Below are 72089 nucleotides of genomic sequence, written 5' to 3' on the forward strand. Positions count from 1 at the left end.
TATTCCAGACATTGAAAGTCAAGGAATTCTATTTTTTTTTTTTTTTTGGTCCAAGTCATGGAATATCAGAGATTTTTGTTTGTCACTTTAAATTTTAGTTTCCATTTATCAAAATGTAATTTTTCTATAATGCATTTTTTATTGCATTGTTTTACATGTTTTGTGTATTGTTATGGTTAGGCTATTTTTCAGCGGCAATTTATTCCCTTCCCGCTCGTCAAATTAAGTCAAATGCAGTCACCTGTACCTGTTAACTAAGGCAAACATGCCAGGAAAATGTAAATTTCAAGAGCTTTGACTACAAAATGACCACTTCAAAGACTGTCCAAACCAGCCGCAACACGACAAAGGATTCTTTGAAATGGTTTCTATATTTCTGGGATTTTGCAGCTAATAGTTCAGGTCAGGTTCTTGTTTCTGATTCCTTTTATTTCTTTTCAAAATCTGAGGTAAATTATCTATTGTTGCTCTCATAGTGGCTATTAAAGTCATGCAAAATGATATTCAAGCTCAGACAAGGAAATAGGCTACCCCCAGTTTCACAGACAAGGCTTAAGCTAGTCCTAGACTAAAATGCATGTTTCAGCTGTTTTAACGGGTTTGTATTAAAATACAAACCCGATTCCAAAAAAGTTGGGACACTGTACAAATTGTGAATAAAAAAGGAATGCAATAATTTACAAATCTCATAAACTTATATTTTATTCACAATAGAATATAGATAACATATCAAATGTTGAAAGTGAGACATTTTGAAATGTCATGCCAAATATTGGCTCATTTTGGATTTCATGAGAGCTACACATTCCAAAAAAGTTGGGACAGGTAGCAATAAGACGCTGGAAAAGTTAAATATACATATAAGGAACAGCTGGAGGACCAATTTGCAACTTATTAGGTCAATTGACAACATGATTGGGTATAAAAAGAGCCTCTCAGAGTGGCAGTGTCTCTCAGAAGTCAAGATGGGCAGAGGATCACCAATTCCCCCAATGCTGCGGTGAAAAATAGTGGAGCAATGCAAGAAAGGAGTTTCTCAGAGAAAAATTGCAAAGAGTTTGAAGTTATCATCATTTACCGTGCATAATATCATCCAAAGATTCAGAGAATCTGGAACAATCTCTGTGCGTAAGGGTCAAGGCCGGAAAACCATACTAGATGCCCGTGATCTTCGGGCCCTTAGACGGCACTGCATCACATACAGGAATGCTACTGTAATGGAAATCACAACATGGGCTCAGGAATACTTCCAGAAAACATTGTCGGTGAACACAATCCACCGTGCCATTCTCCGTTGCCGGCTTAAACTCTATAGGTCAAAAAAGAAGCCATATCTAAACATGATCCAGAAGCGCAGGCGTTTTCTCTGGGCCAAGGCTCATTTAAAATGGACTGTGGCAAAGTGGAAAACTGTTCTGTGGTCAGACGAATCAAAATTTGAAGTTCTTTTTGGAAAACTGGGACGCCATGTCATCCGGACTAAAGAGGACAAGGACAACCCAAGTTGTTATCAGCGCTCAGTTCAGAAGCCTGCATCTCTGATGGTATGGGGTTGCATGAGTGCATGTGGCATGGGCAGCTTACACATCTGGAAAGGCACCATCAATGCTGAAAGGTATATCCAAGTTCTAGAACAACATATGCTCCCATCCAGACGTCGTCTCTTTCAGGGAAGACCTTGCATTTTCCAACATGACAATGCCAGACCACATACTGCATCAATTACAACATCATGGCTGCGTAGAAGAAGGATCCGGGTACTGAAATGGCCAGCCTGCAGTCCAGATCTTTCACCCATAGAAAACATTTGGCGCATCATAAAGAGGAAGATGCGACAAAGAAGATCTAAGACAGTTGAGCAACTAGAAGCCTGTATTAGACAAGAATGGGACAACATTCCTATTCCTAAACTTGAGCAACTTGTCTCCTCAGTCCCCAGACGTTTGCAGACTGTTATAAAAAGAAGAAGGGATGCCACTGTAACCCAGACTAATTAAGGGTTAAATATATATATTAATATAAATGTATGAGGTTCAGAAAAGTAAATAATTGGAGATTGGTGATATTAATAAATACTTAAAATAAAATAAATTGTGACAAAAATAATTTGTAATATTTAAACAAGTTATAGTTCCATCCAATCAGAGTTCGGTTGATATGGACCGCCCACTTGCTGATGCGGCAGATTGCGCAAGACCTAAGAAGAAAGAAGACGGGAAAGAAATTCGCTAGATTTAGCTATCAAGAAAGTAGAAATAACGGAGTAAAACTTTGAAAATAGTGTTTAAAACTCAAGTCAGTTGAAAGAGGAGGATATTGAGTGGATTCAGTTGTTATTTTACTCCTGTGACGATCGATGGGTGAATTACATCATTGTATTACTGGGAAGTGAATATCTGGATGTGGTGAGTTCAATTTATGCAAGTATGCTGAGTTTAATGTTTAAATAAGAAAACAACACTTATTTTGTAAGGAAAGAAGTTGTTTATTTTGTTTATTATGGTCATATGTGTGATTTATGTTGTATCTTTGGATATTATGGTACAAATTCGTAGCGCTGTTCAGTTGTTCTCATGTGGTGTCGTTCTTTTTCACGTGCACGCTTCACGTGCATGTCGGGGTAATATACACGTGCCTGAAAAGAGATGTATGTTTATTTCAATGTAATATTGTAAAACATTAAAATTATTACTTTATATGTTAATTTATTGGTATGTGGAGATACTTACCTGATGTGATGCTATTGTTGACTAAATGCAGTCATGCATTTCTGACCTTTTAAACAGGTCAGGTTTTTTTCCTGAGGGGAGATTGATTTTCTTTGATGGCGAGCCAACCTATTCGGACACTGGAAAAGAAAGAAGAAAATTCATCCTATAGGACCAGGAGAGTATCGTGATTTCATTTTTTTTTTTTCCCTGCTCAAGGTAAAACTATTCCTGCATAGAGACTGTGTTTTCTCCATACAGGACTGAAACTGTCTGAGATAACTAGAAGAAGAAGGAACTGATATCAGTTATTGAACATTTGGAAATTGAACTGGTCGTCGACGTGTGCGTGATATCACAAAATTGTTGTTGAATCTGGACAAATTGTTGTCATTCTATTGTTTTCTATTGTATTCATACTATTCTAGTGTGAAACTGACAGTGATTTGCTCTTAAGTGATTTGTTCTTTTATTTCTTTTCATCGAATTGACGTAACTCACTTTGAATTGCTTTTTATTTATTTTATTGTTTACTTTCAAAAAGGGAAAAGGCCGGCATTTAAGGGAACATTTATAAAAAATCTACGTACTTACCTTAATTGTGGTCTCCTGTCGTTCCTTCAGCAATTACCCTCTACCTCCGTAGTCGATCATACGAATCTTCTGATTTTCCTAATTGGTCCATAAAAGTGAAGAACTAAATTATAAGTAATATAACCCGTTACATAACATTGGCGAGCCAGCCAGGAGGTGGTGCTGTATTGCTGAAGACAGGCAGTTGATCTTTAAACCCATTTTAGTGCTCAGACAAATTAACCAATTTGTTGTCAAAATGGATGTAATTTTCCAAGAAGGTATCAAAATCCCAAATGCTGTAATAGTTAGTGGGGTAACTGGAACAGCGAATGATGAAGAACTGATAAAAATTCTGCAAGAACATGGTTCTATTGCTAGGTCAGTCAAAATTCAGGACCCTGATTCTGACTTCCATCGTGACTTAATTATTGAGTTTGACAGTGGCTGTGCTTTACAGTCATTAGAGCTCATGTTGCCCTATACTCACCAACTAACCAGTGATCCAAATGTCACTTATATAGTGAGATCTTTATCCAGTGTTTACACCCGAAAGTTGGGGGGTAGTGCTACCAGATCATACCTAGAAGGATTGAAAGAAATTGCGAAACTCAGTGGGGCAAATTTTGAAGCAATGTTGAGTGAAATGCTGACAGAAATGAGTGCTGTAGTTCTTCCTGCAGGCTCTACATCTGAAGCTGTTGATGAAAACCCTATTAGACCATCCCGTCAAGAGCCGCTTGAAGGCAAAGCAACTCCAGTTATCGCTCAGCCTTGCCAAGAAGGAACCCAGCAGACCCATCCTCCTGCTTCTTATGTGGCTGACACCGCAGTTCTTACCTCTCCCACGATACTTAACCCGCCTGAAGTTCAGAGGTTAGTTGTTGAACATGTGGTGAGGAGTGGAGAAGCTGTTGCTCAGGTGCATGCTCCCATGCGACTCAGGTTATTTTCTGGGAGGAAACCTAGACCTGCCAACGAGACAGATTATGATGCATGGCGTTCTAGTGTGGATCTTATTATGAAAGATCCTGCAATATCTGATCTGCATGGGTCACGAAAGATCCTGGAAAGTCTTTTGCCCCCAGCTGCTGATGTTATTAAACACTTGAGTCCTGAAGCTTCCCCATCAGCTTACCTGCAGTTGCTAGATTCTGCTTTCGGCACGGTAGAAGATGGTGACGAACTCTTTGCTAAATTTATGAATACCTTGCAGGATGCAGGGGAGAGACCTTCATCTTACTTGTCTAGGCTTCAGGCAGCCTTGAGTGTAACGATTAAGCGTGGTGGGGTTTCGCCCAGTGAAGCAGACCGACATCTCTTGAAGCAATTCTGCCGGGGCTGCTGGGATGATGGGTTGATCGCTGACCTGCGATTGACACAAAAACGTGATGATCCTCCACATTTCGCACAGCTGTTATTGATGCTACGTACTGAGGAGGATAAACATGCTGCAAAAACCATGCGCATGAAACAACATCTAGGTGGTACCAAGCAGCGCGCACTGATGCATACCCACAGAACCTGGGTGTCTGATGAAACTGAACAAGCTGCAGCCTCCAATGTGCTGTCATTGGCAACAGAAGCTAAAGAACTAAGAAAACAGATAGCAACTCTTCAGAGTCAACTAGCAAAACTCACCTCTAAAGCTGATCTTTAGAAATCTGCATTGCAGGCAGTGGGTCAGAAATCCTCAATCACAGAGAAAAGATCAAGCAAACAGAGCACTGTAACCACAATACCTGCAAACGGTAAACAATCTGACAAACCCAGGCCATGGTATTGTTTTAAATGTGGAGAAGATGGCCATATTGCCTCCTCCTGTGAGTCAGAGCCCAATCCAACACTGGTGGCTGAAAAGCGTAAAGTCTTGAGGGAGAAACAATCCCAGTGGGAGTCTCAATACAACATCACAAAACCTGCTTTAAACTAGAGCCAGTTCCTGTTGCGGGACGACCAGGGACTGAAATATTGAAGTGTCCCCCTAAAACCAAAACCTCCACACAAAGCCATTGTTCCAAGATGGAAATTGCAAAACTGCCTAAGGGTTTGATTGGTGAAAAATGTATTGCACAAGTTACTATTTCAGGGCAGGAATGCAACTGTTTGATAGACACCGGCTCACAAGTTACCACTATTCCTTTGACTTTTTATGAGCAGTGTCTTTCAGAATGTCCTATCAATTCCCTTTCTGATTTGTTGGAAGTTGAAGGCGCGAATGGTCTTTCTGTGCCCTACATTGGTTATATAGAGTTGAACGTGACCTTTCCTGCAGAGTTCATTGGTACAAGTGTTGAAGTACCCACTGTTGCTTTGGTGGTTCCAGATCCAAAGTCCTACACCATGCCTTTAGTCCTGATAGGGACAAACACTTTGGACACTCTTTATGAGGAACACTTGAAAATGAGTTCTACAACTTTCCAGCCTTCTTTGTTTGGCTACAGGGCTGTTTTGAATACCCTCAGATTGCGGCACAAATATGGAACAACTGGTGTTCTCGGTCATGTTAGGTTGAGGGGCAGGGTGCCTGAAGTCATAGCTGCTGGCCAAACCGTCGTTTTAGAAGGCATTGTCCATGTGCTTGGGGTTCCAACTGATAAGTGGATTGTAGTGGAGTACCCCTCCATATCTTCTTTACCTGGAGGAGTTGTCGTAAAAAACTGCTTGCTTACCCTTCCTTCCAAGCAATCTAGCCATCTTCCGGTACTTCTCTCAAATGAAACTGATCATGACGTCATTTTTCCACAGAGGTGTGTAATTGCAGAAATCCATGCCTTGGAGTCAGTGCTTTCTTCTGGCAATGCTGTGTCTGAATCAGCTTCCCAAAGTAGTGAGCCCACAATGAGCAAAGAGGAAAAGTTCAGCTTGAATTTCGGTGATTCTCCACTATCACAGGAGTGGAAGGATCGAATAGCCAAGAAACTTTGTGAGATGCCAGAAGTCTTTGCTCAGCACGATCTGGATTTTGGACATACACAGAAAGTGAAACATTGCATCAAATTACATGATGAGACCCCGTTTAAGCATCGCGCCAGACCAATCCATCCACGTGACATCGGAGCAGTAAGAAAACACCTTCAGGAGCTTCTCTCAAGCGGAGTCATACGTGAGTCGGAATCCCCTTTCTCATCGCCAATAGTGGTAGTCAGGAAGAAAAATGGCGACGTACGACTCTGTATAGATTACCGGAAGCTAAATCTTCAAACAGTCAAGGACGCTTATGCCTTGCGAACCTTGAAGAAACATTTTCAGCTTTAAATGGTTCGAAGTGGTTTACTGTTCTGGATTTAAAATCTGGGTATTACCAGATTGAAGTTGCGGAAGTAGACAAGCCCAAAACAGCTTTTGTGTGTCCATTGGGATTTTGGGAATTTAACCGTATGCCACAGGGGGTGACCAATGCACCAAGCACTTTCCAAAGGCTGATGGAGAGGTGTATGGGAGACATCAATCTAAAAGAAGTGCTTGTGTTTTTGGATGATTTGATTGTGTTTTCCAAAACCCTAGAGGAACATGAGAGGCGGCTGCTGCAAGTCCTAACTCGCCTGAAGGAATATGGGCTAAAACTTTCGCCGGAGAAGTGCTGTTTTTTCCAGACTTCCGTCAGATACTTGGGGCATATAGTATCTGAGCGTGGGGTGGAAACGGATCCGGAAAAGATTGAGGCTATAAAAACCTGGCCATGTCCAAGAAACCTTAAGGAGTTAAGGTCGTTCTTAGGTTTTTCAGGTTATTATCGTAGGTTCATTAAGGACTATTCACAGATAGTGAAACCCCTGAATGACCTGACTTCTGGTTATCCACCGTTGAGGAAAGGTTGTAAGAAGGCTGAGAAAGAATGTCAGTATTACGATCCCAAAGAGCCTTTTGGTGGTCGTTGGACGACTGCTTGCCAAGAAGCATTCAAGACCCTTGTTGATAAGCTTTCTACCGCTCCTGTCTTGGGTTTTGCGGACCCTAAACTCCCTTATGTTGTTCATACAGATGCCAGCACCACAGGGCTGGGAGCTGCGCTGTACCAAGAACAGGATGGTCAACAACGTGTGATTGCATTTGCTAGCAGAGGCTTATCGCGTAGTGAGTCCCGTTATCCGGCTCATAAACTTGAGTTTCTTGCCCTTAAATGGGCTGTAACAGAGAAATTTCAGGATTATCTTTATGGCAGCACATTTACTGTTATAACAGACAGTAATCCCTTGACTTACCTTTTGACAACCGCTAAGCTGGATGCAACTAGCTACCGGTGGCTTGCTGCACTTTCTACATTCTCATTTAAACTGCAGTATCGGGCTGGTAAACAAAACATTGATGCAGACAGCTTGTCAAGGCGACCACACGAAGAGCTGGCAGAGGATCAATTGTCATCAAAAGAGTATGAGAGGATCCAGAAGTTTGTGCAGTACCATACAATGGGTGCTGACAAATCGCACACCACTGACAAAGATGTATTCAGAGCCATCTGTGAGAAACATTCTGTCCAACAAGCTGATAATTCTGGCATTACCTTGGTTGAATCCCTTGCGCTTCATCCTGATGCAGTGCCGGAATATTATGAGCAAGAAGAGAACTTGAGTGGGTTACCTGCTATACCTCACTTGATGAAGGAAGATTTAGTTGAAAAGCAGAGATCTGATCCGGTCATTCGTGAGGTGATAATGTGTCTGGAATCAGGTGAGAAACCTCCACCTGCATTAAGGAAGGAATATTTAGATCTTCCCTTTTACTTACGAGAATGGGACCGTCTTGAGTTGGTGGATGGAGTTCTGTATAGGCGACGACGAGATGGAGATGATGTGAATCACCAATTGGTTTTGCCCGAAGATCTCAGGAGTTTTGCTGTGAGCAGCTTACATGATCAAATGGGTCATATGGGAATGGAAAGGACGCTGGATCTGGTCCGTTCCAGATTCTATTGGCCAAGGATGGGAGCTGAAGTAGAGCAAAAAGTTAAGACCTGTAGTCGTTGTGTCCGCAGAAAATCTTTGCCACAGAAAAGTGCACCTTTAGTGAACATCCAAGCCACCAGACCCTTACAGCTTGTTTGTATGGATTTTCTTTCTCTTGAACCTGACAAGAGCAACACTCGTGATATCTTGGTGATTACTGATTTCTTTACCAAGTATGCTGTGGCCATACCAACGCCAAATCAAAAAGCAAGAACTGTTGCAAAGTGTCTATGGGATCAATTCATTGTGCATTATGGTTTCCCTGAGCGGTTACACAGTGACCAAGGACCGGACTTTGAGTCACATACCATCAAGGAGCTTTGTGCAATTGCAGGAATCCAAAAAATCAGAACTACACCATATCATCCTCGGGGGAATCCTGTGGAGCGGTTTAACCGGACCTTGTTAAACATGCTTGGAACGTTGGAAGAAAAGGACAAAAGCCATTGGAAGGATTTTGTTAAACCTTTGGTCCATGCATATAATTGCACCAAGCATGAAGCCACAGGATTTTCCCCGTATGAACTGATGTTTGGCCGTCAACCTCGGTTGCCGCTTGATCTTGCTTTTGGATTACCTGGTAAAGACAGTTCACCAGTATCTCATTCGCAGTATGTTCAACATCTTAAGTCTCACTTAAAGGAGAGTTATGAGGTTGCTTCACAAAATGCCCGGAAAATTGCTGAAAAGAACAAAATCCGGTATGACAAACATGTGACCAATTCTTCTTTGGAAGTTGGTGATCGTGTATTAGTAAGGAATGTCCGTATCCGTGGGAAGCATAAGTTAGCAGACATATGGGAATCTGAAATCTATGTCGTTGTGAAACAAGCTGCTGACCTACCAGTTTACACTGTCCGTCCGGAGACAAAGGATGGTCCGCTTCGCACTCTTCATAGAGATCTTCTGCTTCCTTGTGGGTTCCTACCTGTTTCTGAGACCTCCGACCCAGCTGTGAGTAAACCTACCACAAGGCGCAGGACTCGGCTGAATCCTGATTCACAAAGTCTTGATGGTCTGGATTCTGCTCTTGAGACAGACGATGAAATTCCTGATCCAATATGTAGTACATATCCAGTCAATGAAACCAGGTTTACTACGGTTCACAAAGTTCTTAGGCCAAATGATCCGAAAGAAGACTCCCTTAATTTTGAGATTGTTCATTCACCTTCAGCAGATGATGCAGCTCTGAGGGATCAGAGTAATGACTTACCTGCAGATGTTCCAGAGCAAGCTTTACCGACCGGAGCTGTAGGAGAACACTTACCTGTTGAAGTTCCAACGGAATACTTACCTGATGTTCCGGAAAATGTTGAGGCTAGTCATCTTCCTGATGCAACATCAATTAATGACCAAGAAAATGCTGAGGATGAATGTAGTGAACACAACCAGATTTCCGACGTGGAGGAAAATGAGCTTTCAGGAGTCTTACCCAGACGATCTGTTCGACGAAGAGAGAGACCTAAAATACTTACCTATCCACAGCTTGGAAACCCTTTGATACATGTAGTGCAGTCTTTGTTTCAAGGTTTAAACACTGCTTTTGTTAATGCATTGGGTGGCAGTGAAAGCCTGAATGGTTTACCTGAGATATCCTCCATACATGATGTGTAAAATGTTGAGTCACTCTAAATTGTGTCACGAGACGTGCACAGTTAGGAGGGGAGGATGTAACCCAGACTAATTAAGGGTTAAATATATATATTAATATAAATGTATGAGGTTCAGAAAAGTAAATAATTGGAGATTGGTGATATTAATAAATACTTAAAATAAAATAAATTGTGACAAAAATAATTTGTAATATTTAAACAAGTTATAGTTCCATCCAATCAGAGTTCGGTTGATATGGACCGCCCACTTGCTGATGCGGCAGATTGCGCAAGACCTAAGAAGGAAGAAGACAGGAAAGAAATTCGCTAGATTTAGCTATCAAGAAAGTAGAAATAACGGAGTAAAACTTTGAAAATAGTGTTTAAAACTCAAGTCAGTTGAAAGAGGAGGATATTGAGTGGATTCAGTTGTTATTTTACTCCTGTGACGATCGATGGGTGAATTACATCATTGTATTACTGGGAAGTGAATATCTGGATGTGGTGAGTTCAATTTATGCAAGTATGCTGAGTTTAATGTTTAAATAAGAAAACAACACTTATTTTGTAAGGAAAGAAGTTGTTTATTTTGTTTATTATGGTCATATGTGTGATTTATGTTGTATCTTTGGATATTATGGTACAAATTCGTAGCGCTGTTCAGTTGTTCTCATGTGGTGTCGTTCTTTTTCACGTGCACGCTTCACGTGCATGTCGGGGTAATATACACGTGCCTGAAAAGAGATGTATGTTTATTTCAATGTAATATTGTAAAACATTAAAATTATTACTTTATATGTTAATTTATTGGTATGTGGAGATACTTACCTGATGTGATGCTATTGTTGACTAAATGCAGTCATGCATTTCTGACCTTTTAAACAGGTCAGGTTTTTTTCCTGAGGGGAGATTGATTTTCTTTGATGGCGAGCCAACCTATTCGGACACTGGAAAAGAAAGAAGAAAATTCATCCTATAGGACCAGGAGAGTATCGTGATTTCATTTTTTTTTTTTCCCTGCTCAAGGTAAAACTATTCCTGCATAGAGACTGTGTTTTCTCCATACGGGACTGAAACTGTCTGAGATAACTAGAAGAAGAAGGAACTGATATCAGTTATTGAACATTTGGAAATTGAACTGGTCGTCGACGTGTGCGTGATATCACAAAATTGTTGTTGAATCTGGACAAATTGTTGTCATTCTATTGTTTTCTATTGTATTCATACTATTCTAGTGTGAAACTGACAGTGATTTGCTCTTAAGTGATTTGTTCTTTTATTTCTTTTCATCGAATTGACGTAACTCACTTTGAATTGCTTTTTATTTATTTTATTGTTTACTTTCAAAAAGGGAAAAGGCCGGCATTTAAGGGAACATTTATAAAAAATCTACGTACTTACCTTAATTGTGGTCTCCTGTCGTTCCTTCAGCAATTACCCTCTACCTCCGTAGTCGATCATACGAATCTTCTGATTTTCCTAATTGGTCCATAAAAGTGAAGAACTAAATTATAAGTAATATAACCCGTTACACCACACAGTGGTAAACATGGCCTTGTCCCAACTTTTTTGAGATGTGTTGATGCCATGAAATTTAAAATCAACTTATTTTTCCCTTAAAATGATACATTTTCTCAGTTTAAACATTTGATATGTCATCTATGTTGTATTCTGAATATAATATTGAAATTTGAAACTTCCACATCATTGCATTCCTTTTTTATTCACAATTTGTACAGTGTCCCAACTTTTCTGGAATCGGGTTTGTATGTCAGTGACATTGTTTTGTCTCAAGATGTAAACAAGTAAGGTTGTTTTTCTAGTGTACATTTATAAAAGATGCTTAAATATCCTAATTGAACTAAGGCCTAATCCTGGCTTTGGCTAAGCCCTGTCTGTGAAACCGGGCCTTAGTACAGAAAAATATCAAAGTGCATTTAACGGGTAACAGCGAAAAAGTTTAAGTTAGTTTTGTACTAAAAACTTCTGTGAACAAGTAAATAAAGCTTGCAAATGGATGGATTTAAAATACTGTCTTTTGGCTAATTTTTGTCTGCTCAGTGCTCAGCTTAACTGCTGCCTGTTTTCCGTTCATTATAGGTCATGGAAATTCAGCTTTTTAGTCAGTGAAAGTCAGGGAAAAGTCAGGGAATTTCACATTTGGCTTAGAGTGGGAACCCTGATTGCTGGTCCTTCTCATGGGGGACCTAGTGTTTCAGTCAGGGCTCCAGCAGAGGATCAGATGTCGATTGTTACATTGGAATGAGGGTTGTTGGGCTCTGGAAATGAAGATGAGGCTGAGCATCCCCCGGTTGTGGTGTGTGCTCATGCTGAATCAGATTCAGAGTTGACAACCATGCTTTTCCGGGCCCCTGGGGGCGTAGTGCAACGTGCAACTCGCCTTGCCCCTCCTTCTGTCTTTTAGCCCGGATGTGCATGAAAAACTTGGCAGTATGGAAGCCTTTTGGTGCTAAATATGGAATGCCAAAAGGGCCATAATCTGCATTAACCCTTTAAGACAGGATGGAGCGCCCGCGCTCCCATTTGCGTGTCTCTCTTTAAGAGCCAATAAAAACTGAACCCATAAAAATACCCACAAAAATTCTTTTTGCATACAAAACCAGAGACTTTACTCATTCAGATGAAGCCTCCCACATGCTCCTGTTGCATTGTTTTCACCCTCTAATGAGTCTGAGTAATATGCGTTTACAACAAAAACAGCACAGTACCTTTTGACTCTCCTTGCTACAGTTTTGGAGTTATGAGTCTTTACTTTTGTGTATGTCGCTCAGAAAAAAAAAAAAAAACTCTAAAAAAGCCTTCAGGTCTTAAAGGGTTAAAAGTTTTCCTCTCTCACTACCCTCGATGGTGGAGTGGCAGTGCTACGGGCACACCACCTCTGCCCTGCATGTGTTTTGGCCCCCGGCGAGTCTGTGGAAGGCCAAAGCACTCATTGCATGTGGGTAGTTCTGAGTCAAGGGTTGAGCTACGCGTAATGCAACGGGCGACCTGGAGCAGAGGTAGACAGTTCTTTGGGAGACGATGCCCGCATCACTCCCTCCCCTGGAGGAGGGCCGGGTGGAGTATTTTTGGTTCCATTCTGTTCCGCCGCTGGCTCTCCGGAGTCCAGCTGTACCTACAAATTAGAACTGTTTCCCAATCCTCCAGGTCCCAAGAGGGCGCGGCTGGCTGTGTGCGACGCTACACCTCGCCATCCTCAGCCCCCTCTCACCTTGCCAGCAGGTGGCAGTGTGAATGTCGTGGCCGCCTCTTCTGTGCCGTCTCCCATACACCCTGTCATCTGGCAGAGTCCGACCCCACTTCGGGCCGCTATGCCGTCCGAGTCGGGTCCCAGCACTCTGCCTGGCTGGCCCACGCCGGGTACGTCTGTGGTGGCGTTGGTCCCGCTGGCTCGGAGTCTGGAGGCCCGGTTAGCACTTCCCAGCCCCTCCCGCTGGCTCATCCGTTCTATTAGACTCGGCTATGTGATTCAGTTCGCCAGGCACTCCCCAGTGTTCAGGGGTGTCCACTACACTTGTGTGTCTGTGGACAATGCACCTGTTCCCCGGGCGGAGATTGTTTTCCTACTGGCGAAGGACGCAATCGAGCTGGTCCCTCCAGCCGATATGAAGTCAAGGTATACAGCCCCCACTTCATTGTACCCAAGAAAGGTGGTGGATTACTGCCAATCCTGGATCTGCGAGTCCTGAATTGGTCCCTTCACAGGCCGTTCAAGATACTTACGCAGAAATGCATTTTCGAATGCATCCGTCCCCAGGATTGGTTTGCAGCGATCGACCTGAAGGACGTGTAATTTCATGTCTCGATTCTGCCTCGACACAGACCCTTCCTACGGTTTGCGTTCAAGGGTCGGGCATATCCTATATAAGTACGTTGAACGTGACCAACTGAAAGGGAACGTGCGTCCGTACTTATACCCGCGCTGCGGGACGGATCAGGTGCTATTAATCACGCACGCCAACATCCATTGGCTCGTTTAGTTTACACTCAAAGGTGAATTCGTCGGTTCACATTTGTCTCTGTTCCCTCCTTCAGGGAACAAGGGTTACATACGTAACCGAGACGTTTTTCATGACCATTTTTTTCCACTCTGCAGCCTTTAAACAGTCTGTTCCCTTTCATGAGAACTTCAAGCTGCGTCAAGACGCATTGGGAACGCTCCTGCGTGATTGTGTCATGAAGCACTTGTGAAATCGAACCGATGGCGTGATGTAACGTCAGAAGCGGGTGACGTCACAGACCAGGAAACTATAAAGCATACCCAGAACAAAGAACGCTAGCTTCTGTGTCTTCAGCAAGTGCTCTGTGTTATCGTGTGTCTTATTTGGTGTTGTCTGTCAGTTACACATACAGAAACGATCTCTTTTTTTTTGAGGACAAGAGTATCATTGTTGCACCATATATATATTTACATATAAAAATATGGCGAGCAAACAGCAGTTCACTAAGTGTCTTCATCCCTGCCCTCATTTTATTACGGGTGGGGATACACACGAGATGTGTGTTGTTTGTTTAGGAGTGGAGCATGCCCAGGCAGCTCTTGAGGGAGCTGTCTGTGTGCATTGCGAAAGGCTGTCTTTAAGAACACTCCGTTCTCGCCAGGCACTCTTTGATAATAAGGAGGGCGCCTCGGCCGGTGTTCCCCGTGGATTGGGTCCCGCTTCTGCTGAGGCAGAGCGGCGGCTTCATTTGTAGGGTTCACAAATGGATCTGACAGAGGAGTTAGAGACGGGCCCAGCCCTTTCTCTGCCCTCACCTGCCAGACCCAGTGTCTCTCCTCTGGTGGTGGAAACACGCGCTGCGGTTTCTTCCCCCCGGAGAGAGGCACCGGCGCTTCAAATATCCAGCTCTGAGGAGTTGGATGTTGTGGGTGTTGATGCTGGAGATGAGGACTCGCCATCTCAATCTCCAGCATATGAGGAGCTGCTTAAGGTGGTGACCAGGGCAGTAGAGAAACTGAACATTGAGTGGCCAGCTGAAAAAAGTGAAACTCGTCAGAAAAGCAAATTAGACGAGCGCTTTCTGCCCTCCAGGTCACAGCCTCAGCATCGGGGATTACCGTTCTTTCCCGACCTCCACACCGAGGTGTTGAGGTCGTGGATGAGCCCGGTTCAGTGCAGAGTATTCAGCCCCCAAACGTCAACTTATTCAAACATCATGGGGCTGAAACAATACGGTTATGGGGCGATGCCTCGGGTTGAAGAGATGCTTGCGGGCTATCTCTCACCCGAGTCTGCATCGTCCCTCAAATCCCAGATGCTACCCACCAAGCCGCTAAGAAAAACATCTGTGCTGGTGGACAAAGCTTATACGGCAGCAGGTCAGGCCGCGGCATGTCTACACACCATGTCAGTTTTACAAGCCTATCAGGCTGACCTGCTGGGGGAGATTGATGAGAGCAGGGAAGCGAATTTTGAAGCCATCCAGGAGCTAAAAGCTACTGATTTGTCTCTCCAGGCCACCAAGGAGACGGCCAAAACAATCGGCCGCTCTATGGCAGCCCTGGTGGCTACGGAGAGGCATCTATGGTTGAACTTATCTGACATCAAAGACAAAGACAAGAACATTCTCCTGGATGCGCTGCTGTCTCCCCTGGGCCTCTTCGGCGACTCTGTTACGTCCGTCGTCGAGAGGTCCAGGAGACAAAGGCTGCGTCCGAAACCGCATACTCACTTGAGTAGGTACTTAATTTGAATAGTACTTACTTAACGAGCGCTAAAAGCGTAGGTACTATATAGCCTGATCTCGTTAAGTATGAATGTGATCCGGAAATCATCTGCCATGTTGACGTTATCAAGTGACCGATGACGTTATCACAGATGCAACAACTTAAAAGATTTGAGTGACAGGTTTAATTCATTATCTATAAATATGTTGATATTTTATTAAACTTGCTAATTTGTGGTCTTGTTTAAGAAACCACTGCCCATTTATTTTGTTATTGTAGTATAACCAATCAATTTTGGCTTCATTTAAGTTCTTATATTTTTAACACTACTAATCTGACCCACAGTTTTATCTTTAAGGATATTTTTATTTATTACGAAAACCCAAAATCGCTATCTCTTGAATATGTTCTTAATGTCTTTATTTTATATGCAAAAACTTTCATCCACAAGCAAAATTGGCTTAAATCTCCTTATGTTTTTTCTTGTTGAATTTAACTCTCGTTTCATCCCTCAGGCTTATAAAAAAAAAAAAAAAATAATTAAAATTTTTTGATGCATTATGATATTAAACCTCGTCATTGTGCTTTTTTTGTGTATATAATCTCATACTCTGATGTACACAAAACCATGATATATATATATATATATATATATATATAGTCATTATGATTGTTCATTGTTAAAGATACAAACATGGTATTTTCCCTTATCTTGTAATTATAAGTTCTGCAATTAAAAAAATAAATAAATAAATAAAATATATGAGTGACAGGTGCACTAACACCTCATAGCATCAGTAACTTGACAACCCTACCCAGTGCGGTTTTCCTCAGCATTTGCAATGTCTGCACAGAGGAGATGTCAGGCAGCTCCTCGAAGATCTCGCCTTTGGAGAAGACTGATGATTTTGTACTCAGAAAATGTAAGCATTACTACTAAAGATAAGATTACCCCAGAAAGAATTGCATTGAGCCCACCCCAACACTTAAGCACAATAATAATGATAAATGCTGACCAATATTTCATTATATTACTTTTTTTACTGAAAATGATGTTTTAGTAAAACAAGCAAAATGTAATGTTTTGTCATATAATAGCTATGCATGAATACACAGTAGACAAATGCAGCCAAGGTGACTACATCTCAATTTACAGTCGAGCAATGAATTAATGCATGAATTAATAAAATATTTTATTTACTGACAAAAAAAAAAAAAAAAATGAATAAATGAGTAAAGAATGAATAAAAGTAACCATCACAATAAATAAATACATATACAAGTCAACAACACATGAAACAAAGCTTTATTCAAATTTATTGTTCTAACAATCATGTATTTACAGGCAGTGAACCCCACATCCTACTGCCATCTCAACACAGCTGTGCCAATTCTGCGGCTTTATTTTGATGAAGCAGCTGACCACCATGAACACCTTCACCGGTCTTTGCCATCTATCATGTACCTCAAACATTCGTGTGCTCTCCATGAGCATAACTACCTGTAAAACATTTAAACAGGTTAAAACGTTTTACAATTCATTTTAGCATTGTCTCTTGCCATTTTTCATTTCATATTTTTCATCAGTTACATGCTAATTTCTGTTGTAGCTGCATTACTTTTGTGGTGTAGTGGATTAAACTACTAAACTGATAAGCATAAGGTTGCTGGTTCATCACCCCTGAAAATAAGTGCACTGTAAGTCACTTTGGATAAAAGCATCTGTCCAATGCATAATGTAAATGTGATTTTTGTAAATCCTTTTTTGTAAGTGTCTCGGGCACAAACGCTCAATAAAGCTGCTTATTTTTTTTTATTTTTTTTTTTATTTTTTTTGGTACTGCTATAATATTGTCACAGTATGTCTCAAACACCAGGCGAAACAAAGAAGAGTAGATGAATACAGGCTTTAATGATAACACGTAGGAATAACACAACCATACAAGGACGAGAACGGACAAGGAATGAGGATGAACACAGGGCTTAAATACATGAAGCAAACATAGGGAACTTAGAGAGATAATAAGACACAGGTGAATCAAATGAACTAATGAAACAGAATGGGGAAAACTAGGTCACAGGGGAAGCACAGAAACATGAGGATTTGTAACAGTTCCCCCCTCCCGGATAGGCGCGTCCTCGCGCCGTAAGAGTCCAACTGAGGAGGGAGGGTGGGGGTTCTGGAGGAGGGCGGAGTAAAACAAAAAACAAGAAAAGAGTCCAAGGAACAGAAAACACAGTCCAAGGGGGCGTGTAGGGTGGGAGAAGCCAGGGGAAGACCAGGAGCAGGATGAGCAGATGGAAATTCCAGAGTTCAGCCAGGATGGTGATCCACGGCGGAGTCGAGGGAGGGAGGAGCCATGGTGTTAACCTCCTCAACGAAACCGTGGGGATGACTGATGGAGACGGAGCCGATGGAGAAGGAGCCCAGAGCGCAGATGGATGGCCGACGACCAGACACGACACCGCAGGCTTCGGAGGCCGCAAGGGAGACGTGGCGACGATTCCTTGAGGAGGAGCCGGGGTGCCAGAGGTCTGAGGTGGAACCGGAGCGACAGAGGACCGAGGCGGAACCGGAGGGAGGGCGGAGCCAGACGGAGCCGTAGGGGTGGAGAGGCGTCGCGCAGCAGACGACTCGTAAGTCCGTGGCGAAGGCGTGGCAACATCCGACCAAGGTGTAGCCGGAGGTTCGAGGGAGCCCGGTGTAGCCGAATGGCCGATGGTCCCAGGCGGAGCCGAGGGGGGGAAGGAGCCATGGCGGAGGAGTCTGGACGACAAGCCAAGGTGGAGAGACTGGATCGGAGGCAAGAGGCGGAGCTAAGGGGTCCAGGCATCCAGACGGCGCTGTTGAACGGCTGGCCCAAGGTGGATCCACACCACAGAGGGCTGGTAGAGGAGAAACTGAGGTGCCAGCGTGAGACAGCGGTGACTGGGCAGAGGAACTGAATGGCAGCAGGAGAGGAGGCGGGAGAGGGAGGTTGGGAGGGAACACCGGAGACACAGGGCTGGACGGAACCAGTGGGGAGACGGACAGTTCTAGGCTGGACGGAACCAGCGGGGAGACGGACAGTTCTGGGCTGGACGGAACCAGCGGGGAGATGGACAGTTCTAGGCTGGACGGAACCAGCGGGGAGACAGACAGTTCTGGGCTGGACGGAACCAGCAGGGAGACGGATAGTTCTGGGCTGGATGGAACCAGCGGGGAAAGGAGACTCAGGGAATCCTCCTCTACAATACAGTCCTCGTAAAAAGAAAACAAATTGTCCAGCGCTTGCTCACCCTCTGTCGTGGGAATGTGGGCGGGGCTCCACTCCATCCCCTCGAACTCCACGAGGACTCCCACGTTGGCGCACGTTGTTGCCGGCTCACACACCTGGTCAGACGTCTGTCCTCAGGACTCCAGTTCTGAGGCGATGTGAAGCTCGGTCCCACTTGTCAGCTCCGGCTCGTTTCTCGCGGCAGGCTGATTACCTCCATCTGCGGTGGGCTCTGGCTTGTTGTCCGTGTCGCTGGGTGAAGGCAGGCTGAACTCTGGATGGGGAGCGGGGCTGGTGACTTTATCAGCGATGTCGATGGTAAATGGAGAATCACAGTTCACCAGCACCCACTCCACGTACTCGCCGAAATTCCCCCGAGGACCCACACCAGGCAGACGAGCTCTTGCTTTCGCGCTGAGGCTTATCTAGAAAAAAACACTCAGCGTTGAGTCCGGGATGTTGGTAAGGCACACCAGATCTAAAAACCTTTGGGTGTGGGTCTCGAGGGACTGCTGCTCCTGGTCGATGTATAGCAGATGGACAGCCGGTAAATCCATTTCGGTATCGGTCCGTTCTTCTGTCACAGTAGGTCTCAAACACCAGGCGAAACAAAGAAGAGTAGATGAATACAGGCTTTAATGATAACACGTAGGAATAACACAACCATACAAGGACGAGAACGGACAAGGAATGAGGATGAACACAGGGCTTAAAGAGATAATAAGACACAGGTGAATCAAATGAACTAATGAAACAGAATGGGGAAAACTAGGTCACAGGGGAAGCACAGAAACATGAGAATTTGTAACAAATATAAATGCATACATACATTTCATACAATATCTATTTGGGGGCATAAAGTGTTAGTTCACCCAAACATATAAATTCAGTCATTATTTACTCACCTTCATGCTGTTCAATCCCTGTGTTTGTTTGTTTTTTAACACAAAAGGTGATTTTGGTAAAGTTTGTCCTGCTGGTTTCTGTTCATACAATATCAGTCAATGGAGCCTGACTTCCAGAAGCTTCATGACATTATTTGATGATGCTTTTGAAGCTCCATTGTATGAACAGAAACCAGCAGAACAAACTTGACCACAATCACATCCTCAATGTCTTTTGGTCTTTGTCTAGATACTCTTGCTGGCTCTGGGCTCACTGAGGATGATGAGACCATAGCAACATCTGGGTCAGATGAGGCAGTAAGGGCAGGAGGAGTGATGGAGGGTCTCATCCATGGCACTGTACCATTTCCAGGATCTGCTGTGGCTTTCCATCCTCAGTGCTCACACCAGTCTTTAACATCCTTCAAAAATGCACACTTAACATAAAACATAATACAAAAGCAGTCATTTTAACATCACATTGTTGTTTGATTTCTGTATTAGAAGTAACAAAATGATGTGACCTTTTGTTTCAGGTTTTCCCCCTTTTCCCCCACAAATGTCGCCGTCATCTTGCCTTGCAGGTCTTGCTCCACCACAAAAGCTCTGCAGCAAATGCACAGAAATCAAGAATCAGAAAAGTGCTGTAATAACTCTGTTTGAAATTACAATAATTAAAATAAACTACAACTTCAGATTTAAGTAGATTTTGCATTCATTTCTGTAGTATACTCACTCAAAGCCTTTGATGGTATCATTCCTTCATTAGCCTCTCTCCACCGGATAAACACACATGATCATCTGTCCCTGTAACATCCAGACAAGATTCAAGTTTCCTCTGAGATTTATGTGCTCAATACTACATTTACATGTTGAGGTAGTTGATGAAGTGTTAACTCACTTTTTATCCAACACAAATGTTCCTCAATTTATCAATAGTATTAACGGACAAATAAAATAGATAACTTATGTTTAGTTACTTTATACATTTGTTTATTTATATTACTTACATGTAAACAGTGTTGACAACAGTGAATTCTACATAATAGCACACATCATTTTGATCAGATCTTCATGTTGTGATGTGCTCATCTGCAATACTTATCAAAGTTTTTCCCTTTAGATGTTAAATGGACATTTAGCAAGTGTCTTTAAGATGTACATGGTTTTTGTAAATCCCCTTTGGAGACAAACTTGTGCTTACTGAAGCGCCCCGTTAGCTATACATAATAAAACGTGTTTTTGCAGTAAAATCACAACTATACTATACTGTCTAGCATCTTCACACCTTCAACACTTCAACAGTTTACAGTAGTTCAACAAATGCGATTTTAACAGTGTCTACTCACATTTGAAAACACCCTCAACGCTTTTCTCCTCCATGTTCGAGTATGACGTATCCTCTCCCGTGGCCTCCTGGGATAGAAGAGTGTCCATCGGATGCACACTTCAGAATCTGGGCGGGAGCAGTAGGCCATCCGGGAACTTCTCGCCTACTCTTTTGTGAATACTGAAGTTTCGGACATACTACTCCTTTCACATACTGTTCCCTTTCAAGGGAACTCGCGCTGCGTCAAGCGCTTTGGGAACGCCTCTGCGTGAATGCGTCGTGAAGCACATGTGAAATCTGTCCAATGGCGTGACGGAACGTCATAGGCGGGTGACGTCATGACCAGGAAACTATAAAGCACACCCGAACCAAACAGAGTTAGCTTCTGTGTCTTCAGTAAGCGCTTTCTGTGAAACTGTCTGTCTTATTTATTGTTGTTTGTCTCTCACGTTATTCAAGCACACATATCTAAGACACTATTATGGCGACACAAGTGCAGCAATTCAGGCCGTGTGCGTCTCCTTGTCCTCGCTACATTCCGGCGGGAGATGCACACGAGCTTTGTGTTGTTTGCTTGGGAGTGGAGCATGCCCAGTCAGCTCTTGAGGGAGCTGGCTGTGTGCATTGCGAGCAGATGTCTATGAAGACGCTCCGCTCCCGCCGGGCGCTTTTCGAGGAAAGCGGTTCGGCTTGCGCTCCCCGCGGCTCGGGTCCCGCTGCTGCCGAGGCACAGCGAAGGCTCGCGTCGTGGGGTTCGCAAATGGATCTTGCAGAGGGGTTAGAGACGGGCCCCGCCCTTTCTCTGCCTTTACCTGCAGGATCCAGCGCTTCATTTCAGGAGCTAGAAGCACGCTCTGCGGTTTCTTCTGCCCCTGGTGAAGCGCCGATGTTGCAGTGTTCTAGTTCTGAGGAATTAGACGTTGTCAGCATCGATCAGTGTGATGAGTCGCCACCACAGTCACAAGCATATGAGGAGCTAGTGGAGGTTGTTACTAGAGCGGTGGCCAGATTAAACATAAGCTGGCCAACCGAGAAACAGGAAGCCCGTCAGGCCAGTTTATTAGACGAGCGCTTTCTCCCTTCTCGCGCACAACCTCCACGCCGGGGCTTGCCTTTTTTTCCCGACCTCCACACCGAGGTGTCGAGGTCGTGGAACAGACCCGCGTCCTTCCGGGTCTATAGTCCGCAAACATCTAATTATAGTAACATCTTAGGACTAAAAGGGCATGGTTATGGGGAGATGCCACGGGTGGAAGAGACGCTCGTGAGCTATCTCTCCCCTGAGTCGGCAGCCTCCCTCAAAGCCCCGAAGTTACCCACTAAGCCCTTACATACATCTTCTGCTTTAGTGGGTAAGGCGTACTCGGCAGCAGGTCAGGCGGCGGCATGTTTACACACTATGGCCGTCCTTCAAGCCTATCAAGCTGACCTGCTTAAAGACCTTGATGAGGGTGGGGAAGTCAGTCGCGAGGCATTTTCTGAGCTAAGGAAAGCTACAGATCTCTCTCTCCGTGCCACCAAGGAGACCGCCAGATCTATTGGGCGGTCTATGGCAGCCCTGGTGGCCACGGAGAGACACCTTTGGCTCAACCTCGCTGACATGAAGGAACGAGATAGATCTTTTCTCCTTGATTCTCCTATCACGCCGCCTGGCCTCTTCGGCGACTCAGTCAACACAGTCGTCGAGAGGTTCCAGGAAGCTAAGAAACAGGCGGCGGCTTTCTCTAAATTTCTTCCCTGCCGATCTCAGGTCTCTGGGGCTGCTAGTCATAAGGAGCAGTCCCAGCCGAGTACGAGCTCCTCTCACAGGGCGCAACAAAAAGTGAGCGTTGCTTCCCGTGCCCCCCCGCAGAATGACTGGGGGTCGGGGCAGCGCTCACAACCGAAGCCATCCAAAGGAAAGGCGGATCTTAGGACCGTTATTATCCAGCGGAGGGCTTTGGGAAAGAAGTCCTGACGCCAGTGGTGTCAGGCTTCTGAGGGCAGTCCCCTCCGAGGCGGGTCGGTGTCCACCTCAGTACACGGTGCCCGGCCCCCCTCGGTGCCCTCAGGGGGCCGTTCTGCCAACCCTGCCACCTCGCGTGCTTCAGGGCGCAGCAGCTCCCAGCGAACGCTTATCTCAGCATCCACCCGGCAACGTAGTGGAGCTGGGATGTTCGCTCCCTCCAAGGAGGGACCAAAAGTGGCCAGTTCAGTTGCTCCCTGCCGGTTCGCCGCTTCAGGGCACCGGGCTGGTCACCCATCTAACACCAGAGGTCAGTCTCGAGAGACTGATTCCCTTAGTAGATTCATTGGCAGCGTGGAAACTTCTGTCAAACGTATCTCAATGGGTCCTGCGCACAGTAGAATTTGGGTACAGAATTCAGTTCGGGTTGCGACCGCCCAGGTTCAACGGGGTATTGTTCACCGAGGTGAGCCCCGAGCAGGCTCTGGTTATGGAACAGGAAGTACAGACTCTCTTGCGAAAAGAAGCCATAAAAAGGGTTCCTTCTCCCAGCAGGGAGTCAGGGTTTTACAGCCGGTACTTTATAGTTCCAAAGAAGGATGGAGGGTTGCGTCCCATTCTAGATCTGCGCCTATTAAATCGCTCTGTAAAGAAGCTCAAGTTCAGAATGCTAACTCTGAAACAGATCGTGTCACAAATCAAGTTTGAGGATTGGTTTGTCACGATAGATCTTAAAGACGCATACTTTCATATATCCATCCTTCCTCAACACAGGAAGTTCCTGAGGTTCGCTTTCGGGGGCGAAGCGTACCAATATCGGGTTCTTCCCTTCGGCCTAGCTTTATCTCCCCGCACCTTCACAAAATGCGTGGATGCAGCTCTGGCTCCTCTGCGACTCCAGGGCATCCGCGTGTTGAATTACATAGACGACTGGTTGATTCTAGCACAGTCAGAAGAGTTGGTGGTTCAGCATCGAGATGCTGTTCTCGCCCATATGAAGTGTCTGGGGTTACGGCTAAAAGCAAAGAAGAGTGTGCTTTCTCCAGCTCAGAGAACCTCTTTTCTAGGCGTAGTGTGGGATTCAGTGTCAATGCAAGCTCGTCTGTCGCCAGCTCGCATAGAGGCCATTCTCACAGCCGTAAACAAGCTGAAGCTGGGTCAGTCACTCACTGTGAAACAGTTTCAGAGACTGTTAGGTCTGATGGCAGCTGCGTCCAACGTGATACCTTTTGGCCTGCTGTACATGAGACCTTTGCAGTGGTGGCTCAGGACCAAGGGGTTTTCTCCGAGGGGAAATCCGTTTCGCATGATCAAGGTCACGCGGTGATGCCTTCGTGCCTTAGTCATGTGGAAAAAGCCTTGGTTCCTGTCCCAAGGGCCTGTGTTGGGAGCTCCTTGTCGTTGCGTAATGCTAACGACGGATGCATCCCTCACAGGCTGGTTCATGAGTGGTTGCTCGGCTCAGGGTCTCTGGGAGGACCATCTACTTTCCTGGCACATAAATTGGCTGGAAATGATGGCGGTATTTCAAGCTCTCAAGTACTTCCTCCCAGACCTGAGGGGCCATCATGTGTTGGTCCGCACGGACAACATATCAGTGGTCTCCTACATCAACCATCCCCCCTGATGCCATTGAGGTCTCGCCACCTGTGCAATTTGGCCCATCGGATCCTCCTGTGGGCCCAGGGGAAGCTCCTCTCCTTGAGAGCGGCTTACATCCTGGGGCGTCAAAATGTGGGGGCAGACATCCTGTCGAGGCAGGCGCCGAGGCCCGGGGAATGGAGACTCCACCCCGAGGTGGTGGAGCTCCTATGGAAAAACTTTGGTCGAGCAGAAGTCGACCTATTTGCTTCAAAAGAAACGACTCATTGCCCAATGTGGTTCTCTCTCACACATCCAGCCCCTCTAGGTCTGGACGCTATGGTACAGACGTGGCCGAGGCTACGTCTGTACGCATTTCCCCGATCGCTCTGCTACCAGGAGTTCTGGAGAGGGTTCGCCGGGACAGGGTCCATCTCAAATTGGTAGCCTCGTTCTGGCCAACCTGAGTTTGGTTTGCGGACCTTGTGTCTCTTCTCGACGGCTCTCCTCTGGAGATCCCTGTCAGACAGGATCTCCTGTCTGAAGTGGGCGGCACGATACTACACCCCCGCCCGGAGTCGTGGAAACTGTGGGCCTGGCCTCTGAGAGGGCTAGGCTCATAGAATCCGGTCTCTCAACCAAGGTTGTGGAGACCATACTCCACTCCAGAGCTCCCTCCACGAGAAAGTTGTATGCTTATAAACGGAAGTTGTTTTCTACCTGATGTAGACAACATCAGTTGGATCCTGTCCATTGTCCCGTCACCTTAGTGCTGCAATTTCTCCAAGAGAAGTTCTCTGAAGGTTTGTCTCCTTCCACCTTAAAAGTTTATGTATCATGCTCCTTTGGGTGACTCTTCTGTGGTAAGAGACCCCCTAGTCATACGCTTTCTTCATGGTACTCTGAGGCTTATGCCTTCTCTGCGTACAAGGACTCCGGCCTGGGACCTGACCATTGTTTTGGAGGGGTTAGCATCTGCTCCCTTTGAACCTCTAGAGGAAGTTTCAGAAAAGTTCCTTACTTTAAAAACTATCTACCTGCTAGCTATTTCATCTCTCAAAAGAATTGGAGATCTTCAAGCACTTTCGGTTGCTCCTTCATGTTTGGAATTTGCGCCTGGTATGGTTAAGGCTTTCTTCATCGTAGACCTGGTTACATACCTAAGGTCCCCACCAACGTCCCAGGGCTGATTGTACTGCAGGCCTTTTGTTCTCCTCCATTTTCCAATCCAGATCAGGAAAAACTTAATCTGCTTTGCCCGGTTAGGGCACTAGACACACATGTCCACAGAGCTGCCCTGTGGCGTAAAACCGAACAACTTTTTGTTTGTTACAGGTCTCCTAAGTAGGGAGGCCCTGCGTCTAAGCAGAGAATGAGCAAGTGGGTTCGAGGCCGTCTCACTTGCTTACGAATCTACCGGACAGCCTTCTCCTTTGGCTGTCAGGGCATACTCTACTAGGGGTATGGCTGCCTCAAAGGCTTTAATCTCGGGGGTCCCCCTCCATGATATATGTGATGCGGCTGGGTGGTCCTCTCAGCATACGTTCATCAGGTTCTATAACCTTCACTTAGGCTCCACTCCGGGGTCTGCTGTGCTCTTGTCATAAGCTAACAGACAGGCACTTGGCATTATGGCGTAGTTGGGATAGGGTTCCGAATGCGTCTTGACTCAGCTCGAAGTTCCCATGAAAGGGAACGTCTCGGGTTACGTGTGTAACCCGGGTTCCCTGAATAGGGAACGAGACGTTGCGTCGCCTTGCCATACTCCCTGCGTGCCTGTGAGCGCATTGCTTCAGCCTATCAGAAGCTAGCGTTCTTTGTTCTGGGTATGCTTTATAGTTTCCTGGTCTGTGACGTCACCCGCCTCTGATGTTCCGTCATGCCATTGGTTCGATTTTACAAGTGCTTCATGACGCAATCATGCAGGAGCGTTCCCAATGCGTCTCGACACAGCGTCTCATTCCCTATTCAGGGAACCAGGGTTACATACGTAACCCGAGACATTTTTTTTTTCCCCCTTCTTTCTATAAAGTCTTAAATACTGTAAATGTGATCTGGTGTTTACAGACTGTAAGTTTTCTATATAATTGTAAGTCCCCCACCCTTCAATAACAGCCTCTTTGCAAAGTCTCCATTATATTGTGACAAGATCACAAAACAATCCACGCTGAAATGTACGACACAAACTGTTAAACTCAGACTGAATCTATTAAGGGCTTAAAACCGCTCTTTTCTTTGTGATGATGCTGAGTTTATATTTGGGTCAGTGGTCTGTTTACACTTGAGATTTAATTACCTTAAACAGCATCTGTTCCCTTTTTGATTTGCCATGTTTCACCCATTTGACTAACTGATGTTTGTGATATGCTTTGATTTCAGTAATACCAGTCTCACAGACATATCTGGCATAAATTGTTTCATAGATTGTGTAATGGATTTGAAGTGGTAAAAATCTGCACTATTTATAGATATCATTGATATTTTTGTGTAACCTACAATATTAGGCACACTTATTGTCTTTTTCCATGAAGGCCCTTTCAAAGATTCTTGTCTTTAAAAAAGTCTTCCAGTCTTCGCAATTTAAATCTACCTAGATACTGATGACCTCCAAATTCTCTCTTCTCATTGGTAGATCAGTGGCTGTAGTTTCCCTTTAAAGCTTTTATTGTTTTATTTTATTGAATGGAACCAGTGGTGTAGTCCTAAAAAAAGAAGTGGTGTACTATTACCGCCCCCCCCCCCAAAAAAAACAACAACAAAAAAACTCGTCAGTAAATGTGTTGTATGTTGTTGTTCACTAGTAACATTTATTTAATTAAAAAAACAAACAAATACAGTGCATTCTAAAATTGGTTGACATTTTTCAGATCATTTTTGACTGCATTACAGACTATTTGGTTACACTTTATTTTACAGTGCCATAGTTACATTGTAATTACTCAAATAAGTACTGAGTACTATTAATTAACTACATGTACTTACTATAGAGTTACAGTTAGGGTTAGGGTTTGGTTTAGGGTTTGTTATTTGTAATTATGCATAATTTACTGTTATTACTATAGTAAGTACATGTAGTAACAGTTGGCATTATATTCATTATGAAAAGTGATACATCTGAAATTAGTGATTCATTTTATTCAAGTGGGTGGTAAAAAAAAAAAAAAAACCTTAATATGAAATAAATATTTCCAGATACAAACCCGATTCCAAAAAAGTTGGGACACTGTACAAATTGTGAATAAAAAAGGAATGCAATAATTTACAAATCTCATGAACTTATATTTTATTCACAATAGAATATAGATGACATATCAAATGTTGAAAGTGAAACATTTTGAAATGTCATGCCAATTATTGGCTCATTTTGGATTTCATGAGAGCTACACATTCCAAAAAAGTTGGGACAGGTAGCAATAAGAGGCCAGAAAAGTTAAATGTACATATAAGGAACAGCTGGAGGACCAATTTGCAACTTATTAAGTCAATTGGCAACATGATTGGGTATAAAAAGAGCCTCTCAGAGTGGCAGTGTCTCTCAGAAGTCAAGATGGGCAGAGGATTCCCCCAATGCTGCGGCAAAAAATAGTGGAGCAATATCAGAAAGGAGTTTCTCAGAGAAAAATTGAAAAGAGTTTGAAGTTATCATCATCTACAGTGCATAATATCATCCAAAGATTCAGAGAATCTGGAACAATCTCTGTGCGTAAGGGTCAAGGCCGGAAAACCATACTGGATGCTCGTGATCTTCAGGCCCTTAGACGGCACTGCATCACATACAGGAATGCTACTGTAATGGAAATCACAACATGGGCTCAGGAATACTTCCAGAAAACATTGTCGGTGAACACAATCCACCATGCCATTCGCCGTTGCCGGCTAAAACTCTATAGGTCAAAAAAGAAGCCATATCTAAACATGATCCAGAAGCGCAGGCGTTTTCTCTGGGCCAAGGCTCATTTAAAATGGACTGTGGCAAAGTGGAAAACTGTTCTGTGGTCAGACGAATCAAAATTTGAAGTTCTTTTTGGAAAACTGGGACGCCATGTCATCCGGACTAAAAAGGACAAGGACAACCCAAGTTGTTATCAGCGCTCAGTTCAGAAGCCTGCATCTCTGATGGTATGGGGTTGCATGAGTGCGTGTGGCATGGGCAGCTTACACATCTGGAAAGGCACCATCAATGCTGAAAGGTATATCCAAGTTCTAGAACAACATATGCTCCCATCCAGACGTCGTCTCTTTCAGGGAAGACCTTGCATTTTCCAACATGACAATGCCAGACCACATACTGCATCAATTACAACATCATGGCTGCGTAGAAGAAGGATCCGGGTACTGAAATGGCCAGCCTGCAGTCCAGATCTTTCACCCATAGAAAACATTTGGCGCATCATAAAGAGGAAGATGCGACAAAGAAGATCTAAGACAGTTGAGCAACTAGAAGCCTGTATTAGACAAGAATTCCTATTCCTAACCTTGAGCAACTTGTCTCCTCAGTCCCCAGACGTTTGCAGACTGTTATAAAAAGAAGAGGGCATGCCACACAGTGGTAAACATGGCCTTGTCCCAACTTTTTTGAGATGTGTTGATGCCATGAAATTTAAAATCAACTTATTTTTCCCTTAAAATGATACATTTTCTCAGTTTAAACATTTGCTATGTCATCTATGTTGTATTCTGAATAAAATATTGAAATTTGAAACTTCCACATCATTGCATTCCATTTTATTCACAATTTGTACAGTGTCCCAACTTTTTTGGAATTGGGTTTGTAATTTTTTAAACATTTGCTTTGGCATTAGTGGGAATATAAAAGCAAATTATTCAAGGGTGTAGTTTTGGTTTGAACATTAGGTAAAAATTTACAACAGTGCATAAAAATGTGGTCTGAGTTTCACAAACAAACCGCAGCCAGGCTGAATGAAAATTTTAATCCACTCTCTGTCAGTAGGTGGCGCTTATGGAACAGCAGAAATGGAGCTGTTTCCACTGTAACCTCACTAAACAAAGCAGCGCTACTTATAAACACTATATTACATGGAGGGAAGATGAAAAGAAAATGCCATCAAAACTTTTCTCAAGTCAGTCAGTTCCCTTCAGAGATACATTCATAGAATTTATTTGTACTTTAATTCATATAATTTCCCTCAGCACTTTCTTTTAAAGGTTGTAAAACCTCTCACTTCTTTACATAACTTTTTTTTTTTTCAATTGAAACGAAACCTACGCTGCGTGAGACTGTTGCTTACTTTCGTAATTTTAATAATGATAAAAATAGTAAACTGTGATATAGGCTACTAACTGTCAGAAATTGCATCATGGTTTATATGATATTTTATGTTATTTAAGCACCTGTAAGCTTATAAGTTTGACAAAATTTTCTACTTCAATGTGCCATAAGAAGCAAAACTATAATTTTTTTCTTTTTTTATCATACAGCATTTGTTATGAAAAATAGCAACCTACACATATAGAAACAATAGCTACATCATGTCACAGTTGTAATATAAATCTACAGTGAAAATATATTCCCGTAATAGATTATAAATTCTACAAGTTAGCCAAATTGACCACAAATAATACAATTAAACGTGATAAACATAAGGGTGGGTCATAAAAAAGCTTCCTAATAAATGTTGACACAAGATGATGTTTTTTCCTCTTTTAATCAGTCTTTTGTTCAATTTGTTCATCAGTCAAGATCATGTTTAATAACTCCCAAATGTCTTTTTTTTTTTTTTTTTTTTTCCTCAGGAAAATGTGGATAGTGATATTATTGTTAATATTGTTCAAAGCATTTGAAGAAAGTTCAAGTTCATAGGGTTTAACAGAGTATGTTATGATATATGTCATTAGTTCCAAGTAAAGACCTTATTTTGAGCCTAAACCATTTTCTTATTTGTGAAGGAACTTTAAATTTGTGGTAAGCAACTGTTTACAATCAGTGAAATTGTGCTTTTTAATGCTTATTTTTTGTGCTGTTTTTTAATATGACATTATTTAGATATAGCTGAATAATGTTTAGATTTCAGTTTGCCTAGATACTCAATATGTGATAAAATGTCTCTCTTGTAATTGGATGGTTTTGGAAAGTGGTTTAAGAAAAATAACCGGTTCATGGTTGTGGTTTTGTTTGTCAGACACCAAACTTCTGAAACTAAACCATAGGGAGAGTTTATTGTCACCATTCTGTTGGAAATGTCAGTGTTTCATTTCTGATGAGTGGGCCAAACCAGATACACAAGACCACAGACAGAGGATCAAACATATGATATATTGAAATTAATAAAAATGTAAAAATGAAAATAACAATTATTATTGTTATTATTTTTATTTTGTATTTTAAAGCATGAAGACCATTGTAAAATGCAGGTGTTCAATTCAGTCGTTGGTTATCAATGTTAAAGCACTGGGCTGTTGCTAAGTATTATGAAAAACGGAATAAGGTATCTTTATCAAAATGACAGTAACTTTCACATGATTAATTAGCTTTCTTATAACCATGTGACTTCTGTATGAGGAAGTATCACAAACCTAAATATTTGGTTTAGGTTTGGCTGTGTTTATGACAGCCATGGAGGGGACTTTCCAAAACTGCTTTAACATGATTGTACTGGTAACATAATGAAACAGGCTCTTTCACAGGAATGCTGAAGCATCAAGTCAACAATGATGATTTGCCAATCTAACCAAACTTTCCCTATAGTATCATTTCATAATACTGTTATCACAACAATAATTTCATTGTTTTGATGAACAATTGTGCCATAAAACAGGACAATTTAGTCTGAGATTCTACAGTGTTACATAATGTAACTCTTTTACATATATAGCAAACCTTTGATTCAAATACCTATTTATCTGTCTATAAAAATAGAATTACTTTAATAGTTGCTAGACTGCAGTCTTCCATCTATCCATTCTCTAGACCGTTTGTCATCTGTAGGGTCGCAGGGATGCTGGAGAATATCTCAGCATCTCGGACCGAAGGAAGGGAAAACTCCTGAATGGATGGCAGTACATCACAGGGTTTAGACTGCCATCTTGTGGTTGTTAATATTTCAGACACCCAAGGAAGCTATATTTTACTTTATAACAGATTAAATATGGATATTTTTCTTACACAAATGCATCGCTTCACTTCAGAAGGCCTTTATTAACTCCCAGAGCCATGTGGAGTACGTTTATAATGGATGGATGCACTTTCTTCAGCTTCACACTCGTTGGTCCCAATCTCTGTTGTTATGAAGCTTGGATGCGTCAGGATATGCATTAATATAATATAGCTTGAGATTGAGTAAAGCTTGGGGTAATTTTCATGTTCAAGTGAACTAATCCTTTAAAGTCACCATAAAAATCTAAATTTTCCTTCACTGTTCCATGCTGGTGGAATGATCTCCCTGTTTTCATCCATAATGCAGAATCCCTGAAAACATTCAAAATACAGTTGAAAACTCATCTCTTCCATGAGGAAAAAAAAAATTATATGCTTTGACTTTCCTTTTATTCCCTCCCTATTTTTAGCTTATGTTACTCTAGGCAATGCATGAAACTTTGTATTTTGGGCACTTTTTGTGTTTATTTGCCTCTTCACTCTCCGCTTGCTGCTGTATTCCTCATTTGTAAGTCGCTTTTGATAAAAGCGTCTGCAAAATGAATAAATGTAAATGTAAACACAAGTAATTGTTATAGGTTAGGTTATGTAAAAATAGGCCAAACAGTGACTGTGTATTAACCGGATATGATTTAAACTAAATGTAAGATTAAAAAATTAATATTAACACTTGCAAAAACACTTGCCACGCAAAAATAAAACCTGCTTGTGTTTTTCTTAGAGTTTTAAATGTTTCCTTTCACACAACCATTGTTTGAAACCATAAGATTATTTATTGTGTCATGTAAATTTGGTTTGTACATTTTTTTTAACCCTTTGGTACTATTTCCCTTTGGTACTATTTTTTAAGTAAGTAACAAGTAATTTTCAAAACTCTTGGTACAAAAGACTATTTCATGAGAACATTTGAGACATGATTTAAATCACCCTCAGAGCTAAGAAATGTTACAGTACTCCAACAGAGTATCATCATAAAACACAACACTTAAAAAAACACAATGCTCTCTAAACAATTAATACAGTCTGAACACGTCACAATTATTTTAGAATGTTCTTGAATTTTTCAATGTTCTTGTATTCAAGAAATTCCATATATATTTTCCTAAATATTTAGGGTCTCACTTTTTTTCTGATCCATTAATCAATGTCAATGTAATCAATGCATCAATGTAAAGCCATATTCTGAAATGTACATGTCAGGCTCAGGATATGTATGATTTCAGTCAGGATCAGCTGATGATTTATTGAACACAAAAACTACACCTGCGTAGGTTTTGCTTGCAACACATTAAAACTACAACCCTCCAGTGGTTTTGGAAAATGGATGGATAGACCTTATAAGTTATAACTATGCGAATATAGCATTGGAAGAACATTCTGATAGATACAATATATTATTGGGTCACTCTCCATAAAAACACAAGCAGTTGATTTTAAATTTTAAAGCAGACCACAGTGACATAAGAAAAAAAAAATAGCACATATAATGTCAAATTCAAGCCAATGTCCATAATGAAACAGTACTGGCCAGCATCTCACAGCATGTACTAGGGTTTTTGAGTGGACAATTTAAAAAAAGACCTTGCAGTACTGAACTAAATAAAAAAGAAATTCGTTGTGACAAACTCTGAAGTTGGCTTGAGAAAGCCTGACCAGAAAGTTTAAAAAAGTTTTAAAAGCTTGAAGTTTGAAGGTTTTCAGTTTGATGAAGTTTGACGTTTACAGTAGTTTTAAAGCTTAAAGTTTGAAAGTTTTGAAGGGGATGGATGGATGGATTAAAAATATTATACAGGTGATGCTATGCAGTCGCTAAGTTAATTGGGGTGGTTGCTAGGGTACTCTGATAAGGTGTTGCTATACGGTTGTTAAGGTATTCTAAGTGGTTGCTAGGGTATTCTTGGTGGTTGCTAAGGTGTCACAATGCAGTTGCCAGGGTACTCAGGGTGGTTTCTAGGGTGTTGCAATGTGGTTGCTAAGGTACTCGAGGTGGTTGCTAGGGAATGTATTATCACATTGCTAGCATGTTTAAGATACCATGCTAGATTAAACAGCATTTCAGTAATTTGGATTTTTTAAGCCAACTTAAAAATAACTTTCGAAAGTAATGTTTTTTTTAAAAAAAAAACTAAAACAGCTGGTGAGTCTTATCTATAGCAAATATTACTATTTGTGCTTGAAAACATACTCGGTTACGAACGTAACCTCGGTTCCCTGAGATATGGAATGAGTACTGCGTATGGGGAAAAATTCCTTTTTTCCTCGATACTGAAGCCTTTTTCAATAACGCAGTGTAACTGCACGGCCATTGGTTCAAACTAGAAAACTTTTTGAACCAATGACGGCGCAGCGAAGCTGCGCGAGCCTATGGTGATGAAGCGTGCCAAAGCCCGCCAAAATGGGCAGGGCGTCTGGCTATATAAGCGAGCATTTGGCCATAGGATTTCAGGTCAATCGACTGAAGCGACGACACTGAGTCGTGCAGCCCCGTGGCACGGCAATAAACGCAGTACTGGTTCCGTATCTCAGGGAACCGAGGTTACATTCGTAACAGAGTACTTCACTCATACTGTGTGTGGGGAACGAATACAATCCCGCTGTGCCATGGGAGGGAACGACTGAACCTATCTTGGACACCAGAGGGGTCCAGAGGATAAGTAAGGAGGTTGAAGCCGTCGAGCCCTCATGTTACACATGCTAAGAAGGGAGCTGGCTCCCTTTAGTAAATGCTGACTGACGGGGCTACTAGAGGCTGTCAAATCATACTGAAAGGACCCGAGCGTGTAACGTCGGAACGTCCAGGTTATAGAATATGACAAAAGTGGATGGCGAGGACCAGCCGGCCCCCTCACAGATGTCTTTGATAGAGACACCACTAGACCAGGCCCACGAGGAGGCCATACCGCTAGTGGAGTGGGCTCGTACTCCTATGGGGCAATCAAGGCCCATAAATGAGTAACATAGAGCGATAGCCTCGACTATCCAATGCGAGAGTCGTTGCTTTGTGACCGGAAGCCCTTTAGTGTGGCCGCCAAAGTAGACAAAGACCTGGTCAGACTGCCGAAATGGCTTTGACCGCTCAATGTAGGTCCTCAATGCCCTAACTGGGCAGAGTAAATCCAACTCATGCTCGTCCGCCGAGGGCAGTAGCGCTGAGAGGGTAATAACCTGTGCTCTGAATGGAGTCGAGAGCACCTTAGGGACGTAGCCATGCCTGGGTTTCAGGACGACCTTCGAGTCATTAGGCCCAAATTCAAGGCATGCAGGGCTCACAGAGAGGGCCTGCAGGTCGCCTACACGCTTAACCGACGCTAAAGCTAGTAGCAGAGCAGTTTTAAGCGACAGGGGCTGACCGCAGCGGTTCAAAGGGGGGCCCTTTGAGCACTCTGAGGACCGTGGAGAGGTCCCGGGTGGGTTTTGTTCGTCCCACCGACTGGCCAGCAATAGGGGCATGAAATGCTGCTATGGCTGCCACGTACACTTTGAGCGTGGAAGGAGTAAGACCCTTGTCCAGATGCTCCTGGAAAAATGACAATATCAGGGATATGTCACACTCAACAGGGTATTCGTTTCGAGCTGCACAACAGTCGACGAGACTGACCATTTCTGGGCGTAGAGGCGTCTAGTAGATGGGGCTCTAGCCTGAGAAATGGCGTTTAGCACGTCCGCGGGGAGGTTTACAGGCTCCCATCGAGGGACCACAGGTGCAGAGCCCAGATCTCTGGCTAGGGGTGCCAAATCGTCCTGTTCGCCTGAGAGAGGAGGTCCCATCTCAGGGGGATCGGCCACGGGGCTTTCGTTGAAAGCCTGAACAGCTCTGAGGACCAAGGTTGGTTCCTCCAGAGTGGGACCACCAGGAGGACTTTGTGTTTGTCTTCCCTGATTCGTCTGATAACCTGAGGAATATGAACCAATATGAGCTAGTCGTCGAGGTAATTCAAAACACAGATTCCCATCTGTCTCAAAGGGGAAAACGCCGCGTCCATTCACTTTGTAAAAGTGCGAGGAGCTAGGGACAGCCCGAAGGGAAGGACTGTATATTGGTAATCCACTCCCTCAAATGCGAATCTCAAGAATCGTCTGTGATGGGGGGCTATCTGAATGTGAAAGTATGCGTCTTTCAGGTCCAGTGAGAAGAACCAGTCCCCTGGGCAAATCTGCATGAGGATCTGCTTCAACGTTAACATCCTGAACTTCCATTTCATGAGGGAGCGGTTCAGGAGTCTAAGGTCGAGGATGGGTCTGAGACCACCATCCTTTTTGGGGACAAGGAATATTGGCTGTAAAAACCTGATTCGCTCTCTGAGGGACAAGGGGTTGGATTAAGTAGGTTGACAGGCCGCTGTGTTGGGGCCTGTGCACCGAGGAGGGTGGAAGAGAAAGTTTGCTCTTTTTGAAAATATATGTTTTTCAATTTGTTCGCCATGAGAACGGCATTTGGCACGGGCGCAATTTGGCCCATCGGATCCTCCTGTGGGCCCAGGGGAAGCTCCTCTCCTTGAGAGCGGCTTACATCCTGGGGCGTCAAAATGTGGGGGCAGACATCCTGTTGAGGCAGGGGCCAAGGCCCGGGGAATGGAGACTCCACCCCGAGGTGGTGGAGCTCCTATGAAAAAACTTCGGTCGAGCAGAAATCGACCTATTTGCTTCGAAAGAAACGACTCATTTCCCAATGTGGTTCTCTCTCACACATCCAGCCCCTCTGGGTCTGGACGCTATGGTACAGACGTGGCCGAGGCTACGTCTGTACGCATTTCCCCCGATCGCTCTGCTCCCAGGAGTTCTGGAGAGGGTTCGCCGGGACAGGGTCTGTCTCATATTGGTAGCCTCGTTCTGGCCAACTCGAGTTTGGTTTGCGGACCTTGTGTCTCTTCTCGATGGCTCTCCTCTGGAGATCCCTGTCAGACAGGACCTCCTGTCTCAAGTCGGCGGCATGATACTTCACCCCCGCCCGGAGTCGTGGAAACTGTGGTCCTGGCCTCTGAGGGGGCTAGGCTCATAGAATCCGGTCTCTCAACCGAGGTTGTGGAGACCATACTCCACTCCAGAGCTCCCTCCACGAAGAAGTTGTATGCTTATAAATGGAAGTTGTTTTCTACCTGGTGTAGACAACGTCAGTTGGATCCTGTCAATTGTCCTGTCAGCTTAGTGCTGCAATTTCTCCAAGAGAAGTTCTCTGAAGGTTTGTCTCCTTTCACCTTAAAAGTTTATGTATCATGCTCCTTTGGGTGACTCTTCTGTGGTAAGAGACCCCCTAGTCATACGCTTTCTTCATGGTACTCTGAGGCTTACGCCTTCTCTGTGTACAAGGACTCCGGCCTGGGACCTGACCATTGTTTTGGAGGGGTTAGCATCTGCTCCCTTTGAACCTCTAGAGGAAGTTTCGGAAAAGTTCCTTACTTTAAAAACTATCTCTCAAAAGAATTGGAGATCTTCAAGCACTTTTGGCTGCTCCTTCATGTTTGGAATTTGCACCTAGTATGGTTAAGGCTTTTCTTCATCCTAGACCTGGTTACATACCTAAGGTCCCCACCAACGTCCCAGGGCCGATTGTACTGCAGGCCTTTTGTCCTCCTCCATTTTCCAATCCAGATCAGGAAAAACTTAATCTGCTTTGCCCAGTTAGGGCACTAGACACATATGTCCACAGACCTGCCCTGTGGCGTAAAACCGAACAACTTTTTGTTTGTTACAGGTCTCCTAAGAAGGGAGGCCCTGCGTCTAAGCAGAGAATGAGCAAGTGGGTGGTCGAGACCATCTCACTTGCTTACGAATCTACCAGACAGGTTTCTCCTTTGGCTGTCAGGGCATACTCTACTAGGGGTATGGCTGCCTCAAAGGCTTTAATCTTGGGGGTCCCCCTCCATGATATATGTGATGCGGCTGGGTGGTCCTCTCAGCATACGTTCATCAGGTTCTATAACCTTCACTTAGGCTCCACTCCGGGGTCTGCTGTGCTCTTGTCATAAGCTAACAGACAGGCACTTGGCATTATGGCGTAGTTGGGATAGGGTTCCCAATGCGTCCCCATGAAAGGGAACGTCTCGGGTTACGTGTGTAACCCGGGTTCCCTGAATAGGGAACGAGATGCTGCGTCGCCTTGCCATACTCCCTGCGTGCATGTGAGCGCAATGCTTCAGCCTATCACAAGCTTCTTTGTTCTGGGTATGCTTTATAGGTTCCTGGTCTGTGACGTCACCCGCCTCTGATGTTCCGTCATGCCATTGGTTCGATTTCACAAGTGCTTCATGATGCAATCATGCAGGAGCGTTCCCAATGCGTCTCGACACAGCATTCCCTATTCAGGGAACCAGGGTTACATACGTAACCCGAGACATTTTTTCCCCCTTCTTTCTATAAAGTCTTAAATACTGTAAATGTGATCTGGTGTTTACAGACTGTAAATTTTCTATATAATTGTAAGTCCCCCACCCTTCAATAACAGCCTCTTTGCAAAGTCTCCATTATATTGTGACAAAATCACAAAACAATCCACGCTGAAATGTACCACACAAACTGTTAAACTCAGACTGAATCTATTAAGGGCTTAAAAACGCTCTTTTCTTTGTGATGATGTTGAGTTTATATTTGGGTCAGTGGTCTGTTTACACTTGAGATTTAATTACCTTAAACAGCATCTGTTCCCTTTTTGATTTGCCATATTTCATCCATTTGACTAACTTATGTTTGTGATATGCTTTGATTTCAGTAATACCAGTCTCACAGACATATCTGGCATAAATTGTTTCATAGATTGTGTAATGGATTTGAAGTGGTAAAAATCTGCACTATTTATAGATATCATTGATGTTTTTGTGTAAACTACAATATTAGGCACACTTATTGTCTTTTTCCATGAAGGCCCTTTCAAAGATTCTTGTCTTTAAAAAAGTCTTCTAGTCTTCGCAACTTAAATCTACCTAGATACTGATGACCTCCAAATTCCCTCTTCTCATTGGTGGATCAGTGGCAGAGGAAACTTTCACACTGGTTTGTGGCTGATGTTTCACATGAACAATGCTACACATGAAACTGAAAACTGTACAACAGTTTGTTAGTTTCCCCTTAAAGCTTTTATTGTTTTATTTTATTGAATGGAACCAGATGTGTAGTCCTAAAAAAAGAAGTGGTGTACTATTACACCAAACAAATACAGTGCATTCTAAAATTGGTTGACATTTTTCAGATCATTTTTGACTGCATTACAGACTATTTGGTTACACTTTATTTTACAGTGCCATAGTTACATTGTAATTACTCAAATAAGTACTGAGAACTATTAATTAACTACATGTACTTACTATAGAGTTACAGTTAGGGTTAGGGTTTGGTTTAGGGTTTGTTATTTGTAATTATGCATAATTTACTGTTATTACTATAGTAAGTACATGTAGTAACATGTAACTACGGCACTGTAAAATAAAGTGTTACCGACTATTTAAACATGTTGCTTTGGCATTATATTCATTATGAAAAGTGATACGTCTGAAATTAATCATTTTATTCAAGTGGTTGGTAAAAAAAATAACTTAATATGAAATAAATATTTCCAGATAATTTTTTAAACATTTGCTTTGGCATTAGTGGGAATATAAAAGCCAATTATTCAAGGGTGTAGTTTTGGTTTGAACATTAGGTAAAAATTTACAACAGTGCATAAAAATGTGGTCTGAGTTTCACAAACAAAAACCGCAGCCAGGCTGAAAGAAAATTTTAATCCACTCTCTGTCAGTAGGTGGCGCTTATGGAACAGCAGAAATGGAGCTGTTTCCACTGTAACCTCACTAAACAAAGCAGCGCTGATTATAAACACTGTGCATTACATGGAGGGAAGATGAAAAGAAAATTCCATCAAAACTTTTCTCAAGTCAGTCAGTTCCCTTCAGAGATACATTCATAGAATTTATTTGTACTTTGATTCATATAATTTCCCTCAGCACTCTGTTTTAAAGGTTGTAAAACCTCTCACTTCTTTACATATATATATATTATATATATATTTTTTTTTTCAATTGAAAAGAAACCTACGCTTCGTGAGACTGTTGCTTACTTTCGTAATTTTAATAATGATAAAAATATTAAACTGTGATATAAGCTACTAACCGTCAGAAATTGCACCATGGTTTATATGATATTTTATGTTATTTAAGCACCTGTAAGCTTATAAGTTTGACAAAATTTTCTACTTCAATGTGCCATAAGAAGCCAAACTATAATTTTTTTTTTTATCATACAACATTTGCTATGAAAAATAGCAACCTACATATATAGAAACAATAGCTACAACATGTCACAGTTGTAATAAAAATCTACAGTGAAAATATATTCCCTTAATAGATTATAAATTCTACAAGTTAGCCAAATTGTCCACAAATAATACAATAAAACGTGATAAACATAAGGGTGGGTCATAAAAAAGCTTCCTAATAAATGTTGACACAAGATGATGTTTTTTCCTCTTTTAATCAGTCTTTTGTTCAATTTGTTCATCAGTCAAGATCATGTTTGTACGGAGCCCCATACATGACATGCAAGAAAAAAAATATTAGGCTAAATCGTGCGCACGATTTATTAATTAGTTCCCTCGATTTACTAAAACGTGAGCACGATTTACTATTTCGTTTCCTCGATTTATAATCGTGCGCACGATTGAATTTTTTTTCTTGCATGTCATGTGCGGGGCCCCGTATGTTTGACTTTCTCTATAGTGTTTTAAAGTGTTTAACTCTTAAATGGATCGCACATTTTATCATCAGTGTCACGATAAGAGGAGGCCTATGGGTGATTCGCTCGCCACTGATGCATTAAATAAACGGCTTCAGATGCGCTGATGGTCTTTTCAGTTCGTATGGGAACTTAGCGCTTATAAAAGCTCCAAACTCATGATGTAAATAATTAATTAATAGTCTTATTTGCTCACCACCATATTTCTCACGCCGTGTCCACTGCAGTGAGAGAACTGCGCTCAATGCACCGCTCAAAACACCGAGCGGCTTTGAGTGAAGTTCTCTCACTGCAGCGCGAACATGCACCGTCAAGCCTGGATTTTTAGTCGATGATGGGCGGGAAAAGGTAGAATGATAATGCACCAAATACAACAAAGATTCGCGAGTTTACTCAACAGCATTGGACACACAGTTAAAGGGGAAGCTAATAGATTATAGACTTTCGAAGCAAAAAATACAAGTGGGTATACGCAAAAACTGATCATTGGAAGTCGTAATACGCAAACAGCCCTGGGCAAAAAGTAAGTATACGGCGTATACATGCGTATGGCCCCGACTGCACCACTGAATGGAACCATGGTTTGACAGTACTTTTAATAACTCCCAAATGTCTTTTTTTTTTTTTTTTTTTTTTTCAGTAAAATGTGGATAGTGATATTATTGTTAATATTGTTCAAAGCATTTCAAGAAAGTTCAAGTTCATAGGGTTTAACAGAGTATGTTATGATATATGTCATTAGTTCCAAGTAAAGTAAAGACCTTATTTTGAACCTAAACCATTTTCTTATTTATGAAGGAACTTTAAATTTGTGGTAAGCAACTGTTTACAATCAGTGAAAATGTGCTTTTTAATGCTTATTTTTGTGCTGTTTTTTAATATGACATTATTTAGATATAGCTGAATAATGTTTAGATTTCAGTTTGCCTAGATACTCAATATGTATTAAAATGTCTCTCTTGTAATTAGATGGTTTTGGAAAGTGGTTTAAGAAGAATAACCGGTTCGTGGTTGTGGTTTTGTTTGTCAGACACCAAACTTCTGAAACTAAACCATAGGGTGGGCCAAACCAGATACACAAGACCACAGACAGAGGATCAAATATATGATATATTAAAATTAATAAAAATGTAAAAATGAAATTAACAATTATTATTGTTATTATTTTTATTTTGTATTTTAAAGCATGAAGACCATTGTAAAATGCAGGTGTTCAATTCAGTCGTTGGTTATCAATGTTAAAGCACTGGGCTGTTGCTAAGTATTATGAAAAACGGAATAAGGTATCTTTATCAAAATGACAGTAACTTTCACATGATTAATGAGCTTTCTTATAACCATGTGACTTCTGTATGAGGAAGTATCACAAACCTAAATATTTGGTTTAGGTTTGGCTGTGTTTATGACAGCCATGGAGGGGACTTTCCAAAACTGCTTTAACATGATTGTACTGGTAACATAATGAAACAGGCTCTTTCGCAGGAATGCTGAAGCATCAAGTCAACAATGATGATTTGCCAATCTAACCAAACTTTCCCTATAGTATCATTTCATAATACTGTTATCACAACAATAATTTCATTGTTTTGATGAACAATTGTGCCATAAAACAGGACAATTTAGTCTGAGATTCTACAGTGTTACATAATGTAAATCTTTTACATACATAGCAAACCTTTGATTCAAATACCTATTTATCTGTCTATAAAAATAGAATCACTTTAATAGTTGCTAAACTGCAGTCTTCCATCTATCCATTCTCTAGACCGCTTGTCATCTGTAGGGTCGCAGGGATGCTGGAGAATATCTCAGCATCTCGGACGGAAGGCAGGGAAAACTCCTGAATGGATGGCAGTACATCACAGGGTTTAGACTGCCATCTTGTGGTTGTTAATATTTCAGATACCCAAGATCACACCCCTTCTGTTTTTAATTAATTGTGGTATTTTCTGTTGAGGTGATACTGTCACCTAGTGGTTATAAATAAAAATTATAGCCTCTTGTCTCAAACACATTAAAGGATTACTTCACTTTAAAATGAAAATTACCCCAAGCTTTACTTACTCTCAAGCCATCCTAGGTGTATATGACTTTCTTCTTTCTGATTAACACAAACTGAGTTATATTAATAAATATCCCGAGCTTTCTTCGTAAGTTGAATACGAAAGGCGGTCTGGCGGAAGCTATATTTTACTTTATAACAGATTAAATATGGATATTTTTCTTACACAAATGCATCGCTTCACTTCAGAAGGCCTTTATTAACCCCCGGAGCCACGTGGAGTACGTTAATAATGGATGGATGCACTTTCTTCAGCTTCACACTCGTTGGTCCCAATCTCTGTCGTTATGAAGCTTGGATGCGTCAGGATATGCATTAATATAATATAGCTTGAGGTTGAGTAAAGCTTGGGGTAATTTTCATGTTCAAGTGAACTAATCCTGTAAAGTCACCATAAAAATCTAAATTTTCCTTCACTGTTCCGTGGTGGTGGAATGATCTCCCTGTTTTCATCCATATTGCAGAATCCCTGACAACATTTAAAAGACAGTTGAAAACTCATCTTTTCCATGAGGAAAAAAAAATTATATGCTTTGACTTTCCTTTTATTCCCTCCCTATTTTTAGCTTATGTTACTCTAGGCAATGCATGAAACTTTGTATTTTGGGCAATTTTTGTGTTTATTTGTCTCTTCACTCTCCACTTGCTGCTGTATTCCTCATTTGTAAGTCGCTTTTGATAAAAGCGTCTGCAAAATGAATAAATGTAAATGTAAACGTAAGTAATTGTTATGGGTTAGGTCATGTAAAAATAGGCAAAACAGTGACTGTGTATGAACCGGATATGATTTAAACTAAATGTAAGATTAAAAAATTAATATTAACACTTGCAAAAACACTTGCCATGCAAAAATAAAACCTGCTTGTGTTTTTCTTAGAGTTTTAAAAGTTTCCTTTCACACAACCATTGTTTGAAACCATAAGATTATTTGTTGTGTCGTGTAAATTTGGTTTGTAAAATTTTTTAACCCTTTGGTACTATTTCCCTTTGGTACTATTTTTAAGTAAGTAACAAGTAATTTTCAAAACTCTTGGTACAAAAGACTATTTCATGAGAACATTTGAGACATGATTTAAATCACCCTCAGAGCTAAGAAATGTTACAGTACTCCAACAGAGTATCATCATAAAACACAACACTTAAAAAAACACAATGCTCTCTAAACAATTAATACAACACATCACAATTATTTTAGAATGTTCTTGAATTTTTCAATGTTCTTGTATTCAAGAAATTCCATATATATTTTCCTAAATATTTAGGGTCACATTTTTTTTCTGATCCATTAACAGACAACTAATGTAAAGCCATATTCTGAAATGTACATGTCAGGCTCAGGATATGTATGAGTTCAGTCAGGATCAGCTGATGATTTATTGAACACAAAGACTACACCTGCGTAGGTTTTGCTTGCAACACATTAAAACTACAACCCTCCAGTGGTTTTGGAAAATGGATGGATAGACCTTATAAGTTATAACTATGCGAATACAGCATTGGAAGAACATTCTGATAGATACAATATATTATTGGGTCACTCTCCATAAAAACACAAGCAGTTGATTTTAAATTTTAAAGCAGACCACAGTGACATAAGAAAAAAAATAGCACATATAATGTCAAATTCAAGCCAATGTCCATAATGAAACAGTACTGGCCAGCATCTCACAGCATGTACTAGGGTTTTTGAGTGGACAATTTTAAAAAAGACCTTGCAGTACTGAACTAAATAAAAAAGAAATTTGTTGTGGCAAACTCTGAAGTTGGCTTTCTGCCTGACCAGAAAGTTTAAAAAAATTTTAAAAGCTTGAAGTTTGAAGGTTTTCAGTTTGATGAAGTTTGAAGTTTACAGTAGTTTTAACGCTTAAATTTGGAAAGTTTTGAAGGGGATGGATGGATGGATTAAAAATATTATACAGGTGATGCTATGCAGTTGCTAAGTTAATTGGGGTGGTTGCTATGTGCTTGCTAGGGTACAAGGAGTGGTTGCTAGGGTGTTGCTAGGGTATTCTGGGTGGTTGCTAGGGAATGTATTATCACATTGCTAGCATGTTTAAGATACCATGCTAGATTAAACAGCATTTCTGTAATTTGGATTTCTTAAGCCAACTTAAAAATAATTTTCGAAAGTAATGTTTTTTTTTTGTTTTTTTTGTTTTTTAAACTAAAACAGCTGTTGAGTCTTATCTATAGCAAATATTACTATTTGTGCTTGAAAACGTACTTGGTTACGAACGTAACCTCGGTTCCCTGAGATACGGAATGAGTACTGCGTATGGGGAAAAATTCCTTTTTTCCTCGATACTGAAGCCTTTTTCAATAACGCAGTGTAACTGCACGGCCATTGGTTCAAACTAGAAAACTTTTTGAACCAATGACGGCGCAGCGGAGCTGCGCGAGCCTATGGTGATGAAGCGTGACAAAGCCCGCCAAAATGGGCAGGGCGTCTGGCTATATAAGCGAGCATTTGGCCATACGATTTCAAGTCATTCGACTGAAGTGACGACACTGAGTCGTGCAGCCCCGTGGCACGGCAATAAACGCAGTACTCGTTCCGTATCTCAGGGAACCGAGGTTACGTTCGTAACAGAGTACTTCACTCATACTGCGTATGGGGAACAAATACAATCCCGCCGTGCCATGGGAGGGAACGACTGAACCTATCTTGGACACCAGAGGGGTCCAGAGGATAAGTAAGGAGGCTGAAGCCATCGAGCCCTCATGTTACACATGCTAAGAAGGGAGCTGGCTCCCTTTAGTAAATGCTGACTGACGGGGTTACTAGAGGCTGTCAAATCATACTGAAAGGACCCGAGCGTGTAACGTCGGAACGTCCAGGTTATAGAATATGACAAAAGTGGACGGCGAGGACCAGCCGGCCCCCTCACAGATGTCTTTGATAGAGACACCAATAGACCAGTCCCACGAGGAGGCCATACTGCTAGTGGAGTGGGCTCGTACTCCTATGGGGCAATCAAGGCCCATAAATGAGTAACATAGAGCGATAGCCTCGACTATCCAACGCGAGAGTCGTTGCTTTGTGACTAGAAGCCCTTTAGTGCGGCCGCCAAAGTAGACGAAGACCTGGACAGACTGCCGAAATGGCTTTGACCGCTCAATGTAGGTCCTCAATGCCCTAACTGGGCAGAGTAAATCCAACTCATGCTCGTCCCCCGAGGGAGAACCTCTCCTAGAACCTCTCAAGAAACGCACAATAAGGCTGTTTCATCCCACCGACTGGCCAGCAATAGGGGCATGAAATGCTGCTATGGCTGCCACGTACACCTTGAGCGTGGAAGGAGTAAGACCCTTGTCCAGATGCTCCTGGAGAAATGACAATATCAGGGATATGTCACACTCAACAGGGTATTCGTTTCGAGCTGCACAACAGTTGACGAGACTGACCATTTCTGGACGTAGAGGCGTCTAGTAGATGGGGCTCTAGCCTGAGAAATGGTGTTTAGCACGTCCGCGGGGAGGTTTACAGGCTCCCATTGAGGGACCACAGGTGCAGAGCCCAGATCTCTGGCTGGGGGTGCCAAATCGTCCTGTTCGCCTGAGAGAGGAGGTCCCATCTCAGGGGAATCGGCCACGGGGCTTTCGTTGAAAGCCTGAACAGCTCTGAGGACCAAGGTTGGTTCCTCCAGAGTGGGGCCACCAGGAGGACTTTGTGTTTGTCTTCCCTGATTCGTCTGATAACCTGAGGGATCAGAGCAATAGGGGGAAAAGCATAGAGGAGAAGGCTGGGCCAGTTGTGGGCCAGCGCATCTCTGTCCTTCGAAAAGAAGATTGGGCAATGAGAGTTGTCTTCTGAGGCGAAGAGGTCGACCTCTGCCCTCCCAAAGATCTCCCAGATTGTGAGAATCATCTGGGGGTGGAGCGTCCACTCGTCTGAGGGGACATTACTCCGAGATAGCATGTCTGCTCCCAGATTCAGTTTGCCCAGTATGTGCGATGCTCTTAGCGATCGCAGTCTGGGCAGGGCCCATTCCAAGAGCTGCTTTGCCAGAGCACAAAGGCATCTGGATGAAAGCCCGCCTTGGCGATTTATGTAGGACACCACTGTCATGCTGTCCGATCAGACCAGGACGTGGTGTCCCTTCAGGACCATCCGAAAGGAGTGAAATGCTCGACACACTGCTAGCATTTCTAGACAGTTGATGTGTAGATGGCTTTCCTTGCTCGACCATGAGCCGAAGCCTGTGGTCTGCCCTCGCACAGAGCGCCCCAACCCCAGTTGAAGGCATCTGTCGAGACCACCATCCTTCTGGATACCGCCTTCAGGGAAATCTGTGGTGTGCTAGCTCGTCCTGCGACTGGGCCAATATGAGCTAGTCGTCGCTATCTGAGGGACAAGGGGTTGGATTAAGTCGGTTGACAGGCCGCTGTGTTGGGGCCTGTGCACCGAGGAGGGTGGAAGAGAAAGTTTGCTCTTTTTGAAAATATATGTTTTTCAATTTGTTTGCCATGAGAACGGCATTTGGCATGGGCGCAATTTGGCCCAACGGATCCTCCTGTGGGCCCAGGGGAAGCTCCTCTCCTTGAGAGCGGCTTACATCCTGGGGCGTCAAAATGTGGGGGCAGACATCCTGTCAAGACAGGGGCCAAGGCCCGGGGAATGGAGACAGTTGATGTGTAGATGGCTTTCCTTGCTCGACCATGAGCCGAAGGCTGTGGTCTGCCCTCGCACAGAGCGCCCCAACCCGAGTTGAAGGCATCTGTCGAGACCACCATCCTTCTGGATACCGCCTTCAGGGGAACACCACAGCTGAACCACTGAGGGTCCTTCCAGGGTTTCAGGGCTGCTAGACAGGCCTGATTTACCCTGATAAAGAAGCGGCCATGCCGCCAAGCATGAGGTGGGACCTGAAGGTTTAGCTAGTACTGCAGAGGCAGCATTTGCAAGAGGCCGAGTTGCAAGACCGGGCAGGCAGAAGCCATTAGCCCTAGCATCCTCTGGAAAAACTTCAGAGGAAGACGAGTTCTGATCCTGACTGAAGACGTGAGCTGCTGAATGGCCAGAGCGCGCTGCGAAAACTGCACCCATGAACAAGATTTGTTGGCTGGGGAGCAGTGAGCTCTTGGCGAAATTGACCCTGAGTCCCAGGCACTCCAGGTGGCTGAGGAGCACGGATCTGTGGTGTGCTAGCTCGTCCTGCGACTGGGCCAATATGAGCTAGTCGTCGAGATAATTCAAAACACGGATTCCCATCTGTCTCAAAGGGGAAAACGCCACGTCCATTCACTTCGTAAAAGTGCGAGGAGCTAGGGACAGCCCGAAGGGAAGGACTGTATATTGGTAAGCCACTCCCTCGAATGCGAATCTCAAGAATTGTCTGTGATGGGGGGCTATCTGGATGTGAAAGTATGCATCTTTCAGGTCCAGTGAGAAGAACCAGTCCCCTGGGCAAATCTGCGTGAGGATCTGCTTCAACGTTAACATCCTGAACTTCCATCTCATGAGGGAGCGGTTCAGGAGTCTAAGGTCGAGGATGGGTCTGAGACCACCATCCCGATTCGCTATCTGAGGGACAAGGGGTTGGATTAAGTCGGTTGACAGGCCGCTGTGTTGGGGCCTGTGCACCGAGGAGGGTGGAAGAGAAAGTTTGCTCTTTTTGAAAATATATGTTTTTCAATTTGTTTGCCATGAGAACGGCATTTGGCATGGGCGCAATTTGGCCCAACGGATCCTCCTGTGGGCCCAGGGGAAGCTCCTCTCCTTGAGAGCGGCTTACATCCTGGGGCGTCAAAATGTGGGGGCAGACATCCTGTCAAGACAGGGGCCAAGGCCCGGGGAATGGAGACTCCACCCCGAGGTGGTGAAGCTCCTATGAAAAAACTTCGGTCGAGCAGAAGTCGACCTATTTGCTTCGAAAGAAACGACTCATTTCCCAATGTGGTTCTCTCTCACACATCCAGCCCCTCTGGGTCTGGACGCTATGGTACAGATGTGGCCGAGGCTACGTCTGTACGCATTTCCCCCGATCGCTCTGCTCCCAGGAGTTCTGGAGAGGGTTCGCCGGGACAGGGTCCGTCTCATATTGGTAGCCTCGTTCTGGCCAACTCGAGTTTGGTTTGCGGACCTTGTGTCTCTTCTCGACGGCTCTCCTCTGGAGATCCCTGTCAGACAGAACCTCCTGTCTCAAGTGGGCAGCATGATACTTCACCCCCGCCTGGAGTCGTGGAAACTGTGGGCTTGGCCTCTGAGGGGGCTAGGCTCATAGAATCCGGTCTCTCAACCGAGGTTGTGGAGACCATACTCCACTCCAGAGCTCCCTCCACGAGGAAGTTGTATGCTTATAAATGGAAGTTGTTTTCTACCTGGTGTAGACAACGTCAGTTGGATCCTGTCCATTGTCCTGTCAGCTTAGTGCTGCAATTTCTCCAAGAGAAGTTCTCTGAAGGTTTGTCTCCTTTCACCTTAAAAGTTTATGTATCATGCTCCTTTGGGTGACTCTTCTGTGGTAAGAGACCCCCTAGTCATACGCTTTCTTCATGGTACTCTGAGGCTTACGCCTTCTCTGCGTACAAGGACTCCGGCCTGGGACCTGACCATTGTTTTGGAGGGGTTAGCATCTGCTCCCTTTGAACCTCTAGAGGAAGTTTCGGAAAAGTTCCTTACTTTAAAAACTATCTTCCTGCAAGCTATTTCATCTCTCAAAAGAATTGACCTGGTTACATACCTAAGGTCCCCACCAACGTCCCAGGGCCGATTGTACTGCAGGCCTTTTGTCCTCCTCCATTTTCCAATCCAGATAAGGAAAAACGTACTCTGCTTTGCCCGGTTAGGGCACTAGACACATATGTCCACAGAGCTGCCCTGTGGCGTAAAACCGAACAACTTTTTGTTTGTTACAGGTCTCCTAAAAAGGGAGGCCCTGCGTCTAAGCAGAGAATGAGCAAGTGGGTGGTTGAGGCCATATCACTTGCTTACGAATCTACCAGACAGGTTTCTCCTTTGGCTGTCAGGGCATACTCTACTAGGAGTATGGCTGCCTCAAAGGCTTTAATCTCGGGGGTCCCCCTCCATGATATATGTGATGCGGCTGGGTGGTCCTCTCAGCATACGTTCATCAGGTTCTATAACCTTCACTTAGGCTCCACTCCGGGGTCTGCTGTGCTCTTGTCATAAGCTAACAGACAGGCACTTGGCATTATGGCGTAGTTGGGATAGGGTTCCCAATGCGTCTTGACACAGCTCGAAGTTCCCATGAAAGAGAACGTCTCGAGTTACGTGTGTAACCCGGGTTCCCTGAATAGGGAACGAGACGCTGCGTCGCCTTGCCATACTCCCTGCATGCCTGTGAGCGCAATGCTTCAGCCTATCAGAAGCTAGTGTTCTTTGTTCTGGGTATGCTTTATAGTTTCCTGGTCTGTGACGTCACGCCATTGGTTCGATTTCACAAGTGCTTCATGACACAATCATGCAGGAGCGTATCCAAAGCGTCTCGTTCCCTATTCAGGGAACCAGGGTTACATACGTAACCCAAGACGTTTTTTCCCCCTTCTTTCTATAAAGTCTTAAATACTGTAAATGTGATCTGGTGTTTACAGACTGTAAGTTTTCTATATACTTGTAAGTCCCCCACCCTTCAATAACAGCCTCTTTGCAAAGTCTCCATTATATTGTGACAAGATCACAAAACAATCCACACTGAAATGTACCACACAAACTGTTAAACTCAGACTGAATCTATTAAGGGCTTAAAACCGTTCTTTTCTTTGTGATGATGCTGAGTTTATATTTGGGTCAGTGGTCTATTTACACTTGAGATTTAATTACCTTAAACAGCATCTGTTCCCTTTTTGATTTGGCATATTTCATCCATTTGACTAATTGATGTTTGTGATATGCTTTGATTTCAGTAATACCAGTCTCACAGACATATCTGGCATAAATTGTTTCATTGATTGTGTAATGGATTTGAAGTGGTAAAAATCTGCACTATTTATAGATATCATTGATATTTTTGTGTAACCTACAATATTAGGCACACTTATTGTCTTTTTCCATGAAAGCCCTTTCAAAGATTCTTGTCTTTAAAAAAGTTTTCCAGTCTTCGCAACTTAAATCTACCTAGATACTGATGACCTCCAAAGTCCCTCTTCTCATTGGTAGATCAGTGGCAGAGGTACACACTGTACAGTTTCTTAGTTTCCCCTTAAAGCTTTTATTGTTTTATTTTATTGAATGGAACCAGTGGTGTAGTTGGTTGACATTTTTCAGATCATTTTTGACTGCATTACTGCATTACAGACTATTTGGTTACACTTTATTTTACAGTGCCATAGTTACATTGTAATTACTCTGAGGGACTGAGTTCTGAGTACTATTAATTAACTACATGTACTTACTATAGAGTTACAGTTAGGGTTAGGTTTAGGGTTTGTTATTTGTAATTATGCATAATTTACTGTTATTACTATAGTAAGTACATGTAGTAACGTGTAACTACGGCACTGTAAAATAAAGTGTTACCGACTATTTAAACATGTTGCTTTGGCATTAAATTCATTATGAAAAGTGATACATCTGAAATTAATGATTCATTTTATTCAAGTGGGTGGTAAAAAAAAAAATAACTTAATATGAAATAAATATTTCCAGATAATTTTTTAAACATTTGCTTTGGCATTAGTGGGAATATAAAAGCCAATTATTCAAGGGTGTAGTTTTGGTTTGAACATTAGGTAAAAATTTACAACAGTGCATAAAAATGTGGTCTGAGTTTCACAAACAAAAACCGCAGCCAGGCTGAAAGAAAATTTTAATCCACTCTCTGTCAGTAGGTGGCGCTTATGGAACAGCAGAAATGGAGCTGTTTCCACTGTAACCTCACTAAACAAAGCAGCGCTACTTATAAACACTATATTACATGGAGGGAAGATGAAAAGAAAATTCCATCAAAACTTTTCTCAAGTCAGTCAGTTCCCTTCAGAGATACATTCATAGAATTTATTTGTACTTTAATTCATATAATTTCCCTCAGCACTCTGTTTTAAAGGTTGTAAAACCTCTCGCTTCTTTACATATATATATATTATATATATATATTTTTTTTCAATTGAAAAGAAACCTACGCTTCGTGAGACTGTTGCTTACTTTCGTAATTTTAATAATGATAAAAATATTAAACTGTGATATAAGCTACTAACCGTCAGAAATTGCATCATGGTTTATATGATATTTTATGTTATTTAAGCACCTGTAAGCTTATAAGTTTGACAAAATTTTCTACTTCAATGTGCCATAAGAAGCCAAACTATAATTTTTTTTTTATCATACAACATTTGCTATGAAAAATAGCAACCTACATATATAGAAACAATAGCTACAACATGTCACAGTTGTAATAAAAATCTACAGTGAAAATATATTCCCTTAATAGATTTTAAATTCTACAAGTTAGCCAAATTGTCCACAAATAATACAATAAAACGTGATAAACATAAGGGTGGGTCATAAAAAAGCTTCCTAATAAATGTTGACACAAGATGATGTTTTTTCCTCTTTTAATCAGTCTTTTGTTCAATTTGTTCATCAGTCAAGATCATGTTTGTACGGAGCCCCATACATGACATGCAAGAAAAAAAATATTAGGCTAAATCGTGCGCACGATTTATTAATTAGTTCCCTCGATTTACTAAAACGTGAGCACGATTTACTATTTCGTTTCCTCGATTTATAATCGTGCGCACGATTGAATTTTTTTTCTTGCATGTCATGTGCGGGGCCCCGTATGTTTGACTTTCTCTATAGTGTTTTAAAGTGTTTAACTCTCAAATGGATCGCACATTTTATCATCAGTGTCACGATAAGAGGAGGCCTATGGGTGATTCGCGCGCCACTGATGCATTAAATAAACGGCTTCAGATGCGTTGATGGTCTTTTCAGTTCGTATGGGAACTTAGCACTTATAAAAGCTCCAAACTCATGATGTAAATAATTAATTAATAGTCTTATTTGCTCACCACCATATTTCTCACGCCGTGTCCACTGCAGTGAGAGAACTGCGCTCAATGCACCGCTCAAAACACCGAGCGGCTTTGAGTGAAGTTCTCTCACTGCAGCGCGAACATGCACCGTCAAGCCTGGATTTTTAGTCGATGATGGGCGGGAAAAGGTAGAATGATAATGCACCAAATACAACAAAGATTCGCGAGTTTACTCAACAGCATTGGACACACAGTTAAAGGGGAAGCTAATAGATTATAGACTTTCGAAGCAAAAAATACAAGTGGGTATACGCAAAAACTGATCATTGGAAGTCGTAATACGCAAACAGCCCTGGGCAAAAAGTAAGTATACGGCGTATACATGCGTATGGCCCCGACTGCACCACTGAATGGAACCATGGTTTGACAGTACTTTTAATAACTCCCAAATGTCTTTTTTTTTTTTTTTTTTTTTTTTCAGTAAAATGTGGATAGTGATATTATTGTTAATATTGTTCAAAGCATTTCAAGAAAGTTCAAGTTCATAGGGTTTAACAGAGTATGTTATGATATATGTCATTAGTTCCAAGTAAAGTAAAGACCTTATTTTGAACCTAAACCATTTTCTTATTTGTGAAGGAACTTTAAATTTGTGGTGAGCAACTGTTTACAATCAGTGAAAATGTGCTTTTTAATGCTTATTTTTGTGCTGTTTTTTAATATGACATTATTTAGATATAGCTGAATAATGTTTAGATTTCAGTTTGCCTAGATACTCAATATGTATTAAAATGTCTCTCTTGTAATTAGATGGTTTTGGAAAGTGGTTTAAGAAGAATAACCGGTTCGTGGTTGTGGTTTTGTTTGTCAGACACCAAGCTTCTGAAACTAAACCATAGGGTGGGCCAAACCAGATACACAAGACCACAGACAGAGGATCAAATATATGATATATTAAAATTAATAAAAATGTAAAAATGAAATTAACAATTATTATTGTTATTATTTTTATTTTGTATTTTAAAGCATGAAGACCATTGTAAAATGCAGGTGTTCAATTCAGTCGTTGGTTATCAATGTTAAAGCACTGGGCTGTTGCTAAGTATTATGAAAAACGGAATAAGGTATCTTTATCAAAATGACAGTAACTTTCACATGATTAATTAGCTTTCTTATAACCATGTGACTTCTGTATGAGGAAGTATCACAAACCTAAATATTTGGTTTAGGTTTGGCTGTGTTTATGACAGCCATGGAGGGGACTTTCCAAAACTGCTTTAACATGATTGTACTGGTAACATAATGTAACAGGCTCTTTCGCAGGAATGCTGAAGCATCAAGTCAACAATGATGATTTGCCAATCTAACCAAACTTTCCCTATAGTATCATTTCATAATACTGTTATCACAACAATAATTTCATTGTTTTGATGAACAATTGTGCCATAAAACAGGACAATTTAGTCTGAGATTCTACAGTGTTACATAATGTAAATCTTTTACATACATAGCAAACCTTTGATTCAAATACCTATTTATCTGTCTATAAAAATAGAATCACTTTAATAGTTGCTAAACTGCAGTCTTCCATCTATCCATTCTCTAGACCGCTTGTCATCTGTAGGGTCGCAGGGATGCTGGAGAATATCTCAGCATCTCGGACGGAAGGCAGGGAAAACTCCTGAATGGATGGCAGTACATCACAGGGTTTAGACTGCCATCTTGTGGTTGTTAATATTTCAGATACCCAAGATCACACCCCTTCTGTTTTTAATTAATTGTGGTATTTTCTGTTGAGGTGATACTGTCACCTAGTGGTTATAAATAAAAATTACAGCCTCTTGTCTCAAACACATTAAAGGATTACTTCACTTTAAAATGAAAATTACCCCAAGCTTTACTTACTCTCAAGCCATCCTAGGTGTATATGACTTTCTTCTTTCTGATTAACACAAACTGAGTTATATTAATAAATATCCCGAGCTTTCTTCGTAAGTTGAATACGAAAGGCGGTCTGGCGGAAGCTATATTTTACTTTATAACAGATTAAATATGGGTATTTTTCTTACACAAATGCATCGCTTCACTTCAGAAGGCCTTTATTAACCCCCGGAGCCACGTGGAGTACGTTAATAATGGATGGATGCACTTTCTTCAGCTTCACACTCGTTGGTCCCAATCTCTGTCGTTATGAAGCTTGGATGCGTCAGGATATGCATTAATATAATATAGCTTGAGGTTGAGTAAAGCTTGGGGTAATTTTCATGTTCAAGTGAACTAATCCTTTAAAGTCACCATAAAAATCTAAATTTTCCTTCACTGTTCCGTGGTGGTGGAATGATCTCCCTGTTTTCATCCATATTGCAGAATCCCTGACAACATTTAAAAGACAGTTGAAAACTCATCTTTTCCATGAGGAAAAAAAAATTATATGCTTTGACTTTCCTTTTATTCCCTCCCTATTTTTAGCTTATGTTACTCTAGGCAATGCATGAAACTTTGTATTTTGGGCAATTTTTGTGTTTATTTGTCTCTTCACTCTCCACTTGCTGCTGTATTCCTCATTTGTAAGTCGCTTTTGATAAAAGCGTCTGCAAAATGAATAAATGTAAATGTAAACGTAAGTAATTGTTATGGGTTAGGTCATGTAAAAATAGGCAAAACAGTGACTGTGTATGAACCGGATATGATTTAAACTAAATGTAAGATTAAAAAATTAATATTAACACTTGCAAAAACACTTGCCATGCAAAAAAAACCTGCTTGTGTTTTTCTTAGAGTTTTAAAAGTTTCCTTTCACACAACCATTGTTTGAAACCATAAGATTATTTGTTGTGTCGTGTAAATTTGGTTTGTAAAATTTTTTAACCCTTTGGTACTATTTCCCTTTGGTACTATTTTTAAGTAAGTAACAAGTAATTTTCAAAACTCTTGGTACAAAAGACTATTTCATGAGAACATTTGAGACATGATTTAAATCACCCTCAGAGCTAAGAAATGTTACAGTACTCCAACAGAGTATCATCATAAAACACAACACTTAAAAAAACACAATGCTCTCTAAACAATTAATACAACACATCACAATTATTTTAGAATGTTCTTGAATTTTTCAATGTTCTTGTATTCAAGAAATTCCATATATATTTTCCTAAATATTTAGGGTCACATTTTTTTTTCTGATCCATTAACAGACAACTAATGTAAAGCCATATTCTGAAATGTACATGTCAGGCTCAGGATATGTATGAGTTCAGTCAGGATCAGCTGATGATTTATTGAACACAAAGACTACACCTGCGTAGGTTTTGCTTGCAACACATTAAAACTACAACCCTCCAGTGGTTTTGGAAAATGGATGGATAGACCTTATAAGTTATAACTATGCGAATACAGCATTGGAAGAACATTCTGATAGATACAATATATTACTGGGTCACTCTCCATAAAAACACAAGCAGTTGATTTTAAATTTTAAAGCAGACCACAGTGACATAAGAAAAAAAATAGCACATATAATGTCAAATTCAAGCCAATGTCCATAATGAAACAGTACTGGCCAGCATCTCACAGCATGTACTAGGGTTTTTGAGTGGACAATTTTAAAAAAGACCTTGCAGTACTGAACTAAATAAAAAAGAAATTTGTTGTGGCAAACTCTAAAGTTGGCTTTCTGCCTGACCAGAAAGTTTAAAAAAGTTTTAAAAGCTTGAAGTTTGAAGGTTTTCAGTTTGATGAAGTTTGAAGTTTACAGTAGTTTTAACGCTTAAATTTGGAAAGTTTTGAAGGGGATGGATGGATGGATTAAAAATATTATACAGGTGATGCTATGCAGTTGTGGTTGCTAGGGTGTTGCTAGGGTATTCTGGGTGGTTGCTAGGGAATGTATTATCACATTGCTAGCATGTTTAAGATACCATGCTAGATTAAACAGCATTTCTGTAATTTGGATTTCTTAAGCCAACTTAAAAATAATTTTCAAAAGTAATGTTTTTTTTTTGTTTTTTTTGTTTTTTAAACTAAAACAGCTGTTGAGTCTTATCTATAGCAAATATTACTATTTGTGCTTGAAAACGTACTTGGTTACGAACGTAACCTCGGTTCCCTGAGATACGGAATGAGTACTGCGTATGGGGAAAAATTCCTTTTTTCCTCGATACTGAAGCCTTTTTCAATAACGCAGTGTAACTGCACGGCCATTGGTTCAAACTAGAAAACTTTTTGAACCAATGACGGCGCAGCAGAGCTGCGCGAGCCTATGGTGATGAAGCGTGACAAAGCCCGCCAAAATGGGCAGGGCGTCTGGCTATATAAGCGAGCATTTGGCCATAGGATTTCAAGTCATTCGACTGAAGTGACGACACTGAGTCGTGCAGCCCCGTGGCACGGCAATAAACGCAGTACTCGTTCCGTATCTCAGGGAACCGAGGTTACGTTCGTAACAGAGTACTTCACTCATACTGCGTATGGGGAACAAATACAATCCCGCCGTGCCATGGGAGGGAACGACTGAACCTATCTTGGACACCAGAGGGGTCCAGAGGATAAGTAAGGAGGCTGAAGCCATCGAGCCCTCATGTTACACATGCTAAGAAGGGAGCTGGCTCCCTTTAGTAAATGCTGACTGACGGGGCTACTAGAGGCTGTCAAATCATACTGAAAGGACCCGAGCGTGTAACGTCGGAACGTCCAGGTTATAGAATATGACAAAAGTGGACGGCGAGGACCAGCCGGCCCCCTCACAGATGTCTTTGATAGAGACACCAATAGACCAGTCCCACGAGGAGGCCATACTGCTAGTGGAGTGGGCTCGTACTCCTATGGGGCAATCAAGGCCCATAAATGAGTAACATAGAGCGATAGCCTCGACTATCCAACGCGAGAGTCGTTGCTTTGTGACTGGAAGCCCTTTAGTGCGGCCGCCAAAGTAGACGAAGACCTGGACAGACTGCCGAAATGGCTTTGACCGCTCAATGTAGGTCCTCAATGCCCTAACTGGGCAGAGTAAATCCAACTCATGCTCGTCCCCCGAGGGAGAACCTCTCCTAGAACCTCTCAAGAAACGCACAATAAGGCTGTTTCGTCCCACCGACTGGCCAGCAATAGGGGCATGAAATGCTGCTATGGCTGCCACGTACACCTTGAGCGTGGAAGGAGTAAGACCCTTGTCCAGATGCTCCTGGAGAAATGACAATATCAGGGATATGTCACACTCAACAGGGTATTCGTTTCGAGCTGCACAACAGTTGACGAGACTGACCATTTCTGGGCGTAGAGGCGTCTAGTAGATGGGGCTCTAGCCTGAGAAATGGTGTTTAGCACGTCCGCGGGGAGGTTTACAGGCTCCCATTGAGGGACCACAGGTGCAGAGCCCAGATCTCTGGCTGGGGGTGCCAAATCGTCCTGTTCGCCTGAGAGAGGAGGTCCCATCTCAGGGGAATCGGCCACGGGGCTTTCGTTGAAAGCCTGAACAGCTCTGAGGACCAAGGTTGGTTCCTCCAGAGTGGGGCCACCAGGAGGACTTTGTGTTTGTCTTCCCTGATTCGTCTGATAACCTGAGGGATCAGAGCAATAGGGGGAAAAGCATAGAGGAGAAGGCTGGGCCAGTTGTGGGCCAGCGCATCTCTGTCCTTCGAAAAGAAGATTGGGCAATGAGAGTTGTCTTCTGAGGCGAAGAGGTCGACCTCTGCCCTCCCAAAGATCTCCCAGATTGTGAGAATCATCTGGGGGTGGAGCGTCCACTCGTCTGAGGGGACATTACTCCGAGATAGCATGTCTGCTCCCAGATTCAGTTTGCCCAGTATGTGCGATGCTCTTAGCGATCGCAGTCTGGGCAGGGCCCATTCCAAGAGCTGCTTTGCCAGAGCACAAAGGCATCTGGATGAAAGCCCGCCTTGGCGATTTATGTAGGACACCACTGTCATGCTGTCCGATCAGACCAGGACGTGGTGTCCCTTCAGGACCATCCGAAAGGAGTGAAGGGCTCGACACACTGCTAGCATTTCTAGACAGTTGATGTGTAGATGGCTTTCCTTGCTCGACCATGAGCCGAAGCCTGTGGTCTGCCCTCGCACAGAGCGCCCCAACCCCAGTTGAAGGCATCTGTCGAGACCACCATCCTTCTGGATACCGCCTTCAGGGAAATCTGTGGTGTGCTAGCTCGTCCTGCGACTGGGCCAATATGAGCTAGTCGTCGCTATCTGAGGGACAAGGGGTTGGATTAAGTCGGTTGACAGGCCGCTGTGTTGGGGCCTGTGCACCGAGGAGGGTGGAAGAGAAAGTTTGCTCTTTTTGAAAATATATGTTTTTCAATTTGTTTGCCATGAGAACGGCATTTGGCATGGGCGCAATTTGGCCCAACGGATCCTCCTGTGGGCCCAGGGGAAGCTCCTCTCCTTGAGAGCGGCTTACATCCTGGGGCGTCAAAATGTGGGGGCAGACATCCTGTCAAGACAGGGGCCAAGGCCCGGGGAATGGAGACAGTTGATGTGTAGATGGCTTTCCTTGCTCGACCATGAGCCGAAGGCTGTGGTCTGCCCTCGCACAGAGCGCCCCAACCCCAGTTGAAGGCATCTGTCGAGACCACCATCCTTCTGGATACCGCCTTCAGGGGAACACCACAGCTGAACCACTGAGGGTCCTTCCAGGGTTTCAGGGCTGCTAGACAGGCCTGATTTACCCTGATAAAGAAGCGTCCGTGCCGCCAAGCATGAGGTGGGACCTGAAGGTTTAGCTAGTACTGCAGAGGCAGCATTTGCAAGAGGCCGAGTTGCAAGACCGGGCAGGCAGAAGCCATTAGCCCTAGCATCCTCTGGAAAAACTTCAGAGGAAGACGAGTTCTGATCCTGACTGAAGACGTGAGCTGCTGAATGGCCAGAGCGCGCTGCGAAAACTGCACCCATGAACAAGATTTGTTGGCTGGGGAGCAGTGAGCTCTTGGCGAAATTGACCCTGAGTCCCAGGCACTCCAGGTGGCTGAGGAGCACGGATCTGTGGTGTGCTAGCTCGTCCTGCGACTGGGCCAATATGAGCTAGTCGTCGAGATAATTCAAAACACGGATTCCCATCTGTCTCAAAGGGGAAAACGCCACGTCCATTCACTTCGTAAAAGTGCGAGGAGCTAGGGACAGCCCGAAGGGAAGGACTGTATATTGGTAAGCCACTCCCTCGAATGCGAATCTCAAGAATTGTCTGTGATGGGGGGCTATCTGGATGTGAAAGTATGCATCTTTCAGGTCCAGTGAGAAGAACCAGTCCCCTGGGCAAATCTGCGTGAGGATCTGCTTCAACGTTAACATCCTGAACTTCCATCTCATGAGGGAGCGGTTCAGGAGTCTAAGGTCGAGGATGGGTCTGAGACCACCATCCCGATTCGCTATCTGAGGGACAAGGGGTTGGATTAAGTCGGTTGACAGGCCGCTGTGTTGGGGCCTGTGCACCGAGGAGGGTGGAAGAGAAAGTTTGCTCTTTTTGAAAATATATGTTTTTCAATTTGTTTGCCATGAGAACGGCATTTGGCATGGGCGCAATTTGGCCCAACGGATCCTCCTGTGGGCCCAGGGGAAGCTCCTCTCCTTGAGAGCGGCTTACATCCTGGGGCGTCAAAATGTGGGGGCAGACATCCTGTCAAGACAGGGGCCAAGGCCCGGGGAATGGAGACTCCACCCCGAGGTGGTGAAGCTCCTATGAAAAAACTTCGGTCGAGCAGAAGTCGACCTATTTGCTTCGAAAGAAACGACTCATTTCCCAATGTGGTTCTCTCTCACACATCCAGCCCCTCTGGGTCTGGACGCTATGGTACAGATGTGGCCGAGGCTACGTCTGTACGCATTTCCCCCGATCGCTCTGCTCCCAGGAGTTCTGGAGAGGGTTCGCCGGGACAGGGTCCGTCTCATATTGGTAGCCTCGTTCTGGCCAACTCGAGTTTGGTTTGCGGACCTTGTGTCTCTTCTCGACGGCTCTCCTCTGGAGATCCCTGTCAGACAGAACCTCCTGTCTCAAGTGGGCAGCATGATACTTCACCCCCGCCTGGAGTCGTGGAAACTGTGGGCTTGGCCTCTGAGGGGGCTAGGCTCATAGAATCCGGTCTCTCAACCGAGGTTGTGGAGACCATACTCCACTCCAGAGCTCCCTCCACGAGGAAGTTGTATGCTTATAAATGGAAGTTGTTTTCTACCTGGTGTAGACAACGTCAGTTGGATCCTGTCCATTGTCCTGTCAGCTTAGTGCTGCAATTTCTCCAAGAGAAGTTCTCTGAAGGTTTGTCTCCTTTCACCTTAAAAGTTTATGTATCATGCTCCTTTGGGTGACTCTTCTGTGGTAAGAGACCCCCTAGTCATACGCTTTCTTCATGGTACTCTGAGGCTTACGCCTTCTCTGCGTACAAGGACTCCGGCCTGGGACCTGACCATTGTTTTGGAGGGGTTAGCATCTGCTCCCTTTGAACCTCTAGAGGAAGTTTCGGAAAAGTTCCTTACTTTAAAAACTATCTTCCTGCAAGCTATTTCATCTCTCAAAAGAATTGACCTGGTTACATACCTAAGGTCCCCACCAACGTCCCAGGGCCGATTGTACTGCAGGCCTTTTGTCCTCCTCCATTTTCCAATCCAGATCAGGAAAAACGTACTCTGCTTTGCCCGGTTAGGGCACTAGACACATATGTCCACAGAGCTGCCCTGTGGCGTAAAACCGAACAACTTTTTGTTTGTTACTGGTCTCCTAAAAAGGGAGGCCCTGCGTCTAAGCAGAGAATGAGCAAGTGGGTGGTTGAGGCCATATCACTTGCTTACGAATCTACCAGACAGGTTTCTCCTTTGGCTGTCAGAGCATACTCTACTAGGAGTATGGCTGCCTCAAAGGCTTTAATCTCGGGGGTCCCCCTCCATGATATATGTGATGCGGCTGGGTGGTCCTCTCAGCATACGTTCATCAGGTTCTATAACCTTCACTTAGGCTCCACTCCGGGGTCTGCTGTGCTCTTGTCATAAGCTAACAGACAGGCACTTGGCATTATGGCGTAGTTGGGATAGGGTTCCCAATGCGTCTTGACACAGCTCGAAGTTCCCATGAAAGAGAACGTCTCGAGTTACGTGTGTAACCCGGGTTCCCTGAATAGGGAACGAGACGCTGCGTCGCCTTGCCATACTCCCTGCATGCCTGTGAGCGCAATGCTTCAGCCTATCAGAAGCTAGTGTTCTTTGTTCTGGGTATGCTTTATAGTTTCCTGGTCTGTGACGTCACGCCATTGGTTCGATTTCACAAGTGCTTCATGACACAATCATGCAGGAGCGTATCCAAAGCGTCTCGTTCCCTATTCAGGGAACCAGGGTTACATACGTAACCCAAGACGTTTTTTCCCCCTTCTTTCTATAAAGTCTTAAATACTGTAAATGTGATCTGGTGTTTACAGACTGTAAGTTTTCTATATACTTGTAAGTCCCCCACCCTTCAATAACAGCCTCTTTGCAAAGTCTCCATTATATTGTGACAAGATCACAAAACAATCCACACTGAAATGTACCACACAAACTGTTAAACTCAGACTGAATCTATTAAGGGCTTAAAACCGTTCTTTTCTTTGTGATGATGCTGAGTTTATATTTGGGTCAGTGGTCTATTTACACTTGAGATTTAATTACCTTAAACAGCATCTGTTCCCTTTTTGATTTGGCATATTTCATCCATTTGACTAATTGATGTTTGTGATATGCTTTGATTTCAGTAATACCAGTCTCACAGACATATCTGGCATAAATTGTTTCATTGATTGTGTAATGGATTTGAAGTGGTAAAAATCTGCACTATTTATAGATATCATTGATATTTTTGTGTAACCTACAATATTAGGCACACTTATTGTCTTTTTCCATGAAAGCCCTTTCAAAGATTCTTGTCTTTAAAAAAGTTTTCCAGTCTTCGCAACTTAAATCTACCTAGATACTGATGACCTCCAAAGTCCCTCTTCTCATTGGTAGATCAGTGGCAGAGGTACACACTGTACAGTTTCTTAGTTTCCCCTTAAAGCTTTTATTGTTTTATTTTATTAAATGGAACCAGATCATTTTTGACTGCATTACTGCATTACAGACTATTTGGTTACACTTTATTTTACAGTGCCACTGGTCTGAGTTTCACAGGTCTGAGTTTCACAAACAAAAACCGCAGCCAGGCTGAATGAAAATTTTAATCCACTCTCTGTCAGTAGGTGGCGCTTATGGAACAGCAGAAATGGAGCTGTTTCCACTGTAACCTCACTAAACAAAGCAGCGCTACTTATAAACACTATATTACATGGAGGGAAGATGAAAAGAAAATGCCATCAAAACTTTTCTCAAGTCAGTCAGTTCCCTTCAGAGATACATTCATAGAATTTATTTGTACTTTAATTCATATAATTTCCCTCAGCACTCTCTTTTACAGGTTGTAAAACCTCTCACTTCTTTACATTTTTTCTTTACATTTCATTCTTTACACTTCTTTTTTTTTCAGTTGAAACGAAACGAAATTGAGACTGTTGCTTACTTTCGTAATTTTAATAATGATAAAAATATTAAACTGTGATATAGGCTACTAACCGTCAGAAATTGCATCATGGTTTATATGATATTTTATGTTATTTAAGCACCTGTAAGCTTATAAGTTTGACAAAATGTTCTACTTCAATGTGCCAAAAGAAGCCAAACTATATTTTTTTTCTTTTTTTATCATACAACATTTGTTCTGAAAAATAGCAACCTACATATATAGAAACAATAGCTACAACATGTCACAGTTGTAATAAAAATCTACAGTGAAAATATATTCCCTTAATAGATTATAAATTCTACAAGTTAGCCAAATTGACCACAAATAATACAATAAAACGTGATAAACATAAGGGTGGGTCATAAAAAAGCTTCCTAATAAATGTTGACACAAGATGATGTTTTTTCCTCTTTTAACCAGTCTTTTGTTCAATTTGTTCATCAGTCAAGATCATGTTTGTACGGAGCCCCATACATGACATGCAAGAAAAAAATAGGCTAAATCGTGCGCACGATTTATTAATTAGTTCCCTCGATTTACTAAAACGTGAGCACGATTTACTATTTCGTTTCCTCGATTTATAATCGTGCGCACGATTGAATTTTTTTTCTTGCATGTCATGTGCGGGGCCCCGTATGTTTGACTTTCTCTATAGTGTTTTAAAGTGTTTAACTCTCAAATAGATCGCACATTTTATCATCAGTGTCACGATAAGAGGAGGCCTATGGGTGATTCGCGCGCCACTGATGCATTAAATAAACGGCTTCAGATGCGCTGATGGTCTTTTCAGTTCGTATGGGAACTTAGCGCTTATAAAAGCTCCAAACTCATGATGTAAATAATTAATTAATAGTCTTATTTGCTCACCACCATATTTCTCACGCCGTGTCCACTGCAGTGAGAGAACTGCGCTCAATGCACCGCTCAAAACACCGAGCGGCTTTGAGTGAAGTTCTCTCACTGCAGCGCGAACATGCACCGTCAAGCCTGGATTTTTAGTCGATGATGGGCGGGAAAAGGTAGAATGATAATGCACCAAATACAACAAAGATTCGCGAGTTTACTCAACTGCATTGGACACACAGTTAAAGGGGAAGCTAATAGATTATAGACTTTCGAAGCAAAAAATACAAGTGGGTATACGCAAAAACTGATCATTGGAAGTCGTAATACGCAAACAGCCCTGGGCAAAAAGTAAGTATACGGCGTATACATGCGTATGGCCCCGACTGCACCACTGAATGGAACCATGGTTTGACAGTACTTTTAATAACTCCCAAATGTCTTTTTTTTTTTTTTTTTTTTTCAGTAAAATGTGGATAGTGATATTATTGTTAATATTGTTCAAAGCATTTGAAGAAAGTTCAAGTTCATAGGGTTTAACAGAGTATGTTATGATATATGTCATTAGTTCCAAGTAAAGTAAAGACCTTATTTTGAACCTAAACCATTTTCTTATTTGTGAAGGAACTTTAAATTTGTGGTGAGCAACTGTTTACAATCAGTGAAAATGTGCTTTTTAATGCTTATTTTTGTGCTGTTTTTTAATATGACATTATTTAGATATAGCTGAATAATGTTTAGATTTCAGTTTGCCTAGATACTCAATATGTATTGAAATGTCTCTCTTGTAATTAGATGGTTTTGGAAAGTGGTTTAAGAAGAATAACCGGTTCATGGTTGTGGTTTTGTTTGTCAGACGCCAAGCTTCTGAAACTAAACCATAGGGAGAGTTTATTGTCAGCATTCTGTTGGAAATGTCAGCGTGTTTAATTTCTGATGAGTGGGCCAAACCAGATACACAAGACCACAGACAGAGGATCAAATATATGATATATTAAAGTTAATAAAAATGTAAAAAATGAAATTAACAATTATTATTTTTATTATTTTTATTTTGTATTTTAAAGCATGAAGACCATTGTAAAATGCAGGTGTTCAATTCAGTCATTGGTTATCAATGTTAAAGCACTGGGCTGTTGCTAAGTATTATGAAAAATGGAATAAGGTATCTTTATCAAAATGACAGTAACTTTCACATGATTAATGAGCTTTCTTATAACCATGTGACTTCTGTATGAGGAAGTATCACAAACCTAAATATTTGGTTTAGGTTTGGCTGTGTTTATGACAGCCATGGAGGGGACTTTCCAAAACTGCTTTAACATGATTGTACTGGTAACATAATGAAACAGGCTCTTTCGCAGGAATGCTGAAGCATCAAGTCAACAATGATGATTTGCCAATCTAACCAAACTTTCCCTATAGTATCATTTCATAATACTGTTATCACAACAATAATTTCATTGTTTTGATGAACAATTGTGCCATAAAACAGGACAATTTAGTCTGAGATTCTACAGTGTTACATAATGTAAATCTTTTACATACATAGCAAACCTTTGATTCAAATACCTATTTATCTGTCTATAAAAATAGAATCACTTTAATAGTTGCTAGACTGCAGTCTTCCGTCTATCCATTCTCTAGACCGCTTGTCATCTGTAGGGTCGCAGGGATGCTGGAGAATATCTCAGCATCTCGGACGGAAGGCAGGGAAAACTCCTGAATGGATGGCAGTACATCACAGGGTTTAGACTGCCATCTTGTGGTTGTTAATATTTCAGATACCCAAGATCACACCCCTTCTGTTTTTAATTAATTGTGATATTTTCTTTTGAGGTAATACTGTCACCTAGTGGTTATAAATAAAAATTATAGCCTCTTGTCTCAAACACATTAAAGGATTACTTCACTTTAAAATGAAAATTACCCCAAGCTTTACTTACTCTCAAGCCATCCTAGGTGTATATGACTTTCTTCTTTCTGATTAACACAAACTGAGTTATATTAATAAATATCCCGAGCTTTCTTCGTAAGTTGAATACGGAAGCGGTCTGGCGGAAGCTATATATTACTTTATAACAGATTAAATATAGATATTTTTCTTACACAAATGCATCGCTTCATTTCAGAAGGCCTTTATTAACCCCTGGAGCCATGTGGAGTACGTTAATAATGGATGGATGCACTTTCTTCAGCTTCACACTCGTTGGTCCCAATCTCTGTCGTTATGAAGCTTGGATGCGTCAGGATATGCATTAATATAATATAGCTTGAGGTTGAGTAAAGCTTGGGGTAATTTTCATGTTCAAGTGAACTAATTTAAAGTCACCATAAAAATCTAAATTTTCCTTCACTGTTCCGTGCTGGTGGAATGATCTCCCTGTTTTCATCCATAATGCAGAATCCCTGACAACATTCAAAAGACAGTTGAAAACTCATCTTTTCCATGAGGAAAAAAAATGTATATGCTTTGACTTTCCTTTTATTCCCTCCCTATTTTTAGCTTATGTTACTCTAGGCAATGCATGAAACTTTGTATTTTGGGCAATTTTTGTGTTTATTTTTTAATTATTCTCATTGAACGCAGCTTGCGGGGGCGAAACCGGCAAGCGACGCATTGAGAAACTCAGCAAACACAGCAGAAATATGCTCCTTCAGATTGAATATACATCATGAGTCCCACCTGGGTCAGGGGAGAGCATCATGTCATATTCAGCTAAGCGGTGTCAGAAGTGAGACCACTCTTCCTCAATGAACATGGCTTGCGGGGGTGGTGCCAGCAAGCAACGCGCACAGAGATCCAGCATAATAAACAGAGAGCATATGTCATGTTCAGCTGAGCATAAGTGAGCATTGAGCTCGCTCTTTCAGTGAGCGCATACGTCCTCAATGAACGCAGCTTGCAGGGGCAGGGCCGGCAAGCGACGCGCTGAGAGGCTCGGCATTTTAAAACGAACGGCAATAAAATATGTTCTTGCGCCCTCATTGTGAGAACGCTCATTCTCAATGAACGCGGCTTGCGGGACGAAACCGGCAAACGACACGTTGAGAAACTCAGCAAACACAGCAGAAATATGCTCTATCAAATTGAATATATATAACATGAGTCTCACCCGAGTCAGGGAAGAACGTCATGTCATATTTCTCAATGAACGGTGGGACCGGCAAGCGATGCGCTGAGAGATTCGGCATTACAACAAACGCCGGAGAAATGCACTCTATCAGACTGAATATGTATCATGAGTCTCACCTAAGTCAGGGGAGAGCATCATGTCAAATTCAGATGAGAGTCAGAATAAGCTCGCTGTCGCGTTCTTGTAATGAGAGCACTTGTCCTCGACGAACGCGGTTTGCAGGGGCGGACCCGGCAAATGACGCGTTCAGAGCATTTTCAGAGCATTTTGAAACAAATGCCAGCGAGAATACAGTTAAAAAAAATAAGCTCTGTATATAAGTATAATATATATATATATATATATATATATATATATATATGTGTGTGTGTGTGTGTGTGTATATTTTATATATATATATATATATATATATATATATTTTACAGGCACGTAAGAAACAAAAGAGAATTGATCCAACTGCCAGATAATAAAAGCAGTGAACCCCCAGACATTGATCAGTCTCTCAAACTGGTCTCCCGAACGAGAACAGAGCGTGCATTCTCAGAACGTGCATTCTCTCTCCCAACCCAGAAAAGCAAGAGACATTGCTTCGATTAATGCTGCCCCTATGAGGGGCAACAAACTATTTTTGGAAGGAGGAACAGTATTTGTTTTCCAGAGCGGCAGAGACTTGGAGCTGTACGTGGAGGAGTTCCTCAACATCTGCCATCACGCTACCTGCGATGACGTCTGTCTCATGGAGGGATTTTGGTGTGGTCTGGATGAAGATCTCCGCTTCGTCATGCCCCGTGGTGATCCCTGCTGGACCCTAGTGAGCTACATCAACTTCACGCTGTGGACGAGCGGATCCGAGTTCATAGTGCAGCAGCCTCATCCAGCCACACCCCAAAGACGTCTTGCAAGCCGACCCAGAGCACAGCCCACCTACATTCATCACCATGGAGACAACGACGCCTGAGCCCCCCGCAGACGGAGAGCTTCCGCCCGCCGCTAGGATGGAGCCTGCAACCACAGTGCCCACTAAAGCTCCGGAGCCGAAGTACCCATGTGAGTCTGACCAGGGGTGTGAGCTGGCAACAGCCGTCCCGGTGGGGATATTGGTGGAGTTTCACACTGGGGAAGACTGGCTAATTGACTGGAATTCAGAGGTACTGCTTCCCACCTTGCCCCACCCTAATCTCCCTCTCTCACCTCTACCATCGAGCACTGCCATTTCTCCAGCCCTGCCTCAGCTGTCCTCCTGCAGCCCCTCGTCTTTCCCGGTGTTAACTGGCAGTAAGGTGAAGTCTCCGTGTCTGCACTCACCAGCATCGGCAGATCTAGTGGATCCTGTGGCTCAGCCTCCGGCCTCTGATCCCCTCGTACCACCTCAGACTGTCGACCGGTTGGTTTCACCTTGTCTCCTACCACCCTCGACTCCACCAGAGACCCTCGACCATGAAGCTACACCAGGCTCCCCTGTCCCAACGGCTCGCCCTTGGTCAGTCATCACCCATGCGCCACGGACTAACGAGCCTCCCGCTGTGCTTCGGCTCTCCACCCCTACGGCTGCAGTGGGATCCTCCTTCTCCCCGGACTCGCCTAGGTCCACTGTCGCACTGGCTCTGCTTCAGGTCTCGGGAGCTCTGATGTCGCCTCGGGCGATCGTCACCGCGCCTCCGCCAAGGTCTCCAGTTCCAGCGGTGTCTCTCGGTCCCATCAGCTCTCCGTCATCGCCCTGATATCGGCTCAGTCTCCATCGGTCGTCCCACGGAGGTCGTCGACCACGCCCACTCCTGGGCTCCTCCCTCCATCGACACCGCCGTAGGCTGTCTTCATCACCATGCTCTGGGTCGGTACCATCTGGCCACTCCTCCCGTTACCGCCCCCATGGATGCTCCCTCCATCCATCCCTCCATGGAGCCTCTGCCTCTTGGCCTGCCTGTCTCTGCCAGCCCTCTGCCTGCTCCTTCTCCCCAGCCCTTCTCCAGCTCCTCGCCCTCCTCCAAAGCCTCCACCCTCCCTCTCTTCCTCTTTATTTTATTGTTTTTGTTACTGCGTGAGGATGCACCTACTCAGAGGGGGGCATTATGTTACAGTTATGTTATGTTTGTTTTAGTTCTCATGGACTTTTAGATTGTTCTCATATGTCACATGTCTTCCTTTGTTCTGTTTTCCCACCACCTTTTAGTTGTCATAGTAATTCATTAAATCATCACAGGTGTTCATTATTAGTTCCCTCATTTGCTTTGTATTTAAGTTCCTGCCTTTGCACTCTTGAATTGTCTGGTATTGCTTGTGTTAACTTGTGTTTGTAGCACACTGTTGCGCTTTTGGATTATCTTGAGTCTTCTAAATAAACCTTGTTGGATTTTTGTACTCTTCTTCATCTTCCTGGGAGCCACCGTAACAGGCTTACTGTCACATAACATTTCTAAAATTCTATTAGAGCTTTTGGAGTCAACCACTTTATTTTTCCTAATGTATTTGAGATAAAATTCTATATTAAATTGCATTTTTAAAATGATTTAATTTACAAGTGTCATATTTGTGATTTTCATTTGTCATGTAGCCTAGAACCACTTCTGATCATGAAATCGAAAGAGACTCATGATTTTATGACAGTAGCCTACTTTTATTTATTAAAATACAAAAGTAACATTTCTATATTTTATTTTACCTTTCTTTTTGTCAGCGTTGAAAACTCCAGCAGTTTTCCTTAATTTGACAGACACCCCGCTTACACCCCTTGGACAACCTGTGTCCAACCCTGCTACTGGAGGGCTACTGTCCTGCAGAGTTTAGCTCCAAACCTGATCAAACACACCTGAAAAATCTTACCAAAGGATTACTTAGAAAACTATATATTGTATCATAAATTACATTATATGATTGATTAGGGTTGGAGCTAAACCCTGCAGGAAAGTGGGCCTCATGGGCTAGAGTTGGACACCCCTGTTCTACCGTAAAATGAGCTGTGTGAAACTCTGCAAGAAAATATCTAGTTAAAAATGCAAAGATGTAGTCAACATACGTAATATCAGTTTTACATGTGAATATTTACATTTGCACAACTTTTTAACTAAAAATACATAGATTGAGAAGGTGGACTGTGCAGGACTGTACAGTGGGCCCAGAGGCCAGGAGGGCCTATAAGGGGGTCTTCCCTCAGGGCTCCAGCCCTGGAACGAGATTTCTACTGGCCCTCCCACCACCACCCACAACCGACCTCTCACTCATCACCCTGGAATTCGCAATAATGTTTACCTTGTTTACCTTGAGACACAATTCATTGTCAATATACCCTAAAAGGGTAACGTGTCCTGGAAGATCCATACTTTTCAAAATGCGATAAATAACAACATGAGCAAAATATAACTTAAAGTCCCTGTGAATCGGAAGTTGCAAATGACTTTTCTCCAGTGTTGTGACGTATTTCCAAGTGAAACGGAATATTGAATAGAGGGAAGGGCTTTACTTTAGCGCTCCTCCTTTCCATCTATGGCTCATAGCAGACTAACGGTTGGAGGGGAGAGGTTTAAGCGTTTTCAACCCAAGCCGTCAAACTGAAGTCATCAGAGAAGGAACGCCATTCCAGACCGGAAGTAACTTTTCAGATTTTAATTAAAGATTACCACGACATACAATTTTTTTCTGTGTATTAACTTGCACGGATTAATTGTTCACCACAAGACTAGTAATATGCGCTAGCAAAGTAAAAAGGGTCAATTTTGATTGATTGGTTCAGAGGCTGTATCTCGGCCAAACTTTGAGCAATTGAAACAAAAATTGGTATGCTTCATCTGAACCATGATCTGAGGGTCAATGCCAAATTTGGGAACAGGTTTAAGCGTTTTCAACTAGGGATGTGCAACAGCGACCGAGTACTCGACCGTGACAGCGACGATCGATCATGTAAACGATGATCGAAATGTATTTTTTCTTTTTTCTCCTGATTGGTTATAGTAGCACTTTGGGCGCCCTGAGCTCCGATTGTTTAGCTTTCCACAGCATGCGTCAAAAGATGTGAGAAGAGAGAGAATGGCCTCAAAGTCCAAAGTGATGTCTAGTTTCACTTTGACAAGATAGATGAAAATACAGTTCAATGCAAGCTGTGCATCGCCAAGCTTTTATCTTGTGCTGAAAATATCCTTTAAATTTTATTCATATAGAATTTATATTCAATAATCATCAGTGATTTTCATACTGTAAAATAACATTTTGGTTGATCAGAAAGTGCAAATTGAATCCAAAATATTGCTGAAATATTAGTGACACTTTTTAAAGCACAATCGGAGTTACACTTTTGGTCAAACTTTTGCAGATGAAAGTTGTAATAGCTACATCTGATTAATCTACTATAGGATGCGTTGGGTCGGGATATCAACATTTATTAAGATGCTGAAGGCGTTGCATATTAGTGTTTAGTTTCATGCTCAAATGCAATGCCCGATATCGACTGAGTTATTTGAGACGGTCATATTACTTTTAGATGTTTCTTTTAAAAAAATAAAAATAAAAATACTGATGTTATAATAATGCAGCAGTGCATTTTTCGTCATATTTTGTTCAATGGCATAATTCACATGGCTTCGAAAACGCGCAGGCGATTTATGGAATCACTTAATAATGTGATTAAAATAAAGCACAGATCTGCCATAAACATGGCATTATAATGAGAACTTTACAGAAATCTACAGTAAATTCTGTCCCTACCCGTTATTCAGTGCGCTGTTGTGATAGCGCATCACGGCGCGCAAGCTCTCTCTCTCTCTCTCTCACACACTCTCGCTATAGCGCGTAACTTAAAGTTCACTGGCATTCGCATCCTTTTGTGCCGATACAAGTTGTAATGTTACATCTATATTATGTATCTAAGTTATCTGATTAATATCATAGGATGTGTCATAGAACGGGCTTCATTTTATTGGCGTCACTCACTTCAGGCGGCTATTCTTTTTAGATGCTTCCTTAACATTGCTGCATCATAATCAATCTAACACTGTTCTAATCACATTTTCACGTTTTCATAGACAGGTTTTCATGTCATATTTTTTTTATTTTTAACATTCATTTTCCTAACAGTCTTCAGATATTTTCATTATCTCCATGACGGCCATGCCCTGCCTCCCGCCTCCCCACAAAATCTTAAAGCTAAATGATATAAGAAACGTATATAAAGAAAATCAGAGAGATGTCACATTCTGGTCAAGAGCTGCTCCTGGGAGAACCATCCCACCAAGAGTGCTAACCTCAATAAACAACCCA

General features: G+C 42.6%; 2 protein-coding genes and 1 long non-coding RNA gene across 3 annotated transcripts; 1 reads left to right on the plus strand and 2 right to left on the minus strand.

Moving 5' to 3' along the window:
* Positions 1-2019: 2019 nt before the first annotated feature.
* Positions 2020-4941, plus strand: LOC127517783 (uncharacterized). Its single transcript, XM_051903871.1, has 2 exons — positions 2020-2405; positions 2787-4941. The coding sequence occupies exon 2, from the start codon at positions 3541-3543 to the stop codon at positions 4939-4941; it is 1401 nt and encodes a 466-aa protein (XP_051759831.1). The 5' UTR covers positions 2020-2405; positions 2787-3540.
* Positions 4942-10329: 5388 nt separating this feature from the next.
* On the minus strand, positions 10330-11353 carry LOC127517887 (uncharacterized). Its single transcript, XR_007931394.1, has 3 exons — positions 11221-11353; positions 10648-10766; positions 10330-10553 (listed from the first exon to the last, which is right to left on the minus strand). It is a non-coding gene; the product is annotated as an uncharacterized LOC127517887 (long non-coding RNA).
* Positions 11354-17150: 5797 nt separating this feature from the next.
* On the minus strand, positions 17151-22264 carry LOC127517881 (protocadherin-15-like). Its single transcript, XM_051904048.1, has 3 exons — positions 20999-22264; positions 20386-20456; positions 17151-20255 (listed from the first exon to the last, which is right to left on the minus strand). Exon 3 carries the CDS (start codon positions 18822-18824, stop codon positions 17823-17825), a length of 1002 nt encoding a protein of 333 aa, XP_051760008.1. The 5' UTR covers positions 18825-20255; positions 20386-20456; positions 20999-22264; the 3' UTR covers positions 17151-17822.
* Between the last annotated feature and the right edge of the window lie 49825 nt (positions 22265-72089).

The sequence above is a fragment of the Ctenopharyngodon idella genome, chromosome 8, assembly GCF_019924925.1.
Source record: "Ctenopharyngodon idella isolate HZGC_01 chromosome 8, HZGC01, whole genome shotgun sequence".
Classification (NCBI taxonomy): domain Eukaryota; kingdom Metazoa; phylum Chordata; class Actinopteri; order Cypriniformes; family Xenocyprididae; genus Ctenopharyngodon; species Ctenopharyngodon idella.

Excerpts from the sequence above, each read along its gene's own strand:
- LOC127517783 (XM_051903871.1), top strand. The coding sequence starts at position 3,541 with ATGGATGTAATTTTCCAAGAAGGTATCAAAATCCCAAATGCTGTAATA.
- LOC127517881 (XM_051904048.1), bottom strand. The coding sequence starts at position 18,824 with ATGGAGTGGAGCCCCGCCCACATTCCCACGACAGAGGGTGAGCAAGCG.